The following is a 72089-nucleotide window of genomic DNA, read 5'->3' as shown; positions in this document are numbered from 1 at the left end:
CTCTTGGTTCCATAAAGATAGTGTCTCCACATTTTAAGTGAAAATACAACGGCTCCGAGTTCGAGATCATGCGTCGTGTAGTTTCGTTCATGAATTTTGAGTTGTCGAGAAGCATAAGCAATGACTTTCGTTCGTTGTATCAATACACACCCAAAACCATGTGTCGAGGCATCGCAATATACAACAAAGTCATCATTGCCTTCGGGAAGTGACAAGATAGGAGCGGTGGTTAGCTTCGTCTTCAAGATTTGAAACGCGGATTCTTGCTCGGTCGCCCAAATGAATTTCTTTCCCTTGTGAGTTAATGCGGTTAGAGGACGTGCAACCAAAGAGAAGTTTTCGATGAATCTACGATAGTATCCAGCGAGACCCAAGAATTGACGGATATGAGTAGGAGTAGTAGGAGTCTCCCATTTACTAATGGCTTCGATTTTCGTTGGATCGACTTTAATACCTTGGTCACTTACAACATGACCAAGAAATTGAACTTCCTTTAACTAAAATTCACACTTGGAGAATTTGGCATATAGTTGTTCTTGTCTTAAAAGTTCAAGCACAAGTCGGAGGTGTTCCTCGTGTTCTTCTTCGATTTTTGAATAGACTAAAATATCATCGATGAACACGATAACGAATTTGTCAAGATACGGTTTGCACACGCGGTTCATAAGATCCATGAACACCGCCGGTGCGTTAGTGAGACCAAATGGCATGACAAGGAATTCATAACTACCATAACGAGTTCGGAAAGCGGTTTTGGAGACATCTTCCCCCTTAACCCTCAATTGATGATAACCAGAGCGGAGATCGATTTTTGAATATACACAAGACCCTTGTAGTTGATCAAAGAGGTCATCGATGCGAGGAAGAGGATATCGGTTCTTAACCGTCAATTTGTTTAGTTCACGATAGTCAATGCACATTCGTAGGGATCCGTCTTTCTTTTTAACAAACAAAATCGGAGCGCCCCAAGGTGAATGGCTAGGTTGGATAAAACCACGATCAAGTAGTTCTTGGATTTGACTTTGCAATTCTTGCATTTCGGATGGAGCGAGTCTATACGGTGCACGTGCTACGGGTGCGGCTCCCGAAATAAGATCGATTTGGAATTCAACCGGTCGATGAGGTGGAAGACCCGGCAATTCATCGGGAAATACATCGGAATAGTCACTAACAATTGGCACATCATCGAGGTGCTTCTCATCGGACTCGACTTTCTTAACGTGAGCAAGGATCGCAAAACAACCCTTACCCAGTAGTTTTCTAACTTTAATACACGAAACTAGGTTGAGTCCGGTGCAACTCTTATCGCCATAGACGATCAAAGGTTCACCATTCTCGATAGGGATTCGGATTGCATTAAGATCACAAAGGATGTGAGATTTTGTTTTGGCTAGCCAATTCATACCGATTATTACATCGAAGCTCCCTAGTTCCATGGGTATCAAGTCAATTTCAAACTCATTACCCAAAATGTTTAACGTACACCCCCGGTAATATGTGTCGGCACTCAATAGTTTTCCGTTGGCCACTTCAATGGTATAAGTGGTATCTAGTGGAAGAGGTGGAGTGCTAAAAGAATGAGTCAAAGTCTTGGATACAAAGCATTTGTCGGCACCCGAATCGAATAAGCAAGAGACATAAGAATTTTTGAGAAGAAACGTACCCGTGACTAGTTCAGTGTCATCCCGGGCTTCCTCGGTGTTGATGTTGAAAGCTCGGCCGCGCGTGTTGGGGTTATCTTTCTTCTTTGGGCATGCATTTCTATAATGACCCGTTTGGCCACATTCGTAACAAGTGCCCGTCTTTGGTGCATTGGGCCACTTTCGAGCGACGGGAGTGGCACTTTTACAATCGTTGGCCTTATGACCAATTCCTTGGCACCGATGGCAAATTAGCTTACTACATTCGCCAAAGTGATGTTTGTTGCATTTGTTGCAAAGAGGTAGGTTCCCGGCATAACCCTTCTTGCCGTCGGAGGTGTAAGGCTTCTTAGCAAAGTTGTTGTTGCTTGATTGGGAGGGTTCCCACTTTCTTTTGTTGCCGCTCGATTTATCCTCGGCCTTAGGTGCCGGAACTACGATTTCGTCAACCGTTTCTATCAATTTGCGGGCCATGTTCAAAGCTTCTTGATGATTAGTGGGTTTGGATGATATTACTCCGTGTTTGATACTCTTTGGAAGGCCATCCATGTAAAGTTCAACCCTTAAAGCTTCGGGGTTCACAAGATTTGGGCACATCAAGGCTAGTTCGGAAAATCGTTGATTATAAGCCTTGAGATCGTTTCCGATCGCCTTTAAAGTTCTTAGCTCTTGTTCGAGCCTTCGGGTTTCTTCACGAGGGAAATATTCGACAATCATCTTTTCCCTCAAGTCGGCCCAAGAGAGGGCGTGAGCTTCATCGGTACCCACCGATTGTACATAAGTATTCCACCATGTAAGAGCGACACCGGCGAAGGTGTGAGTGGAGTATTTGACTTTGTCTTGGTCCCGACAACTGCTTATGCTAAAGACGGCTTCCGTTTGCTCAAACCATCGGGTGAGCACGACCGGTACCCCGGTTCCATCAAAAGTGTGAGGCTTGCACCCCATGAAGGATTTGTAGGAGCACCCTTCGTTTGAGTTACCGACTCCATTGTTGTTGTTGTTGTTGTGATTGTTGTGGTTGTTATTATTATTGTTGTTGGATGAGTGACCGGCCATGGCCGCATCTACGGCGGTGGCTATCATGCGTTGTAGAACTTGTTCGGGAGTTTCACGGCGTGGCGCACGACGAGGAGCCATTGTTCCTTCAAAACAAAAGAATACCGTTGGTTAGTATTCTAAATAATACTAACCGTGATATGGAATAAAGATAGAGAGAAAATTTTCCTTGACTCCCCTTAAATTCTTTATGCCACAATGTCGGAACATTCATATGAGTCACCGTAATATAATCCCGGAAATTATATTACCCTGATTCATATGTGCATTCGACATCATTTCATATAGTCAAGGTGGCGTGTCAATCAAATTAAACAACGTGAGATTAAGATGAACTAAGAGTAGATATGAGTAGAAGCGTTCGAGTATAAATGCACAAGTAGTCAAGTAATTCCTACTTCAAGTCTATATGCCGGTTGTAGTCTAGACTCACTAATGTACCCTATGACTCGAGGTTGACACCAATGAACTCTAAATCCCTACAACCTACGCTCTGATACCATCTGTAGCGACCCGACAAAATCGTCATTGGCGGCGCCGTCTACTTAGGTCCCGTTACGTGGTCATAAGTCTTTAAAACAACGTTTGACCAAAAGATGTCGCATTCATTTCAAAAGTAAAGATTGTTCCCCAGTTTACAAGAATTGTTCATCCAAAAGTTACGTCACAAAGTTAAGTACAAACGAAATCCTATGCGACACAGTTTTAAATAAAGTCAAAAGACGCTCCATGTATGCACATATACTCGACATCCAATGCAAGTATCAAATAATGAGCGGAAGCATGTATCATGTATCGTTCAAGGACCTGAGAAAAACATAGAAATCTGTCAACGAAAACGTTGGTGAAATCATAGGTTTAAGTAAGTAAGTACAAGTGAACCACAAGATTTGCAACAATGAGATAATAGTAATACATTCCAAAAGTTTGTTTCACGAGCACCCAATTATCAATGCTTAACATTCCTTCCATAGAACCCCATCACAATAGTGTTAGAACGTACACTGTTTCTCGAAAATACATTTCATTCGTAAACGGTAGCGAACTGTTTGAATGAGGGTTTGTCAAACCCATATGGCCATATAACATAAGTTCTCGCTTACACCTGGCAAGTGTAACTAATGATAATCGAATTGAGGATTTTTGTTCAAACTCGTATGTAGAATGTTTGTTTTCCTGTACTTGTGTTCACTTAGTTAAAAATGAACGTTTATGTTTTCTCATCCCAAATGTAAGTTTCAAAAGAGTAAAAGTAGGACTATGATCTCACCTTGAGCGGAAGAGTAAATAAGTACTTCGACAAGTAACGTGTGCAAAGAACAATGCTAGTCTTGACCTAAACAAATAGGTCGTATCAATAACGGTAAACACGATAGGTCAAAGATGTTCAATTAGTCCTACGGCTCGTTACGACTCGATTATGTAGCATGTGAAATCAAATTGTCAAGTTTCATTCAAGATACAAGTATAGAAACAAGTTAGGAAGGTTGCATAATCATTTGGTTAAGTTTGACAAAAAGTCAAACTTTGGTCGGTCAAAGTCAACAAAAAAGTCAACACGTTCGGGTCGGGTCCTGAACTATTTTTCTGAGGTTTTTAATCATGTATGAGCATGTTAGAACAAGTTACATGTGAATCGGAGGTCCATAGCATAGCAAACATTTTCCGTAAAATGACCAGCGGAGACAGAGCCTGCCAGTGTATCTGGACGGCGTCCAGATAGTCTGGACGGCGTCCAGCTTTGAAGACTGGGACGGCGTCCAAGTATCTGGACGGCGTCCAGCCTTTAAATCTGGGACAGTGTCCAATGGTCTGGACGGCGTCCAGATTGGTATTCAAGTCTGATGCAGAAACCTTCTAAGTGCACGAACCAAAAACCAAATAAACACAATTTATGATCCGCAAACAATTAAGTCAAGTATTTTATACCGTTGGGAAGGTAATTTGACGAGGAAGACAACTAAACACATTTCATCAATCAATCTACCTATTATAACAACCAAAACCGCATCTAATGCTCAACATTAATCGCATACAAGTTCATAAATGCAATTCAATGATTCGGCAACCAATTTACATGAATGATATGCCGTTTCGAAGGTAATCAAGCATACAATCCAACTAAACACTTACCAACAATAATCCATGGCATTCAATGCATCAAAAGTCCATTTCAAGTTCATCAAACCCTAACCCAAATTCACCAAAATCATAAATCAAATTCATAAACTTTTCTAAAGCAACCTACACATCAAATTGAAGCTAGTGATACTAGGAACATAATTAGAACATGAACTTTTAACATCTAACAACATATGATCATCCAAAATTCAAGAACAACACACCAAAATTCAAGTTCATGCTAGTTATGTCAAATCACAAGATCGAGCATACAATTTACATATACGACATCACAATGAGCCATAGACACTAATTAACACACTTTTAAGTCAAGAACACTAAGATTATGAAATTTAGAGTTTTTAGAAAGTTACCCAATCGAGATGAAATTAGTATCAAAACGTAGAGAATGAAGAGAGGATTCCAAATATGTAATTTGTTTTGATGTTAGCCTCCAAAATCGGATTTAGATGATGAATTAAGGATTGAATGTTGAGAGGATTTGGAAGTAGTAAAAGATGAGGATGAGAATGAATGGATGAAAGGGGTTTGACCCTTTGACCTAGTCAAGGGTTTGATCCCTTTTCAAGTTTAGTCCCTCAACTTTCGTTCCTAAACGAGATAATTTAAAACGCGTATCAACGGGAGATGTTATTAACATATAACGGAGTTTAAATTAGTATAACGGAAAAGTAAATGGAAAAAGGCGGGTTGTTACAAAGACTTTGAATTCAACGTTGGTGATCGTGTAATGTTGAAGGTTGCACCTTGGAAGGGTGTGATTCGCTTTGGAAAACGTGGAAAGTTAAACCCACGATACATTGGTCCTTTTGAAATCTTGGAACGTGTTGGACCCGTTGCTTACCGTTTGGATCTACCAGCACAATTGAGCTCAGTTCATCCTACCTTCCACGTGTCAAACTTGAAGAAGTGTCTTGCTACACCAGAACTTATCATACCACTGGAAGAACTTACAATTGATGACAAACTCCACTTTGTGGAAGAACCTGTTGAAATTATGGATCGTGAGATCAAAACTTTGAAACGCAACAAGATTCCGATCGTCCGAGTACGATGGAATGCCAAACGAGGACCTGAGTTTACTTGGGAGCGAGAGGATCAAATGATGCGGAAGCATCCTCACCTTTTCCCGACTCCTCCATCTACCTCAGCTTAAAATTTCGGGACGAAAGTTTCTTTAACAGGTGGGTAATGTAACGACCTTGGAATTTCCAACGTTTATTTATGAATAATTATTATTATTATTACGTGTGATTAAATGAATGTATGTTATTACATTTACATGTTGCCATGATTGCCCGTACTTGACTTTAAATGCCCGAAACGTCTTTGTGACACTCGAAACTTACACGAATAATATTTTCACATATTATTTACATTCATGATTAGTTTTATCAATTATTTTAATTAACTAAGGTTACTAGTTAATTACTTGGGCTTTAATTGGATTTACTTGTTAATTACTTGGACTTGGGCCTTGTTATGTTAATGGACTTAAAGAGCCCACCCTACCTCACCTTAATGGACATATTAGCCCATTTTAATTATGCAAGTATCACTTAGGCTTAATTTGATTAACTAACTAGTAAGGAATCTAATTACATGTTAATTGCACATCTTTCCCATAAAAATACCCCTAATTACCAACCTTGAGTCAATGAAGCATGCATAAGCTAGTGGGCACCTCCCTCCCCCATTGGTGGTGCCAAGTTCACAGCCATATGGCCTAGGGGAGTGGGGTTTGGCTTTCAAAATCTTGACCACCTTATTACTAGCATTACTCTTTCATATTACACACACTCTTACTTGCTTTCATTCTTCTCTCTTTCTCTCTAAACTTGGTAAGTTGCAAGACTTCTTTTCCTCCTCTTTTCTCCCTAAAACCGTAGCACATCACCCCTAAATCATCATCATCTTTTGCTCTTTGTTGTTGCTTAATTCCTTGTTGTTGCTAGTTGTTGTTTACTTACTTGTTATCTTAGTTATTTCTTACTAGTATTAAAGAATCAAACTCTTTAGTTTGATTCTTCATTTATCTTGTGTTAACAAGAACATGCAAGAACAAAACTCCCAAGTTTATGTTCTACCTCTATTGTTTTAAAAGATTGTAAGTTCATGGTTGTAAAAATCATACTTGAAGCTCATGTTGTAAACTTTAAAGTTTACTTCCTTAAAGATCGAGACTTAGGTTTGAATCTTTAAAAGTATGAAACCCATGAACTTACTACTTGTGTAATTAGCTTATTTCTTCATTTGTTCATGTATTAAAATCGTGATTTTAGTTGTAGATGGTCAAGTGTTACAAGTTAACCTTGATCTCATTTATCTTGAACTAAAGATTAACTTTAAAAGGTTCAAGAACATAAAATTTACTTAATAACTTTTGGGTCTTGGATCTTCAAGATCAAACTAACCACTTAAGATCTTGATTAGTTAGTTTATTTTCAAGTTTGTAGTACAATATTACTTTTCTAATTCATGCATGTGTTGAATCTATGATCTTGATGTAACTTTGGTTCATCAAACTTCATACAACTCTTATGTGAGTTGTGCTTCATATTATAGACTTACACTAGTGTTATGATGGTTAAATCTTGGTTAAGATGATGCAAACACATCAATGAGTTGTACACTTGAAGCTATATGCATCAAGGATGAGAACCATGATGAACATCAAGCACCAAGACCACCGGAACTCACTTTAAACTTCCTGTTTTCTGCTTACAGCCCTCTGTCCTACTGTTTCTATAACAAACCAGTAGACCTGGGCTACTGAGACCTTGATTTTCAAATAGATCTTTTCGAATAGATAACTTTTCATATAGGACTCGTCTTAATCCGAGTTACGGTTTAGAATCTATGGCCCTCCGAGCGTCACTATGTCCATTTACTTTCCTGTTTTCTGTTTACAGTTTCTGTTTTTCTGGTTTCTGTAACAGACCAATACACCTGGGCTACTGTAACCTTGATTTTCAGATAGCTCAGTTCGTGTAGATAACTTTTCATATAGGACTCGTCTTAATCCGAGTTACGGTTTAGGATTTATGGCCCTCCGATCATCACTATGTCCTTTAACGTTGTGCAGAAATTTCTGACCTACTCGCACTTAGACCGTCGCCACGGTCAAACGAAGACGAGTTTGCTTCTGTAAATTTTACCACACTTAAAGAACTCATATACGGAGCCATGACCACTGGTCTCACCTTAATTGAGTAAGGGTAGAGGCCGTGGTGACTGATCAAATTCAGCCTTTGTTTTAAACTACTTTCATGAACGAAACTTACTTTACGCTTTTTGTTTGATGATGAATGATGATGACCCTTAAGACCTTAATTACATACTTATAAACCTTTTGAGACGAATTACTGACTTAGTATTATTTGACTTAGGTTGAGGACTTTCGGACCGATTACTTGCACACTTTTTCCGAACCGACTTTACGACTACATTATCATTGTGAGTTATAGCATCCCTTTTTACTTTAACTATTTGGGACTGAGAATACATGCACGTTTTATGTTTTACATACTAGGCACGAGTACTTAAAAACTTATATATGTGTGGGTTATACAACGGCACAAACATTCCCTTTAGCTCGGTAACGTTTAATCATTGGTTTTGAACCGTGAACGCGAATCTTAGATATGGATCCATAGGGTTTGACATCCCCACTCGGGCTAGTCGCGCTAGCATTTAACGAGTGATTAATACTTCGTAATCATACGCACTTTCCAAGTGTACTTTCAGGGGGTATAAACGTTAAGTTAGTTACCAAGTGCCCACGGTTAAGCGTATACTTTATCATATCGTTTTGAAACGCTCTTTGTAGCACTGAAATCTCGTGGCCTACCTTATATTACTATTATACTTAAACTATAGCTCACCAACCTTTGTGTTGACGTTTTAAGCATGTTTTTCTCAGGTGCTTGAGGTTAGCTTCCACTGTGTACTAGTCGTGCTGTAGACACCCGCTGCTTAGAGTTGTCATCGCATGAACTACTTTACCTTGCATTCAAAACTTTAGTACTTTTGAATTATGACTTGTAACGACCATTGTGGTCACATACACTTATTATTTGCTTCCACTTAGTGAAGCATGCTTTTGGATTGTAAAACATTTGATGTCGGTTATGACATCACCTTTTTATCGTGAATGCAACTTATTTTATTACAGCATATAGTACTTAACCTTGTAATGATCCTGTTGTTGATGATTCGTACACGATGGTTTTGTACGGGGCATCACAGGTATTGTCCAAAGTTGAAGAATGAGAAGAAAAAGGCATATGATAAGAATAAACAAAATAAAAGTGATGGTGGTGATGATGATAAGGTTGAAGTTAACGCTATCACAGATGAGTTCTTTGTTTGTATTAATTATGATATGATCAATCTTACTCATGATGACACGAGTTGGATTGTTGATAGTGGTGCTACATGTCATGTTGCAATTTGTAGAGATCACTTCTCATCTTACACTCCAGGTGACTATGGATTTGCTAGGATGGGTAATGCCGGGTTATCAAAGATCGTTGGTATTGGAGATGTTTGTTTGAAATTTGACACGGGAATGGAGTTAGTTTTGCATAATGTAAAACATGTTCTGGATATGAGACTCAATGTTATTTCAACAGGCATTCTTGATGATGATGGTTATTATAACGGTTTTGGTAATGGTATTTGGAAACTAACTCTTGGTTCTATGATAGTGGGAAGAGGCAAGAAAGACTCAAGATTATACATCACGCGTTCGAAGATTATCCAGAACATTGTTAACGCAGTGGACAATGTTGATTCTACTGAGTTGTGGCATAAAAGACTTGGCCACATGAGTGAAAAGGGATGTCTATCTTGTTTAAGAAGAATGTGTTGTCGGGTGTTAGTGGTATTGATTTGAGTAAGTGTTCTCACTGTTTGGTAGGGAAACAGACCAGAGTTGTGTTTAAGAGTCATTCTTCTTTTCGAAGGGAGAACGTACTTGATCTAGTTCATTCGGATGTTTGTGGGCCTATGAAGACTAGGACACTTGGTGGATGTTTCTACTTTGTTACATTCATCGATGATCATTCCAGGAAGGTGTGGGTTTATACCTTAAAGTCAAAGGATCAAGTATATGAGAAGTTTAAGGAATTTCATGCACTAGTTGAAAGGCAAACGGGGAAGAAACTCAAGTGTATTCGGACTGATAATGGCGGTGAATACATTGGCAGATTTGATGCTTATTGTAAGGAGAATGGTATTCGGCATCAAAAGACTCCACCAAAGACACCTCAGTTGAATGGCTTAGCAGAGAGGATGAACAGAACTTTGGTTGAGAGAGTTAGATGTTTGCTTTCACATGCAGGGTTGTCCGATTCCTTTTGGGGTGAGGCTTTAAATACGGCAGTTCATATTATTAATCTAACCCCTTGTGTTTCTTTACTTTTTGATGTTCCTAACAGGGTTTGGAGCGGCAAAGATGTTTCTTACCGTCATTTACGAGTTTTTGGATGTAAAGCTTTTGTTCATGTTCTCAAAGATGAGAGGTCAAAGCTTGATATGAAGACTAAGCCATGTGTATTCCTCGGCTATGGTGAAGATGATTTTGGGTACAGGTTATATGATCCAGTTCAGAAGAAACTTGTACGAAGTCGAGATGTTGTTTTTACAGAAGATCAGATGTTAAAAGATGTTGAGAAGACAGATTCAGTTCCTCAACCTAGTACTGATCTTGTTGATTTGGATCCAGTTACTCCACAACATGTTAGAGATGATGTTCAGAATGATGAACATGGTACTGATGTTGGTGATGCTCCGGAGCAGGTAGAGATTCCAGTACCAGATATTCCCTCATTTGTCCCACTTAGGCGGTCTACCCGAGACCGTCATCCTTCTGTTAGATATTCTGCTGATGAATATGTACTACTCACTGATGGAGGAGAGCCAGAGTGTTATGCCGAAGCTATGAAAAATGAGCATAAGAAAGAGTGGGGTGAAGCCATGCAAGATGAGATGAATTCTTTGCATGAGAACAATACTTATGAGCTGGTGAAGTTACCTAAAGGCAAAAGAGCTTTGAGAACAAATGGGTATTCAAAGTGAAGACATATGAGCTTACTTCACAACCAAGGTACAAAGCCAGGTTAGTCGTTAAAGGATTCAGCCAGAAAAAAGGGTATTGATTTTGATGAGATTTTCTCTCCGGTCGTGAAGATGGGATCTATTCGAGTGGTTCTTGGGTTAGCTGCTAGTCTTGATCTTGAGGTTGAACAGATGGATGTCAAGACTGCTTTTCTTCACGGTGATTTGGATAAGGAAATCTACATGATGCAACCTGAAGGTTTTCGGGTTAAGGGTAAAGAAAATTATGTTTGTAGACTTCAAAAAAGTCTATATGGGTTGAAGCAAGCACCGAGACAGTGGTATAAGAAGTTTGAGTCGGTTATAGGAAAGCAAGGCTACCGAAAGACAACTTCAGATCATTGTGTTTTCTTTCAGAGGTTTGGTGATGATGATTTCATCATATTGTTGTTATACGTTGATGATATGTTGATTGTTGGTAAAAATATTAAAAGAATTGCGCAGTTGAAGCGAGAATTGAGCAAGTCTTTTGCTATGAAAGACTTAGGGCCAGCAAAACAGATTCTTGGCATTCGTATTTCTAGAGATAGAGGTGCTAAGACGTTACATATATCACAAGAGCAATACATTGAAAAGGTGCTTAGTAGATTCAATATGGAGAATGCTAAAGTGGTTAGTTCCCCTCTTACTAACAACTTTAAGCTAACAGATAGAGATTGCCCTTCTTCAAAGGAGGATGTTGAGGAGATGGATAAAGTTCCATATGCTTTAGTGGTTGGTAGCTTGATGTATGCTATGGTGTGTACTAGGCCTGATATAGCTCATGCGGTAGGTGTTGTTAGTCAGTTTATGTCAAATCCGGGTAAGAAGCATTGGGAAGCAGTTAAATGGATTATGAGATACTTACGAGGTACTTCAAAATTGGGTATCACGTTTGGAAATGGAGAGCCGATGCTTGTTAGTTATACAGACTCAGATATGGCAGGAAACAAAGATAACATGAAATCCACTTCTGGATATTTGATGACTTTCGCAGGGGGAGCAGTGTCATGGCAATCAAGGTTGCAAAAGTGTGTTGCATTGTCTACGACCGAGGCTGAATATATGGCAGCAACAGAAGCGTGCAAAGAACTATTGTGGATGAAAAGGTTTCTACAAGACCTTGGGTTTAAGCAATCACGATATGTGGTTCTTTGTGATAATGAGAGTGCGATTCATTTGTCTAGAAATTCTATGTATCATAAGCGGACAAAACATATAGATGTGCGGTATCATTGGATTAGAGAACGTCTTGAAGATGGTTCGTTTGAACTTGATAAAGTTCACATCGATGATAATGGTTCCGACATGTTCATAAAAGCTTTAGCAAGTGAGAAGCTCAAGGTATGTTGCTCGATCACCGGGATGACGATTCCTTCCTCATAATTGAAAAGGGGGAGATTTGTTGGGTATTTTATTTAGTTTCCAAATATGAGGAAATTAAAACCAAGCCCAAGGCCCAACAAATTAGGCCCAAATGTTGGTTGACTTGGTCAATCATTTGAGGGCATTTCAAATCTCAATTGGGTGCAGCTGTTTTCATCATCAAGAGAGAAAGAAAGATCACAGAGAGATCAAGAAAAAGAGTCAAAACCCCAATTCCCGTCTACAGTGACAGCAGGCCAGAAAACCTTCGATCCCCGGAGATCCGACCGTTGAATCTTCTTCATTTTTGGGCTGTGTCTTCCTGACATCAGTGCCAACATTTTCAACCGTTGAATTCGTCTAAAGTGTTCTGTAGCTCTAGTTACAACAGGCCGAACAGTAGCAGAATTTTGGGTGATGAAATTCTTCTTTTATCTTTAATTGTTTCATATACTTGTTGATTATTTTTGTTCAAGAGTATGATGATGTTGTATGCCTCTAGTTGATCTAGAGAAGAATTATTGTATTGATCTCTTTGTTGATGATAGTGGAATTTAAGTGGCTTACGAGTCCCGTGGTTTTTACTCTCAGTTTTGAGGGGTTTTTCACGTAAAAAGTCTCGTGTTTTAGTGTGTGCTTGATTATTGTTTTGCTACTGATTTGGAACAGATTTGGGGACTGATTTGGGTTGGATTTGATATAGCTTGTTTGTTAGTTTCCTCACGGGTTCATACGGGTCGAGAAAGTATTGGTCAAACGGGTTTGTTTCCGCTTTGTAGATTGTCCGTTGTGACTATTTTCCCATCATTACACGGTGTAACATGTGACCTGATATATTGCATCACACGGTGTAACGTGTGATGTGATAACGTGTCACAGGATGTAACATGTGACGTGAGTGAATGCCTTACATGTATGTAACATGTGATGTGAGAGAATTCGTTACATGTATGTAACATGTGATGTGAGAGAATGTGTTACATTTGATCTCGGATAAGGTGTGTTACACGATGTAACGTGTGAGGAGAGTGAATCGTTACGGTATGTAACATGTGATGTGAGTAAATGTGTTAAGCATATCTAGCATTTGATATGAGAGAATGTGCTATGCGTATGTAACATGTGACGAGAGAGAGTGAGTTACACATATGTAAACATGTGATGAGATATCATATGTGGATACCCTTAACATAATGCAGTATTTAAGTCCGGATTATGCGTCTCTAGTATATTTGATTTTACAAGACTTACATTACATTAATAAGTTTTTATTCTATTGTTCAATATTTTACACAAGTAGCATATTGTAATTTGTAAGTTGGGAAACTTAGGAAGGGATCTACCATTTGTGTTAGCTTTCTGTTGCTGCTACCAGCAAAGCACAACTTGTGTATATCTCCCTACTTAACAAATTACACATTTGCTACTTGTCTAAAATATTGATAAAATAAAATAAAAACATTATTTTGCGTGTTATTCATACACACTATCATCACTGATTACATACATGAAACACATTTTTTTCAAAAGAAGTTACCTATGTAACACAATCTCTTACTTATTCTTCATACACGAAACTCAGTTACGTTTTCTCTTTCTTACAGTCAAAGTCAGAATTGGTCAACGTCTCACTAATCTTGACTTGACTGACTAGTACCCAATTACAACCTTGCTTTTGTACTCTTTCTTTCAGCAGCTATATCTAATCATTTCTACATCAAACTGTTCAGGTACTCTATATGGTTGGATAGCAAGCTGGCTCCAATTGGATCGTCATTGTGTCTGGGATGAAGTTGCTCAAAATAAAAGAGGCTTAACAAGTACAATCACACCATAATTGATGAACAATTTTCCTTTTATCAGGCTGATGATTTGACAAAGTTCAATTATTTGGATCCTAAAACGCTCCTCCCAAGCATTATGTATTTTTAATTTTTATTCGAAGCATAAATAAATGGGGGATGATTCTAACACACCCTTTTTTGATCCTCACACACTTATTTTAACCTTTTACTCTTCTAATAATACTTCATTTCTTTAAATTGGTGTGTGAGGATCAAAAAAGTGTGTGTGAGAATCATCTCCCTAAATAAATATGATAAACAAAGTTCAGTTAGTTGTCATTAATTTAATGTATCTTGTTGTACTCCTCAGATGTACCTGAAGGTTCTTTTATCTTAAGGGCCCACACTCCAATGTCAAACTTGTTCTCATGTCTCTAGTTAACAAAATCGAAAGGTTCACACCTCGTGATCAGTTAAGCTTTGCATATACGTATCAGAAGCTAAGGAGAATGAACCCATCCAAGCCCTTCCTTTTACTTTATCATGTTCAAGGTTAGATATGTTTATCATTTAAAGGCCCACTTTCTCATTGTTGTATTTTTATTGTATGTTAGCAAATTATTTGAGGGGGCAATTTCAACCCAATTACTTAAAAATGGTCCAAATTCGGCTTATGTTTTTTTTTTTTCCTCGAAAAGAGTCAAATAGTTAGACTAGTCCGGACCGGCTCGCGCGTTGCGGCTGGGGCTTTCGGCCTGCGTATTCATATTTAACGTAGCGTTGTGTATTTACAGAGGGGAACACGGCCCATGTATTAAGCGCCGTTTTAGATGTCGTTGTGTTAAGCGTTTTTTAAAAAGTATCGCTTTCGAATGTAGTTAGTTTTGTTTTGTTCAGTAAATTTTTTCGAGTGTAACGGTGCTGTCGGAAAAATTTAACTCCCGGCGAGCAGAAAGATACGGGCTGTCGTTGTGTTTAGCGTTTTTTAAAAAGTGTCCATTTCGAAAGTGGTTAGTTTCGTTTTGTTCATAAAATTATTTCTAGTCTGACGTTGCCGTCGAAAAAATTTAACTCGTGGCGAGCGGGAAGATACGGGTTGTCGTTGTATTTAGCGTTTTTTTAAAAAAATTGTCCGTTTCGCGTATAGTTAGTTCCGTTGAGTTGGTAAGATTTTTCGTAATTGAACGGTGGTCTCGAAAAAATTTAACTCGCACCGAGCGAGAAGATAGGGCCCGTTATAAATTCGGGTGGAATTAGTGTCTTTTATTTTAATTAAATTATATATTTACACTTTTAACGCCTGAGAAAGTGTAAACTTGAGGGGTCGTTGTGTAAATATATGCAAAGTTGAAGGACCGTTTGTAGTGTGAACGCAAAGTCAAAACTACATCCCAATATAACTAAAACTACACAAACTCCCATCACATTTAGTATATAAGGGTTCACATTTACTATATATGGGTTAATTAATAAAAAATTAGCTAATAATAAAAACGAATTTACCAGGTAAAAAAACCAAAGTGTAAATTTACTTAATTAACCTTTTAAACATTGTAGTTAAAAAAAAATGAAAAAAATTATTGATGTACCGAGTACTGAAAGTTAGTCAATATAATTGACTAATTATAGAGTAAATTACATCTATGGTATTTGTGGTTTACATTAAATTATACTTATGATTCTTATCTATTAGTACGCTGATTGTCCCTGACTTCCAATATAATCTTCGCTAACATCCATTAAATAATTTTGTTAACTCTAGCATGTGTCATGCATATGAATGTAACATGTTAAATGCATCATATTCTTTCTCACACCATCAACCTACTCATTTTCTAGTTTTTTCAAACAAACTGATCGTAACATTGAAAACACACAAATTTATTCTGCTGCAAATTTTGCTTATTCTTAACATATATATTCTGAATATAATGTCCCTTGAACACGCGTGTGAAAATATAGACCTGTATTTATGTTTTTAACACTAGTAAATGCAAAAATATAAAGGATTGTATTATATATAAAAGAAGTTTATGCTTGCTTTTCTATTACATATCAAAAATAACATATATTTATTAAATAGATTTTTAAGTAATTAAGAAGTTTACATATATCGAATTTCTATTACATATCAAAACTTCAAATCTGAACTCCAACTAAGATTCACTTGGCCACTGCACTTCAAATCTAAAAATCAAAAGTCTCACCTGCATACATTAGAACATGTGCAGTCAATAAATATTTTGGAAAGAAAAAATTACAAATAAAGCGGCTTTTCAAAAGTAAAATAATAAAACACTATCCGAATACAAAGATGTATGATGATACAATTAGCAAGGACTACTTACCAAAAAATGATGTTTGCCGAAGGATACACATATGAAGGTGGTTTCATCTGTGCAATAGAAGGAGAAAAGGATATATAGTACAGTCATAAGTCACATACCAATAAGGCAATAATATCATAAATATAAAATACAGAGGGCATTTCAACCCATATATTAATGGGTCCATTCAGTTCCTTTCATCCCTAGTAACTTCCAATCAGTTCATTAATAGTTAACAGCACAACAGAAACAACCAACTAGACTAATCTGAATGGGATTACATTTATAACTTTCAGATTCCAAATTTTGAGTCAAGTAAAAATTACTTCTTGACAATTTACTTCAAACACAAGTGACATCTAAAGCTGTCATCTGCTCAACGGGTCTTTCACTTTATACATCATCTCCAACTGGCATCATGAATATACTTCTCATAATATAATCCAAACTATAAAATGGCTAAGCAGACTCTTCTAACCATATAACTGATTCATTTGGCCCCACAAACACACATCGGTTGAAATTTAATTCATAAAACTAATATGTATTCGCCGAAAGAAATATCACATCGAAAGCAGAGTTACCCCTAAAAATCTTGGGTCTGTGACTTCTAAAGGTCAAGACAGAAATCCATAGTGCAAATTAAACAACCCAGCATAAAATGAACATATTCTAGGAGTACAAATAAATTAACCTTAAGATAGTCAAATAAGCCAAAATACAGTACACTTCACAGATAACATAGAAGACATCAGAAGCGGGTTAGGTTTAACCTGTAGAACAGGTCGGTAAACTGCTGCTGCTAGGTATATCCCCTACTAAGGAAGGAAAGAAGGTTGAGCCATAACCTTTTTAAGCATTTTGACCTTTTCTATTTCATCCTTGGCGCATTAAATCTGCACCTCAAATGAGTTAAATTTAGAATACAGTTAAATTTCAGGAAGATTTCGTAAAATAAGAGATGTGAAGGCAAAGATCAGCCTCATGTACCCTGACTGGGAACACACATTGCAGCAGTAAAATGAAACCTGAATGTGAGGCCATCTCCTCACTTGTCCCTACAACCAACATCTCAAAATCAAAACGATTATTAAAAGCTCGGAAAATCAACATTTGTAGCAACGTAAATTACTCATTAGGTCAAACATATCATACTATCCTCATGGAAGCCCTAACATAATAAGTTGTGAAATCAGATGATAATAAACAATGAAGCTAACGAATCAGATGTAAAATATATCTCAAAAGTATTATTCATAAGCAATTAAATAAAATCAAATTCTGACAACACAAACTCAAAACATATACGTAAAGAAATCAACAACCTAGAAACACTTACAGATCGTAGTGAATGGAGTTTGAAATTGAGCGGCGACGAATGATGAAATTGAGCGGCGCCGAATGAAGAATTGAGCGGCGACGAATGAAGAAATTGAATCGATGTGCTTGAAATTAGGGCTTGCAGATCGTAGTGAAGAAATTGAGCGGCGACGAATGAAGAAATTGAATCGATGTGCTTGAAATTAGGGCTTGCAGATCGTAGTGAAGAAATTGAGCAACGACGTATGAAGAAATTGAATCGATTTGCTTGAATGTGCTTGAAATTAGGGCTTGCAGACCGTAGTGAAGAAATTGAGTGGCGGCAGAATGAAGAAATTGAATCGTTGTACTTGAATGTGCTTGAAACTAGGGCTTGCAGTTAGGATGAAACTGAGCGGCGTCGAATGAAGATATTGGGGTTGAATAGCAAATGAAGAAGTCTCGGTTATTCAATCTCAGAAATGAATCGTACTCTGACGCATATATACCTTTCTTATATTTAATCATATTAAATATTAACATTAAATTAATATAAAATATTCAAATATAAATACTAAATATTAATAAATACTACCCCGTCTCATTCCAATAGTCCACAGACAAAAAACACGCAGTTTTAGGAAATCTCACTAACTTCATTTCTCCACCAATGAAATATCTTCTCTCTCCAAATCCACCAATGAAATATCATCTTTCCTTTCTATTTATGGAAGTGGACTATCAGAATGGGACAACCCAAAATGGAATACTAGCCTATTGGAATGAGACGGAGGTAGTAGTAATAAAATATTACTTTTAGTTGTTCCATTTTTATAAGTGTGTACGTTTTCTCTTGAATTGACTTTCAATTGTTCACACTTAAATACGGTAAATACGGGAACTTACATACCGGAAAATGTGAAATCATGCATATTTTTTAAACACTTAAATATGAAAACGATATAGATATTTTTCACACTTTAGAGTATGACCAGTAATATTTCACACTTCTAAATGTTTAAATACTTTACAAACTTATAAGTGTGACAATTTTATTCACACTTGCATCAAATGTGAACAAAATACCGTGATAAATTGGCACTTTTGTTGTAGTGGCGAGTAGGTTGATATCACAAGAGTCTTCACTAATTTGAAATTTTCCATTTGCATAATCATAGTTCCACCTATTAGTTTGAGCTTCTCATCAGACTACAAATCCGAACAAAGGGGTATAATAGTGAATTCTTATACAAAGTACACAATATATGCTGTAACATACTGTATAAGTGTTTGTTTTTATTATTTATTTATTTGAATATGCTGTAACATACTGTACAAGTGTTTGTTTTTATTATTTATTTTTTTGAATATGCTGCTCTGTTCTAGAACTTTTTGTATGTGTACCGAAATCTTTTTGTTATATACGAAGTATATGTTAGTTTTTGTGATAGTGATGCTGTAAAACTGGTATACATTTCTGAAACTTTATGAATTTTCTTTTAGGAAAATACCCATTAACTTGAATTTTGTGCATCACTCTTTTATGACTACCTCGTATGGTTGCATCTCCCTACTCGCATATAACTCTTACAGGTACATATGTCCGCATTATTTCGTTTGGATGAGCAGTTCTGGCCGGAGGTCCTTTAGGAAGCAATCTCTTGGCTCTCGAGTAGAGGGAGGGACGATCTTATCTAGTCGCGGGTTCTATACCCGCAAGTGGAGTAGGGATTTCCTTCTAGTCTAGAGTACGAGGAATGATTGTCTACACTTCACCTCCCCCATACCCTACATTTGTGGGATTGGGTATTGTTGTTGTTGTTGTTGTTGTTGTTGTACACTACTTGCCTAGAACCATAATAAGTTATCTACATATTAAACGGGACTATAGTAGTATTTAAAGTCGAATGTTGAATGAATCGAGATTGTTGTATGGAGTTAACATTATTTACGATTGAGATGTACATAAAAATATTCTATGAAACAATAAAAAAATGGGTAGGTTGATAGTGTGATGAAGAAGATGCATTTACTTTATTAATCTCATGTTAAGAGTTAACGAAATTATTTAACTGCCCTGTTTGACATTTTACTAGACCTACTCTTTTTTGTTAAAATAGTATTTATCCTCCCCCAAAGATCTGTTAATCTTTACAGTTTACACGGTATCCCAATGACAGTCTACGATTTTTATTTCTGATATCGAATGTAAAAATTTTACGCTCTTGACAAGACTTCGAAAGGAGAAAAATAAAAACAGTTGTTTCGGAACAGGTCAGAGGAAACGAGATTTTCCGTTTTGGACAAGAGGCCGAGTAAATATCGTATACCTTAGATTTTACTTGCACGAATTGCTGCACTGTTTTGGATGTTCAAGATCATGAAAAGATTTCTGGATATTACTAGATAGTTGGGAACATGCAGATTTTGCACTAAGCTTAACTCATTTTTTGCGCCTGTTTCTTCTTATTTTATTCCTTTTAATTTGGGTATTGTATTGTAAAAATGTAAATTCGAGACATACCGAATACGAGCGGCGGAAGCGAATAGGATCGACGTTTAGATCACCGGTCGGGAAAGCAATCACAAATGGAAAGCTTTCACAGTTTCACAGCCTATATTCCTTCGACGGTTCGCAATGTTCCACTTGAACAAGTATACTCACAAAATCTCAATAGAATTATATGTATGTTTTTCTCTGCATATTTTGTTCTATGTTTGTTAAGTGTTATATGTAGTGATTGTTCTCTTTAATGGGTTAACAACTCCCATTTTATATTAAACAAACATGTACTATGTGCCAAGAAGACATTAGTTGGTTCAACTACTCTTTCATTATTTGTGGGTGATAAATAATCATTTTCTAACATCTCCCACTCGCACACAAACAATTTTGATATACTCATATATCTTGAAAAACATACCGTGTAGTACGCAAACCATTCATACTGGGAACTAGGCTGTGCGACCGGCATACTTTGAGAGCTCAATTGCTATACATCTGTTAGGAATATATAGCATCTCTATAATCTTGGAAAGAGTAGATTTAGTATGCAATGTCCTAGATCATTAATCATATTAGTAACTCGCATGATCTCAGTTTTACTTATAAAACCCTTTTGCATTCACAATTATCATTTATCACTAAGACTTGTCACTAAGACAAAAGATAATTGGTCGACCGGTGAATACAAGTTAATGTGAACTTCAAATGATCTTCCCTTTTCTTAGAATCCGTTGGCCTTAGGTCAACTTACTTTTCTAAGAACGTCCAGCCAGGTTGAATTACTCATAACCCTTAAGCAACGCCTTAAGATAGCAAACATTAAACTAAGCTTCAAGAGACAAGAAAAAGTCATAAGGACATTAAATTGAGGTTACTAATACCTCAAGGGACTCACATAACATAGAAGTAGAGATCGTTTCTTCTATTTCCCTTATTGGTCATCTTGATCACATGTGGTATGAATCACATGCTGCAACATTACTCCTTTCACAATGGAGGTATGTCTTTAAATTAATGTTGCACAGATGATAGTTCAAACATACTCAATGTTCAAAACTCGAGTTCACTTATCTACTCATAAAACTATTAAGAACTCACATCTGGATACTCATGACAGATAAGGTGAATTGTGAAAATTCACATAATATTTATATACTTATGAATGTGGCGTCAAATTATCTCAATCTCGAGCTCTCAATTGTCACTAAAACAATGTGCTTAATATACACCGCTTTTCCATTTGTCACATGAAATGGAATTGATTACCCATGTGAGTGGGCTAATCATGTATCTGTCCGACATACTTTTCTCGATTCGCAACACAAAGAGCGAACAATAAAACAAGGATTTAAAAGAAATTCATTGCATTGGATATAAACTTAAACTTATAAGTACATTTATTAAAATAGTACATTTATTAAAATCTACGCAATCCTAGAGACCTAACATGCTTAACAAATGCATCTCTAGGTATGGGTTTTGTCAAAGGATCTGCTACCATATCATGCGTAGATATGTACTCTATACTTACTTCTTTTCTTGCAACCTTGTCTTTCACAAAATTGTACTTTATGTCTATGTGCTTTGTCTTATAATGGAACTTGGGGTCTTTTGAATATGCAATGGCAGCCTCATTATCAGAGTATATCAATGCTCGATCAATGGTATTGCCAACAACCCCCAAATTACTCAAAAATCGATTAAGCCACACGGCTTCTTGTACAGCCGCTGAAAATGCCACAAATTCAGCTTCCATTGTAGACAATGCTATACATGATTGTTTCTTACTACTCCAAGATATAGCACCTTTGTTTAACAGAAAAACAAAGCCAGAGGTAGATTTTCTTTCATCCATATCTCTTCCCCAATCAGCATCAGTATAGCCTCTCATTTGCAGATTATTTCCTTCGTAGCACAAAGAGTAATGACTAGTACCCTTAAGATACCTAAGAATCCTTTTCACGGCTTTCCAATGGGTTAAACCTGGATTGGATTGGTATCGGCTTACCATGCCAACAGCAAAGCAGATATCCGGTCTCGTACACATCATAGCATACATGAGACTTCCAACCGCACTAGCATAAGGAACATTTTTCATTTTATGTTTCTCTTGTGGAGTTTGCGGACACTCTCTAATGCTCAACGTATCACTAATCGCCATAGGAGTGTCTATGGGGTTAGATTTATGCATGTTAAAACGTTCAAGAATCTTGTTGATATAAGTCTCTTGCGAAAGAGCCAACAACTTCCTTGAGCGATCCCTTGAAATCTTAACTCCAAGGATATATTCAGCTTCACCCATATCCTTCATTTCAAAGTTAGATGATAACCATCTTTTAACCTCGAAAACATACTCCTTATCATTTCCAGCAATCAATATATCATCAACATATAATGACAATATGACTATTTTTCCTTTAGACCTTTTGATATAAACACAATTATCTTCATTGACCACAGTGAAGCCATGTGACGTGATCACATTGTGAAAATGTATATACCATTGTCTTGATGACTGCTTGAGGCCATATATTGATTTAAGCAATCTACAAACCTTATGTTCGTGGCCTTCTTTAATGAAACCCGTCGGCTGTTCCATATAGATTTCTTCATCTAAATTTCCATTGAGGAAAGCAGTCTTTACATCCATTTGATGTAATTCAAGGTTCATACTTGCTACTATTGCTAGAATCAAACGAATTGATGTGAGTCTTACAACAGGTGAAAATGTTTCCTCATAGTCAATCCCTTCCTGTTGATTGTAGCCTTTTGCCACAAGTCGAGCTTTGTATCTTTCAATACTATCATCAGCTTTACGCTTTATTTTGAGAATCCACTTACTCCCAATGGCTTTTCTTTCTTTTGGAAGATCAACCAATTCCCAAACGTTGTTGGATCTCATAGACTCCATCTCTTCTTCCATTGCTTTGAACCATTCATCCTTTGCAGGACAAGTGAGAGCTTCATTTATATCTCTTGGTTCATCCTCTTCTAGTTGAACCATAAAAGTATAACCATCTTCGATCTCATACCGAAGTGGAGGTTTACTTTGACGACTACTTCGTCGTGGTTGGTTATCCAGTGAAACAGATTCTTGGTTTACCAAATTGCTCCCACTTGGATCAGAATTATGCTCGGTAGCAACGGGTTGAGGTTCTTCAGAAACATGTTCTTGATTTGCCATATTGCTCCCACTCGGATAAGAATTATCTTCATTCGCAATAGGTTGAGGAGTTGTATCCAAAGAAACAAATTCTTCGTCTTCACTCCTCAAATCTCTCCCACTCGAATGAGGTAATTCTGTAGTCTCAAATAAAGACCAATCTTTATCAAGGTCTCCTTGTTTTGGAAACTCATTTTCCAAGAATGTAACATCTCGAGATTCAAATTCAGTTATGCTCCCACTTTCGTGTTCACCTAAAAACACATAACCTTTTGATTGTTCAGAGTATCTAATGAAAACACATTTCTTTCCTCTTGGACCTAATTTTCCATATTTGTGCGAGGAATCCAAAGTATACGCTGCACAACCCCAAGGTCTTAACACATTCAAGTCAGGTTTGCGACCTGTCCATAACTCATATGGTGTGGAAGTTACTGATTTTGAAGGCACACGATTAAGTACAAATGTGGCAGTTAATAAAGCATCACCCCAAAAAGTGATAGGTAAATTTGCTTGTGCCATCATTGACCTAACCATTTCAAGAAGCGTTCTATTCCGCCTTTCTGCAACACCATTTTGTTGCGGAGTCCTGGGAGTAGTTAATTGACGTTGAATACCTTTAGCATCACATAGAGCTTTGAACGAATCAGATAGGTATTCACGTCCTCGATCGGTTCTTAATGCTTTAATCTTACGTTCTAATTGATTCTCAACAAAATTCATATAACTTTGAAAACAATCCAATGCTTCGGATTTGTGAGAGATCAAGTAGACGTAACCGAATCGAGAATAATCATCAATGAATGTGATGAAATAATACGCTCCATGCCTTGCTCGAACATTCATAGGACCACATATATCCGAATGTATTAGTTGCAATGGATAATCGGCACGAGTTCCTTTTCCAAATGGTTTTCTCGCAGTTTTTCCTGCCAGACAGTGCTCACAAGTAGACAATTCCACTTTATCAATATTAGCTAGTAAACCATCTCTAGCTAATCTATTCATTCTTTGTTGGCCAATATGACCAAGTCTAGCATGCCAGTTGTTTACATCATTATCAAATTTATTAGAAGATGCAACTAAGGAAAAACATGGTTTATTATTAAGATAATCAACATCCATCACGATAAAACCGTTAAGAACATAACCAAAACCATAAGAGTTTGTTCCCAAAGACAACTCAACAACATTATCACGAAAGTACAAATGAAAACCAAGTCTTAACAAAACCAAAACAGAAATCAAATTTCGACGAATTTGAGGAGCATATAAAACATCATGTAGGATTAGGGTTCGTCCTTCACGCATGACTAACTTGCATGACCCGATCCCTTCAACTGGAACTCTTGAGTTGTTTCCCACATAAATCCACATAGCTCCATGAGAAACTCGTCGAAATTCTACAAAGGCGTCTTTGTCCTTAGCTACATGGTCTGTTGCTCCTGAGTCTACAATCCACAAAGGTTGAGATTCAGTTAAGAAAACAGAACTAGCAACACAAAGTTTGCTAACATAAGCATCGTAAGAGTATACCTTTTTAGGCTCAGGACAATCACGAGCAAAATGCCCTTTATTGCTACAATTGTAGCATTTTACCTTTGCAATGTTTACTTTCTTGGAGGGACGTGTTCCCTTGCCACGATGATTGGTGTTTAGCCTTTTGTTGGACTTATAAGTTTCTTTACCCTTATGGTGATGAAACTTGCGCTTATGCCCAAAAGCATTTTTAGAGCTTGTCGCCATATTCACCTCAGTGATTGACTTACCGGCCTCAATCCGATCTTCTTCTAGCTCTAAATGGCGTGCACAGTCCTCAAAAGTCTTGATATTCTCATTGTGTGTGAGATGCATTTTCATTTGCTCCCAACTTTGAGGCAAGGAACGGATCATAGCTTGAACCTGTTGTTCATCAGTAAGAACATGACCTGCGTTTCTCAATTCACTTATCATGTTTGACATTTGTCTGACATGCTTTTTCATGGTATGATCAGACTTCTTTTTATATTGGTCAAACTTGATAGTGAGAGATCTCAGTTTGGTCACCGAGGTTGCACCAAACTTGTCAGCCAATGCTTTCCACATATCTTTTGCTAGTTCATACTTGCAAAAATCACGCATGATGTCATCATCCATGCTGCTCAGCAACGTAATGCGAGCAATGGTGTTCTTACGTTTCCAAGTGATGTACACTTCAGCATCCCTTTTATGTTGTTCCGTATCACCCACCTCGGGTACTTCCATTGATTGAGTAAGAGCAACAAGAGCCTCTTGCTCTTCCAACACATATTCGAGTTTCATGCTCCATATTTCGTAGTTGTCACCATTCAACTTAACACCTTTGTTAAGTTCAGCAACAATGTTCTTTGATGCGGAAGCCATGATTGAACACAAAAGTTCTATATTTAAGACAATTACACAAGGTTAGTTATATCCATCCAAATATGCAATCGTCTTGCTACTATATTATTTTATTAATAATAGGTCATCATAGGCTATAGAGAAAAAGGTCACTATGTTTCCAATTATCATCTATAAATCCTATTATGAAACCATCACTAACGCAATAATATATACAAGATTATAAATTTCTATAAATCCGAATTGGCACGACTTTTCGATAACATATTTCAAAACTTGAAACCGTCTAAGTGATATTGAAATAGTAGAAGTTTAGGATTTATCAGAAACATTTATTTTTACTTAAAGATAAATCTTCATTAAATAATATTTAAATTAAGATTCGAGTAGCAGTAGTATTTTTAATACTTTAACTTAAGAATTAGCATTTACTAGCCGTATTTTACAATACTTTAATTTATGTGTACTTAGTTCTCATCTAACAATAAAATATAAATTACATACTAGTTGGCTCAAATTTCAATATGTCTTTTACTAGAAAATATGGAGTACCGATATATGTTTAATAAATAAGGAACGAAGGAATGGGTTCAATAACCAATTTAAAGACTTGTACAGTTAAACGGTCCACTAGATTAATGGTAAAAGTTGCATTTGAGTGGGGTCAACTGACCCCATAAACTAAAGAGTCCCTTTTTCTCTGTTACATGAAGACAATATATAATGATGTGTTGTTCTTTCTAGCTAGCTAGGTGCCACATGCAAGTAGCTTTTCTAAATTGCTAGAACTCTTATTCACACGTGTCAACAACCCACAATATATATCTTGATCATCTACATCTACAACATACTGAACTATATATAACTGGTTAGAGAACCATTCTCATTTTCAAAACAAAAATAATTTTGTAAAACAAATAAAAGAATTTTGAGGATTTAAGAATGGCGAATTTAGACTAGCATCTTATGGCATCTATCATCAAGGCCGATTACCAAGAACATACATGAATAAAGGTCAAGGTAATTTGAAATTATATGCAATTTTGTATACAATCAGAAACAAGTTAGTATCAATTTTGCCTCCCTAGTTTTAGCGAGCCTAATTTTTTTTTTTTTTTTTTTTTTTTTTTTTTAAATCATTGGTCTCTTCATCCAAACCTGAAATTCTTCCAAATTTCACTAATTTTGTCTTTCCTTTATGATATACATCATATATACAGTAGATCAAAAAACTATATATATTATGTGACGACTACATATGTAGAACATGTGCATGGAATATGACAAGAGGATTTAACCGGGAAATAAACATCAAGCTCTTGATACCAATATTGTAAAAATGTAAATTCGAGACATACCGAATACGAGCGGCGGAAGCGAATAGGATCGACGTTTAGATCACCGGTCGGGAAAGCAATCACAAATGGAAAGCTTTCACAGTTTCACAGCCTATATTCCTTCGACGGTTCGCAATGTTCCACTTGAACAAGTATACTCACAAAATCTCAATAGAATTATATGTATGTTTTTCTCTGCATATTTTGTTCTATGTTTGTTAAGTGTTATATGTAGTGATTGTTCTCTTTAATGGGTTAACAACTCCCATTTTATATTAAACAAACATGTACTATGTGCCAAGAAGACATTAGTTGGTTCAACTACTCTTTCATTGTTTGTGGGTGATAAATAATCATTTTCTAACATATTGAGTATTTGTAAATGTAGTTGCCCCGTTACCAGATTTTGCAAAAAAGTAATGTTGGATTTATGATGTGTTTGTGAACTTTGTTAGCGTGACGATTTTGAATTCGTCTTCTATCTCATATTCGAGCTACTGGCTACGCATCACAAAAATATAACTAAGTAGAAAACTAAAACATGCTGCAAATAAGTACCAATTTACAGCTTTTTTTAGATGCATTTACATATGTGACAATGACACCACAGTAACATTACATGCAAACAACCACTTAAGTAAAACATAAGGTTAACCGTTTCATACAACAAACACGTTACAACTTAACTATTACACACAACATTTGGACACAAGAGAACGGAAAACACATGCCTTAGGTTAGTGCATTCCAGCCCCAGAAACTTTTGCCAGTACAACATCTGGAGGTGGTGATGGAAGCATAGTAAACGCTAATATTCCACTTATTGCTGCGGATATTGCTCCTACGACAAATGCTGGTAAATTTCCACCTCCAAATAATTGATCCCATGGTCCAGCTAATAACGATACAAACATCTGTAACATAAACAAAAGTTAAAAATCATACTACTTGTATGTTAATTGCATTATAAACATCAAGTTCTAAACATGGAAGGATCGTGGAAGTTTTGATAATGTCTCAAAATGGACCCTGTATTTATTATCTCATTACAGAAAAAGCTTAAATCATGAAAAAAATTATCGATGTTTGTAATAATTGGTGATAAACATATTCCTTAGTAAATAAACATATTCATTGGTATAACTTTCATTAAATAGTATATAACATAAATAAAAATATTTAAAGTCAAAGTTGTACAAGAAAAACTTAAAATTTCGAAGTGAGAGGTCTCAATGGTTATGTCTAGACGCCACATCAGCACTTCCTTTTCAGAACTAAACCCAGGACTAAACACTCCCAACAGTTATGCCTTTCTTCCATATTTTTTAATTATTTTTTATTTTTTCTAAACAATATTTATTTAAATAAAACTAAACGTTTATTAATTATCATTATTAATATTATATTATAATTATTATAATATAAATTATTATTATTATTATCATTATTAACTTTAACTATAATTAATAAATTAAATCTAATTAAATTTAAAATATAATACTCGGTATATTTTTAAAAAGAATGTGACCCAAATTGTAGCCCAAATTCCAATTTAAAGAACCCTTAATTTAATTACATCTGCTTCTCCAGCTTCTTCATTTGATTCCTCCTCTCCCACACTTCATCTTCTTCTTTCTTCTCTACTATAATCCAAATTTATGAACGCATGACAAAAAAAAAAAAAAAAAAAAAAAAAAACAAAGGAAAGGAAAAAAAAAAAAAGAAGAAGCTAAATGTCTTGTTTCTTCCGTCCACAGTTATTTTACAAAAGCACGAGCCAAGGGACGAGGTGGTGGGCGAAGGGCAGGGCAGCACCCTGAGCTAGCCGCTGCCAACGACGCCGAGGAGGGCGGTTGGCTAGGCGGGGTGCAAGACATCACCGTTAGGAGCTCTCTAATAATTTTGGGACGTAGAGAGTATATAATTATATATTATTATTATAAATTATTGAAATAATACTTAAAGTATATTGATGAAAGACTCAATTAGGTTAAAAAGGATAAAACCGACTATCTGACGGCTCTACCGATTAACCGGTCCCATGGCCACCAAGGGAGACTTAAATAAGCGAATGAGTTATTTTGAGATCAAGCAGTTTACTAAACAATTTTCAAAGTATGTTTAAGCTCAGTTCTAGCCCTAGCTCTAGCACAAGCAAGCTTGATTCAAATTGATGTTTTAACAAATTGAATTCAACTAATTTACTAGCTCAAAGTCTTTTACACTGACATAACTAATGGTAACAATGTAATGTGAAGATATACTAATCATACCTGTGGTATAACAATTGCCAAGTTAAGAACACCTAACGATAAACCTGAGTCATAAGAAGATAAGACATATGTCAAATAAAATTAAATAAATATTTAATAAGGATTAAATAGGCAAACGTTTGTATTTACTTTATGAAAATTACTGTGAAAACAATATGTAACGGGCCATAAAAAGAAAAATAAATAAATGGTGATAGTTTGATTACCTTGTCCTACTCCCGAATCATTTGAAAAAATTGATGCTAGAGCACACGGAATACTAAATGTTATCTGAAATTAATAAAATTAAATTAATGAAATTAAAATATTAAAATCTAAATTCAACGCGAGTGAAATTTGCAGTGGCATAAACTGTACACAATACTATGCCAAAATTGTTCAAAACTATTTGAAATATTCGTACACCAATAAAATTTATACATACGCTATTTATTTTATTTTATGATATTATAAAGGTTATTTTCTTCATACATCATCATATATTTCTGTTAGGGGTGTTCATCGGTTCGGTTTTTTGATTTTTCGGTTTATTCGGTTCGATTTTTTCGATTTTGAAACTTATAAAATCAAAACCAAAAACCAAACCGAAACCAAATTTAAATATCAAAACCATAACCAAAATCAAACCGAAAATCGAATTTGATTTCGGTTTGGTTTCGGTTAAAACCGAAAATCACTAAAAATAAAAATTCTGACCACCATAAACTTACATATAAATTAAGAATAACGGTTTTGAAATTAATTTAAGTATATATACGGTATATAACATGTTTATTATTTAATAAAAATGTAATAATACATCAAATATAATATAAATATATAAATATTATAATTGTAAATATGTTTTAAAATGTTATTAATTTAATAATATTTTAAAACATATTTACAATTATAATATTTATATATTTATATTATATTTGATGTATTATTACATTTTTATTAAACAATAAACATGTTATATACCGTATATACTTAAATTAATTTCAAAACCGTTATTCCTAATTTATATGTAAGTTTATGATGGTGAAGATTTTTATTTTCAGTGATTTTCGGTTTTAACCGAAACCAAGCCGAAATCAAATTCGGTTTTCGGTTTGGTTTTGGTTATGGTTTTAATATTTAAATTTGAATTCGGTTTTTAATTCGGTTTTCGGTTAACCAAATTTAAAATTTTCAAAAACAAAAACAAAACCAAAAACCGAATTACAAATTCGGTTTCAGTTTTGATCGATCAGAAAACCGTTTAAAAAATTCGGTTTGATTTTTTTTGTTTGGATTCGATTCGATATTCGGTTTATTCAGTTTGAAACTAAATGGTGCACACTCCTAATTTTTGTACATTATTGAATATTTTATTAGTTTGGTTATTAAATATGCTTAAAAATGCTATCGCAACTCTTAATAGTATATAATTTCTATGTAAGCATTGTAATTGTAATGTAATTCTATTATATAACAAATATACATATACATGTTTTTGGTCTACACAAGTAGTCTACTATATATGTATGTGCATGGTACGGGAAAAACCGAAAATACTCGAAAATTGTATCGGACCGAACCGAACTTTTTCGGTACGGTCGTCTTTAAATTTCATATTTTTCCGTCCGACAGACCGAATCCGAAAAAAAATGGGAAAGAACCGAACCGATTTGTATAAAGATATAGAGAAATAATTAAAAGAAGGGTTATTAAGTGGGTCGTGCTTGTGATATTGAGACTGGAGTCTAGAGGTCAAGATAAGTTAGTTATCTTGATTTTTTATCTAAGAATGATTTAGCCATCCAAATATTTTTTTGAACTTCTTATAAGCAATTCCGAGTGTGAAGTCAAGATAACGTAGACTGTATGTCAAGGTAAGTTGATGATTATTATATTTTCAATAGATACGTAACAACAATACCCAATCTCACAAGTGTAGGGTAAAACACACCGTATCACACACATAAACAACACAAATATAAAGACCCAAAAATGCTCTCACCCACATGCGTTCACACTACATCTAGATTTCATCCTTATTTTCGCAGGTGATCATCCTTAATTCCTGATTTTGATTCTTGATTTGTTAATCAGGTTCTGTTCTTCTTCTTGTAATTCTCTTCTAATTGTTTTCCGATATGCCTTCCCCTTTTAATCTTGATTTGTTAATCAGGTTCTGTTCTTCTTCTTGTAATTCTCTTCTAATCGTTTTCCGATATGCCTTCCCCTTTTAATCTGGATCACATCAACACAGCAAAAATCTCGACCAACGTTTTCATCACAAATTTCCCTCGAAACTTCGAATCTAAAGATCTTCGTGATCTTTGCTCTAAACATGGAAGAGTTGCCGACGTTTACATCGCTCGCAAATTGACGAAGAATGGTTGCCGATTTGGTTTTGCCAGATTTTTAAACGTCGATTCCGTTCAACCTCTGATATCGGCTTTATCCTCTATTTGGGTCGGTAATTTTCATCTATTCGCAGCCATCGCCAGAGTTGACAGATCGAATTCTAATGGCTCCAAAAATTACAAAGGTAAACATATCCCAAAACCATATCCTATACCTCCTGTTACTAAAGATGCTCCTGTTTTTTGTAACGATGGGACCTCTTACGCTTCGATACTCGGCGGTTCAAAGGTCCCTACTTCCTCTTCGCTCCCGGTAAAAAAAATACATATTGATGATGATGAATTGTTGTTGTTAGAAAACTCTGATCTCATTCTCTTTGGTAAAGCCGCAAACCCGTCTCAAATTCCTCTACTTAACCGTATTTGGAACGACGAGGGTTTTGATTCTCTGGTTGTTCAATATATGGGAGGTTCTTGGTTATGGATTGAATTTCCTAACAGTGAATCTAAGGAAAATTTTAAAAAAAATCTCCTTGTTCGAAACTCATTATCTGAACTATGCCCTTACTCAGATTCTTTCACTATTAAAGAAAGGGCTATTTGGCTCGAGATCGCTGGGTTACCTGCAAAGGCGTGGCACTATGATGCTTTTAACAAAATTGCATTTCATTTTGGTAGCGTGGTGTTTCAAGATACAGAAGTCGAGGATAAGAAAGGAAGTGGTAAGGTGTGCATTATTACCACTATTTTAGATCCCATTCATGAACGGGTTTCTGTTACGGTCCAGAAAAAACAATATACTGTACTTGTCAAGGAAGTGAATGATTGGTCACCTACCGTCTTGAAAGTATTGAATGAATCATTTTTTGAAAAATCGGCTGTGGATAAAGAGGAATATGATAATAGGTCAGATTCATCAAGTCATGGTTCTTTTGAAGATGGTGAATTCGTTCGCGATTCCTTTGAAGAGTCTAATTCTCCACAGCCGGATGCAAACGTTAACTTAAATGAATTGGTAAACGAAAACAAGTCGGATTCTCATTCGCAATCAGTTGAGCAACAGGCTCCTATAGGTGTCAATTTGAGTAACGATGAGCAATTTATTCCTCCAACCAAACCTATAAATGTTTACACTTCAGCCTCGGATAAAAATACTCAGACTTCAGAATCATTTTCGAAACCCCCTGGGTTTAATGGTAATCGTTTTACTTCTCCTAATTGCTCTTCAAATGCTGCGGTTAATGCTTCAAAGTCTCATTCTGATTCAAGTATATCGGAACGATTTGATAATTTAATCAAAGTTGGTTTGTCATTAGGTTATGATATGAATGGTTATCAAAAGGATCTCAAGTGTATGCTTGATAGGATGGGTGCATCAAATGTTATTTAATGCATATCCTTTCTATTAACATTGGTGGTGGAGCGAGATTAAAACATAAACAACTATGGATCCGTAATATTTGTAATGAGTATAAAATTGGCGTCTTAGGAATTCAAGAAACGAAGTTAACTTGCTTGGATTTTTCCGTAGCTAAGTCGTTTTGGGGGAATTTTTCGTTTAACTTGGCATGTTCGAGTGCTCGGGGTAGATCAGGTGGTCTTCTTACCATTTGGGACCCTTCTTGTTTTCGTAGAAACAGGGTTATCTCCTTAGATAATGTTTTACTCGTGGAAGGTTTTCGTTCCAATTCTCTAAACCGGTGTTATCTTGTTAATATTTATGCTCCACAGGATCGTGTCATGAAAGGTAGACTTTGGTCGTTTATTTCTGATTTCATGGCTAATAATGTAGGAGATTACTTTCTTTTTGGAGATTTTAATATTGTTAGAGCTGCTCATGAAAGACAAGGTTCTGCTTTCTGTAATCTTTCCGCTAACGATTTTAATCATTTTATTTCTTCTTATGATCTTGTGGACTTCCCTTTGGGTGCACGATCTTTTACCAGATCAAAATCCTGTGATAGTAGGGCAAAATTGGATCGTTTTCTTGTTTCGGGTGGTATTGTTGACTCGTGCCCGGATCTTGTTGGACGTGTGTTACCTAATCTTTGGTCGGATCACTGCCCGATTGTTCTCTTTAATGAGCATTATGACTACGGACCTTCGCCTTTTAAACTTTATGCCTCTTGGTTTATGATTGAGGGGTTTGAAGATGTGGTAAGGGAAGCCTGGAATGATGCTAATGTTGATGTTGATGGGTCGGTTCTTAACCCTTTTATTTTGTTCAAAAACAAGTTGAAGTTGGTTAAACAAAGGCTACGTATTTGGCACAAAACATATTCTGCTTCGTGCAATGATGTGAAAAAAAACCTGATGGCCTCTTTGGATCTTATTGATGATGATCTTGAATTAGGAGGTGACCATATTTTTTTGTCCATTCAGCGAATTAATACTCTGAAACAGATTGCGTCACTCGAAAAGCTGGACAGTTTGAATGCAGCTCAAAAATCTAAGAAATTGTGGAATCGTTTTGGTGATGAAAACTCCTCTCTTTTTCATGCTGCTATCAATCGAAAACGAAAAAAGTAATCAGTTTCTGGCATTATGTCTAACGGGGTTTGGCTTTCCTCGCCCCCGTTGGTGAAAACTGCCTTCCTTAATTTTTTTGTCAAAAAATTCAAACGCTTAAATTCTGTCAAGATCTCCGGGACCAGTAACAATATGCACACTCTTCCATCAATTTTAGCTGGTGATCTCGAGCTCCCTTTTACTGAAAAAGAAATTAGAGAAACGATTTGGGACTGTGGTGATGACAAAGAACCAGGACCTGATGGGTTTTCTTTCCGTTTTTTGAAATATTTTTGGGACATGGTTAAAGAGGACGTGTGTAATTTCGTTCATTATTTTCATGCTTCTGGTTTCATTCCTAAAGGTTGTAACTCTTCCTTTTTTACTTTAATCCCAAAAGTGGATAACCCTATTTTTGTAAAAGACTACCGACCTATTAGCCTTATCGGGATTCAATATAAATTATTGGCCAAACTCCTTGCGAACCGATTAGCGAAGGTTATCGATCATGTGGTCAGTCCGGTTCAATCTGCTTTTGTTAAAGGACGTTAAATTCTTGACGGTCCCCTTATCATAAGCGAGATTATCGATTGGTGTAAACGGAAACGAAAAAAAGCTATGCTCCTCAAAGTTGATTTTGAAAAGGCTTTTGACACGATAAGCTGGGAGTTCCTTATTTCCATGTTATCTAATTTAGGTTTCGGGCGTAGATGGATTCATTGGATCAAAGGTTGTCTAAACTCCACTTTTGCATCGATTCTTGTTAACGGTAGTCCAACTGAGGAGTTTAAAATTGGTCGTGGCCTTAGACAAGGAGACCCATTATCTCCTTTCCTTTTTATTATTTGTATGGAAGGTTTACATGTTGCTATGTTGGATGCCATTGACCATGGATTTTACAAAGGATTACAAGTGGGAAATTTGGCATCCCAGACCCTTATTTCTCATTGTTTTTTTGCAGATGACGCCCTCTTTATTGGCGAGTGGAGCGATAATAATTTAAAGAACCTAATCGATGTTCTAAAATGCTTTTACTTGGTTTCAGGTCTTCAGATTGATGTCCATAAATCTAATATTTTCGGTATCGGTATTCCCTCGCCTGAATTGGATCGTATGGCTAATATCTTTGGTTGTCAGACTGCTTCGTTCCCTTTCAGTTATTTGGGAATCCCAATTGGCGCTAACATGAGATTATTGAAAAGTTGGAAACCTATTGTAGAAAAGGTGGAAAAGCGTTTATCTAACTGGAAAGTAAAACTCCTATCATTTGGTGGTCGTTTAACTTTGATAAAATCGGTCCTTGGTACACTTGGTAACTATTTCTTTTCTATCTTCAAAGCTCCAAAAGGTATTATTAAAATTCTTGAATCTCTTCGTGCTAATTTTCTTTGGGGTAGTTCAAATGAGGATCGTAAAATTCACTGGATTCGTTGGGAAACCGTTCTTAAAAGTAAAGAAAAAGGTGGCCTTGGAGTTGTTAGCTTTGACTCTCTTAACAAAGCTCTTTTATACAATTGGCGATGGAGGTATCTTACTTGTTCCGATTGGCCATGGGTTCGTGTTGTTAAAGCAATCCACGGTGTCCAAACCGATGGTTTAAACCCTCGTGTTAAGCGTCTGGCAAATGGTCTCTGGGCAATTATAAATCCCTCAATCTTAAATCTTCATTCGTCTTTACCTTCTGTTGGTAATTGTTTGCGGATTAAAATTGGTGATGGGTGCTTGACCTCTTTTTGGCAAGATCAGTGGGTTCTAGACGCTCCTCTTAAGGTTAAATTTCCTCGTTTATATGCACTTGAATATAACAAATTTTGTATGGTTGGCGAGAGGCATTTACATGATGATTGGGTTTGGTCCTGGCGTCGTGACATTCGGGCAGGGACCGAATTACAGCAGCTGCAGGAGCTTCTTGCAGCAATAAACCAAGTTTCTTTTTCGAACCATTTGGATTCTTGGGTTGCTACTTTTACTACAACAAGTGTCTTTTCGGTTAAATTTTTTCGCAGGTTAATTGATGTTGATGCCCCAGAGATTCGAAAAACTACCTGGTACAAATGCATTCCTCCCAAAGTGAACTTTTTTATTTGGCGTGCTGAAAGGACCCGTTCATATACATTATAAACGATTCACAATAGTTGATTACATCGCGAGGTATTTGACCTCTATATGATACATATTACAAACATTGCATTCGTTTTTAAAACACAAACTTTCTTTACATCGAAAATTGACAGGCATGCATACCATTTCATAATATCCACTATCCAATTATAAATTAACTTAATAGTAATCTTTGATGAACTCAATGACTCGAATGCAACGTTCTTCGAAATATGCCATGAAATACTCCAAGTAATATCTTTAAAACAAGCAAATGCACAGCGGAAGATTTCTTTTATACCTGAGAATAAACATGCTTTAAAGTGTCAACCAAAAGGTTGGTGAGTTCATTAGTTTATCATAATCCATCATTTCCGTAATAGTAATAGACCACAAGATTTCAGTTTCTATAAATATCCGTACACTCGCAAGTGTATAAAAGTATTCTATAAGTTGTAGGCACCCGGTAACAAGCCTTAACGTTCACGTTTTACCCTCTGAAGTACACCAGATCAGGTGTGTTTAAAATAACCTCGAAGTACTAAAGCATCCCATAGTCAGGATGGGGTTTGTCAGACCCAATAGATCTATCTTTAGGATTCGCGCCTACCGTACATAGACAAGTAGTTTAATGTTACCAAGCTAAGGGTATATTTCTGGTTTAAACCCACATAGAATTAGTTTTAGTACTTGTGCCTATTTCGTAAAATATTTATAAATCAGCGCATGTATTCTCAGCCCAAAAATATATATAAAAAGGGAGCAAATGAAACTCACAATACTGTATTTTGTAGCAATTATGTTTATGACGGCACTGAACAAGTGCAGGGTTTATCTCGGATTCATGAACCTATATTAAGTATATATATTTATATGTTGGTCAATATCTGTCTAACAATTTAGGTCAAGTCGTAGTGTATCACAATCCTAATGCTCGAGACCGACATGCAAAAGTCAACAAAAGTCAACTTGACCCAAAATGACTTTCAAAATCTATACATGTTTATTATATAACTTATATATAGTAGTTTTATATATTTAAATATATTTATCAGATCTTATTATACTAAATAATACAAGTCATTTATTAATAAATAAAAATTTATATTAAAATTTATATATGATAAAAATATACTTTTATATATCTCAAGTAATAAAATTTATAAAATTCACTTAATATCATAAAAATATAGTGGTATGTATTATTAATGTAATTACATTACGTGTGGTAAAAATATCTTTGTACGCATATTTATTTGATAAAATAATATTGATAATAATAATAATGATAAAAATAATAAAATGATAGTTTCAATAAAAATATTAATTTTTAGTAATAAAGATAATTTTAGTAATAACATCAACTGATAAGAGTTATAATAATCGTTTTAATAATAATATTAAAATTAATGATAATTCAGTTGACCATATCTTTTAATCCGTTCATCGAAACCACACGATTTCTAAATGAAAAGTTATTAATTTTTTTCTTCAGCTTTTCAACGACATGCATATCATATAACTTATCTCAGTAGCATATGTATCAAATTCGTGATTTATCATAAACTATTTAACGACGAAACTAAGCATACGAACATGCATAATCATATATACTCGAGCACTAGTCAGGGATACACTATTAATATATAAAAGATAAGATATGAATGCTCACGTATCAATATTGTGATTCAATATTGCAGGAAAGTACGTAGACGCAACGAAAATGATAAACGTTAAGTTGACCTCACGAGCAATACCCTCGATCAATACCCATAACCTTCTTAGCTATAACCCATAATTTCCTTAACTATATCCCATTTGAAAACTTATTTTGAAATCGTCTGAATATAACTCCGTCGTAGTATTTTATGTATACTAATAATATCTTGAAATAGTACTAAGTAAATATATATATATATATATATATATATATATATATATATATATATATATATATATATATATATATATATATATATATATATGTAATTCGATTGAGAGAGTTTAGAGAAATATATTTTCAAGTTTATATGAAATAATGAAACCTATTGAATTCTATTTATAATAGATTTTTGAATTATTAAAGTGAATTATTAAAGTATGAATTATTAAAGTGAATTATTAAAGTATGAATTATTAAAGTGAATTATTAAAGTATGAATTATTAAAGTGAATTATTAAAGTTAAAGTAAAGTTAAAGTAAAGTAAAAGTAAAGTAAAGGTAAAGTATAGTAAAAGTATAAAACTATGTACGTATAATACGCGTATAAATATATATAAAATTAATTTAAATCATTATTTATATTTGATAAAATAAAATATAAATATCGTTATCTTTATCATACTGGTTAAGTAATGAGTTGTCAAAAGTGGTTCTAGATATTTATAAACGTTATATACGTTTTAATAATAAAATTCTTTTTAAACTAAAAACGTTTTTGTACGTTTGAAAATAAATCAAATAAATATGATAATTTTGTTTTCCAAAACTAAATATATTTAAGAATCATTTTGTTAAAAGGTTAAAATAATGGAAATCGTTATATCATAAAATGTTTTAGAAAAGTAGAATCATATATATTCATAATAGGTTTCAAGTTTTTAAATTACGGTCTGTTGGTGAAGCATGGGATAAAGTCCAAAGGTTAAATAAACGTATGAAAAATGTCGAGTTACTTAACTTGTCGATATCCAACATCTAAGTTATTTACACTCCACGTTCTTACTTATAAATCACTTTACCATTTTCCGAATGTTGTCAAAAAGAATAGATTTCTTAAATCACAGTGGACCTCATAACATAGACCCGTAATCATATCACAATGTATCTGATAAATCAATCATTTGATATTATCTTCTAATTCCATCGATAAACATATTGAAACAAATGCGTTCGTGTAAAGTAATATACGTTTAATACTTTATTAATATTCTCAAGTTATAATATATATATATATATATATATATATATATATATATATATATATATATATATATATATATACATACATATATATACATATCTATTTATATATAACGGTTCATGAATCGTCGGAATTTGGTCGAGGTTATAATGAATGTATGAACACAGTTTAAAATTCTTGAGATTTAACTTAACAAACTTTGCTTATCGTGTCGGAATAATATAAAGATAAAGTTTAAATTTGATTGGAAATTTCCGGGTTGTCACAGTACCTACCCGTTAAAGAAATTTCGTCCCGAAATTTGAATGAAATGGTCATGGCTGACAATAAGTATGTTTTCATGACGTATACGAGTTGAAAATTAGAGTTTTATTATCATCAAGTAATATAGATAAAGCAATTTGATTTTTGTGAAGGGTACGAGTGAAGTTATCACAAAAGAATGAAATGAGTAAATGCACGTTCTTTTTAACCAATGACATAGTCACGGTTGATTTTCGAAATTCAAGGAATTTAGAGAAAATCTTCGTAATAAGATTTGGTTCTTCGAAAATTAAGGAAGTTAAGATCAGCTTTGATTAAATGCGATAATATGTTTTGATTGCTCTGTCGGATATTTTACTATATATCCACCCCCTTCGTTTCCTTATTTTCACAACTCACACCTTTTATTCACTAATATGCTCCATCCAGTTCTGATTCTTGATATACTCCTAACTTTCATATCTGTCATTCTTTTCTTTCATCTGCCACCGGAAGAATCTATTTACTTTTACTATACTCTTAGTTTTATAGTGTTTTTATGTCATAACCCGTCCTTAACCGTAAGAACGTGTTAGATAACGTATGATTTCATTGCGAGGTATTGACCTCTATATGCGACATTTTTAAAAGAAAAACTGCATATATTATACATTACAAACCATGATTCTTATTTTTGATACAAGCTTTGGACGAAATAAAGATGATTATCGTTTAGCGATAATCTTCGACTTACAAACTTTACAAATGATGATAACAACACGATTTCTAGCATATTTTACAACACAAGTTCTTGGATATGCAGTTTTATTTTTGACACAAATATGCGTACGCAAGATCCTGCTCAAATTCAACATAATGCAGCGGAAGCTTCTAATTATCACCTGAGAATAAACATGTTTAAAACGTCAACATAAAGTTGGTGAGATATAGGTTTAGTGCCGGCAGCAATATATTTATATATAGACCACAAGATTTCATATATAAACATTTTCATAAAAATATTCTAAGTGGTTGAGCACTTGGTAACCATACTTAACATTTAATCACGTCGCATATTCCCTTTAATATGAAATCTTACTACACCGTACCAAGTGTAGTCACAAAACGAAGTACTGTGCAACCGTTGAATACTGGTCGTCCAGTCCGGTTGGGGTTGTCAGGCCCGATAGATCTATCAACAGGATTCGCGTTTACAATACCGCTGTAAATATTAGTTACCAAGCTACAGGGAAGTATGCCAGTGGTACAACTCAACGTAGAATATATTTTCAGTTACTTGTGTCCATAACGTAAAACATAAAATACATGTATTCTCATCCCGAAATATTTAGAGTTTAAAAGTGGGACTATATACTCACTTTCGTCTTGAAGATATATATAATTTGACTTGGTCTCCGGTTGATATCACGAACCTATCCATATATAATATATCAATACCTTTTCTTTTTAAACAAACGTCACATATATATACTTGTTATACTTTTAATACTTTTAATAATTCCTTAGTCCGTAGTTAGCAGTTCGTTGTTAGTAATTCAATTTTAATGGTTCATTTTTAGATGTTTAATATACCCGCAATGAAATAAATAAAACCCCCAACGAAATAAATAAAACCCCATCGTATATGTATTGGTCGAGATTAATCTTGACCCATGGTACCGGTGTTGTCAAATGACGTGTTGCGTACATAAAGTACCGGTGTTGTCAAATGACATGTTGCGTACAATCATGGGATCTTATGATTAATCTTCTCGTATTGTTTACGGGTGATCCTGAACCATATAAAATTAAATTATGAGTACATATATATAAAATATCATGTTATTTTAAAAAGATGTGATTTATTTAATTTTCTCCAATTATTTTCGTAGCTAAACTAGTCTTAGATATCCGATCTCGTTTTGGTCATAGTTTCTTCGTTACAACTCCGTTTTCGTTGATTCAACTTGCCACTTCCTTGGATCGAGTCCCTCTTTAAGACTATGAACTGTAAATACCTTAGTTTGTATTCGAAATCACAGGTCATAGGTCAAACTTTAGTGAAACTTATGAAGTTAATCATTTTCCATCATGTAAACAACCTTAAATGATTATTTTTCTAAAAATACTTATACTTTGAGTTAAATCATGAAATTTTTATGTGTTATCATATTTATAGTAAAAATCATTTTTCCAGAAAATAAACCTCCAATTCAAAGTTTAAGATGGTTTTTAATTATCCAACCCAAAACAGCCCCCGGTTGCACTCCGATGTCGTAAATTCAGTTTTTAAGGTGTTCTTTGAAAAACCAAGTTATACCTTGTTAAATTAGCATATATTTAAGATATATTACAGGTCTTGAAGTATTTTAAAAGTTAAGTTAGAAGGATCTATTTAGTTTGCAAACAAGTTTGAAAACTTTCAAACTATGTTCTTGTTGTTAAACTTTTATACCACAAAATAAGATAGCTATATATATATGAATCGAATAAGGTTATGAACATAGATTCTACCTCAAGTTCCTTGGACAAGGTTGCTGTAAAAGAGGAGTAAGAACCTAGAACCAAAAGGGTGATGGAAGTGGATGAAAGATTGGAAGTAAGTTGGTGTTCTTGGAAGGATTTCTTGAAGTGTTTTTGTAAGGTTTTCTTATGAGGTTTAAGTATTGTTTTTGAAGCTAAATGATGGGGAAAATGCTTGGAGATGATCAAGTATGAAGTTAAGAGTATTTTTAGAGAGAAATGGAAGTGTAAGTATGAGAAAATGGGGTGAAGAAATGGTGTTCATGCATAAAAACGTTTTTAGGTTATAAAGGAAAAAAAAGATACCTAACTTTGTTTTCTTGCTAAATAATTCATGCTACTTGACAAATGGTTGGTTCTACATGTTTCTTAATCATTTAAGGCTGCTAAGGAGTAGATTTTTATTGGTATATACCAATAGTAAATACATCTAGAAGCTGCGTATGATACGGGTACATATATCCTAGGTATACGTATAGAAATCTTTGAGAAAACGGAACGAGGATTCAAATATAGCTATCTTTTGTAAATATACTTATATTGTTTTATGTATGTAAGCCCTTTAAAAGTGATTAAATACATTACTTATACGATATATGTATAAACATTATAGGTTATAAGTATTTAAGTCAAATAACGTTACGTATGGTTATCGTTTTGAAAACTTAAGTTAGTAGTTTCAAAATATACTTATAACTTATTGTTATTAATACAAAATGAGATATTAAAACATTCTTAGATCATGTTAAATATGTATATATACATATATATACACAAACGTATAATTATCATATATTGTATAGTTCGTGATATCATCGGTCAAACTAGACGGTCAAACGTTGTGTAAAACTCTTTTCGAAAACATAAGTCTCAACAATTTGGATTGCTTATCATGTTGGTAAGGTTTAATTTATGTAAATATTAATCTTATAAGTATAGAACGATCGAAAAAGTGCGGGTCGTTACATTACCTCCCCGTTAAATAAATTTCGTCCCGAAATTTTAAAATTGTACCTATTTTGCGTCATCGAGAAACAAGTGTGGATACTTTTGTTTCATCTGATCCTCTCGTTCCCACGTAAACTCGGGACCTCTTCTAGCATTCCAACGAACCTTAACTATCGGTATGTTGCTCTGCTTGAGCTGTTTAACTTCACGATCCATGATTTCGATTGGTTCTTCGATGAATTGTAGTTTCTCGTCGACATGGATTTCTTCAAGAGGAATGGTGAGATCTTCCTTTGCAAGACACTTCTTAAGGTTTGAGACGTGAAAGGTATTATGTACTCCGGCGAGTTGTTGCGGTAACTCGAGTCGATAAGCTACCGGTCCAATGCGTTCGATGATCTTGAACGGGCCTACATATCTTGGGTTCAGTTTACCCCTTTTTCAGAAGCGTATTACACCTTTCCTAGGTGACACCTTTAGCATAACCATGTCCCCGATCTGAAACTCTAATGGTTTCCTTCGGACATCGGCGTAGCTCTTTTGGCGACTACGGGCTGTTTTCAATCTCTCCTTGATTTGTACTATCTTCTCAGTCGTTTCGTGTATGATCTCGGGACCAGTTAATTGTCGATCTCCTACTTCATTCCAACAGATAGGAGATCTACACTTCCTTCCATACAATGCTTCGAATGGTGCAGCTTTAATGCTCGCATGATAACTATTATTATACGAGAATTCTGCTAATGGTAGATATTTATCCCATCCGTTTCCAAAATCGATCACACATGCCCTGAGCATGTCTTCAAGAGTCTGAATCGTTCTTTCACTCTGCCCGTCGGTTTGCGGATGATATGCGGTACTCATATCCAAACGAGTTCCTAGTGCCTCCTGTAGTGATTGCCAGAACTTTGAGGTAAATCTACTATCACGATCGGATATAATGGAAATAGGTATTCCATGTCTTGAAACAATTTCCTTTATATACAATCGTAATAGTTTCTCCATTCTATCCGTTTCCTTTATAGGCAGGAAATGTGCAGACTTGGTGAGACGATCAACAATCACCCAAATGGTGTCGTATCCCCAGGCAGTCTTTGGTAACTTCGTGATGAAATCCATGGTAATACCGTCCCATTTCCATTCTGGGATTTCTGGTTGTTGAAGTAATCCTGACGGCTTCTGGTGTTCTGCTTTGACTTTGGAACAAGTTAAACATTCCCCAACATATGTTGCAACGTCTGTCTTCAAATTAGGCCACCAATAATGCGTCTTAAGATCTTGATACATCTTTCCAACTCCAGGATGTATCGAGTATCTTGTCTTATGTGCCTCATTCAATATTAACTTCCTTAATCCACCCAACTTTGGTACCCAAATACGGTTTTCAAAATATCGAATTCCATCTTCCCGCATAATGAGTTGTTTCCCATACTTCTTCATTATTTCATTTCCTATGTTTTCTTTAGTAAGAGCTTCTCGTTGAGCCTCTTTGATTTGTGAGTTGAGATTCATGCGAATTTTTATGTTCATTGCTCGTACTCGAATTGGTTCTCGTTCCTTTCTGCTTAAAGCGTCAGCCACCACATTCGCTTTCCCGGGATGATAACGAATTTCACAATCATAGTCGTTTATTAACTCGACCCACCTACGTTGCCTCATGTTCAGCTGTTTTTGATCGAAAATATGTTGAAGACTTTTATGATCAGTAAACACAGTGCATTTAACCCCATACAAGTAGTGTCTCCATATCTTCAATGCAAACACGACTGCTCCCAGTTCTAGATCATGCGTCGTATAATTCCGCTCGTGAATCTTTAATTGTCGGGATGCGTATGCAATAACTTTCTTCCGTTGCATAAGAACGCAACCAAAACCTTGTCACGAAGCGTCACAATATATTTCAAAATCATCGTTCCCTTCTGGTAATGATAAAATAGGGGCCGTAGTCAACTTCTTTTTCAGTAATTGAAATGCACTCTCCTGCTCGGAAGTCCATTCATATTTCTTCCCTTTTTGCGTTAACGCTGTCAACGGCTTAGCTATTCGGGAAAAATCTTGAATAAACCTTCTATAATAACCGGCTAAACCCAAAAATTGGCGTATCTGCATTGGTGTCTTAGGAGTCTCCCATTTTTCAATGGCTTCAATTTTTGCTGGATCAACCTGAATTCCTTTGCTACCAACAACGTGGCCAAGAAATTGCACTTCTTTCAACCAGAAAGCACATTTAGAAAATTTAGCATATAGCTGTTCTTTTCTCAATAACTCTAATATCAACCTTAAATGCTGTTCATGCTCTTGCTCACTCTTGGAATAGATAAGAATATCATCAATGAAAACGATAACAAACTTATCTAAATATGGACTACAAACTCGATTCATGAGGTCCATGAATACAGCTGGCGCATTCGTCAATCCAAACGGCATGACCAAAAATTCGTAATGACCGTAGCGTGTCCGAAAAGCAGTTTTCGGTATATCTTCTTCTTTGACACGTAATTGATGATAACCCGATCTTAGGTCAATTTTCGAGTACACACATGATCCTTGGAGTTGATCAAATAAGTCGTCAATTCTCGGTAGTGGATACCGATTCTTGATAGTTAACTTATTTAATTCACGATAATCTATACACATTCGGAAAGATCCGTCTTTCTTCTTGACGAATAAAATTGGAGCTCCCCACGGTGAAGTGCTTGGTCGTATGAATCCACGGTCTAGTAATTCTTTTAACTGACTTTGAAGTTCTTTTAACTCGGACGGTGCAAGTCTATATGGAGCACGAGCCACTGGTGCAGCTCCTGGTACTAAATCTATTTGAAATTCTACAGATCTAAATGGAGGTAATCCCGGCAACTCTTCCGGAAATACTTCAGGAAAATCTCTTGCCACAGGCACGTCATTGATGCACTTCTCTTTTTCTTTCTTTTCGACTTTATTAACATGTGCTAAGATAGCATAGCACCCTTTCTTCAAGCACTTTTGAGCTTTCAAATAACTAATGAGTTTTAGCTTTGAGTTACCCTTCTCTCCATAAATCATTACTGGCGTTTTATTCTTACGAGGAATGCGAATTGCCTTCTTGGCGCACACAACTTCAGCTCCTATTTTGGACATCCAGTCCATGCCGACTATTACATCAAAACTTCTTAATTCTACGGGTATTAAGTCAATTTTAAATGTTTCTCCGGCTAAATTTATTTTACAATCACGGCAAATTTTATCGGCTTTAATTAGTTTACCATTAGCTAACTCAATCATGTACTTAGCATCTAGAGGTAATGATGAACAATTCAATTTAGCGTGAAAGTCTCTACACACGTAACTTCTATCAGCACCAGTATCAAATATAATAGATGCGGATAAGTTATTAATGGTAAACGTACCCGTAACAAGCTCCGGGTCTTCACATGCCTCTCTAGCATTAATAACAAATGCTCTCCCACGTGCAGGTCCGATATTCTTCTCTGGATTCGGGCACTGGCTCTTATAGTGACCTTGTTTTCCACACCCAAAACAAGTAATGGTAGCCAAAGCAGTTCTATTTGCATTGGTGGCAGGAGTCTTGGTACCATTTGTAACGAGAGCCCTACAATCTTCAGCAAGATGACCCTTTCGATTACATTTGTTGCATACCACATTACAGTAACCAGTGTGATGTTTGTGGCATCGGTTGCATAAAGGATTTTGTCCTTTATAACCAAAGCTTAAACCACTACTCGCACCTTGCGTGTTTTCTTGTTTCTTAAAAGATTGTTGTTGGTTACCTCGATCATAATTTCCATTCCACTTTCTTTTGTTACCTGATACCTTCACATCAGTATTGGATACTTTCTTATCCATGATGACCTGATCCATTAGCTCGTTTGCCATGGTTATAGCTTCATGAATTGTCTTAGGTTTCGATGCTGTAACATTTGCCTTGACCTTTTTGGGCAACCCATCTTTGTACATTTCAATTTTCCGTTCTTCGGTTGGAACCAATTCAGGACATAGCAAAACTAATTCCATAAATCGCTGATTGTAGTTGGTGATTTCAGTACCAATAACCTTCAGACTTCGTAATTCATCTTCCAACTTCCTAACCTCGTTCCTTGGACAATATTCGTTGATTAACATTGTTTTGAATTCTTCCCATGGAGTATCATAAGCTACATCTCCTCCTACAGCCTTCACATAATTTTTCCACCACGTGAGTGCACTATATTGTAAAGTGCACGATGCATACTTGGTCATGTCCTTTTCAACACAACCACTTATTTTAAACACAGTCTCCATCTTTTCTATCCACCGGGTTAAACCGATCGGTCCTTCTGTTCCACTGAATGATGAGGGCTTGCAAGCTTGAAAAGTTTTGTAAGTGCACCCCACACGAGGATTTGGGTTAACTGCAGCACCTCTTGCAGCCTCGACCCATAACATTCTGTCGTTCACTCGCTGATTGATGAGTTCCTGGATTTCTTGTTCCGTCATTCGGTTCAATCGCGCCATATTCTTCTATAAGAATGAAAAGAAAATAATTATTCACATGGAATATTATAGATGTAGTGTATATTTACAGTACATTATAGCTTATTAATAATATGAACCAGGTATTATTATAAAAGCATTTTCTTCTTATTAGCGTTTTATAATTATATCTAGGGTAGTACCTACCCGTTAATGTCCATACTTAATAGCTTAGTACAGAATCAATTACTACCATCTAAATAATACTTAACCATGGAAAATTATTGCATTTCACACTTCACTATTTTACATATGCTTATCTTACATCGAACATTAAACAAACCACACTAATAATATTATACAAAACATTATCTGATCCCATGGTTTAATACGGCAGCGCATCGTTTGGTCTATTTTCTAGGACGTTTAGGTTCAAAGAATCGCTTAACGCTTATCCTGGCTGTCTGCCTATATTTTGGCTGTGGGACTGAAGAACTGGATGCCGGGATAGAACGAATAGGAATAGCGGGAATAGGGGTGGTAGTGTCTAGTGGAGTTGGTGCCACATCATCCTTATTAAACTCAGGATTTGAATTTTCTAATTCATTAGCCTTTCGTTTCTTTCCTAGTTCGAACTCTTCTTTTGTAATTTCCTGTATTTCTTCCTCGGGTTCACTTTCCTCCTCGGGTTCACTTTCCTCCTCGGGTTCACTTTCCTCCTCGGGTTCACTTTCCTCCTCGGGTTCACTTTCCGGGTTCTCTATAGTCGGTTCATCCGGAATTTGTGAGTCTTCCCCAAAGATATTATTTTCATCATCGGATAGGTTAATGACTGGAACATCATCTGAAGATTCTGGTTCGGAGTCGCTGAATGTGATAACAAGTTTTGAGCCCGACATATATCACACAACAACTAACCCATTAGTACTACATAATATTTACATATAAATTTTAACCAACGATGATAAGCAATGGTTTTTAAATAAGACCCGGTCAAAGTCCAGACTTACTAATGTATCCTAACGACTTATCAGTTAGACACACTAATGCAAACCTGGTTCGCTAAGACCACCGCTCTGATACCACATGTCATAACCCGTCCTTAACCGTAAGAACGTGTTAGATAACGTATGATTTCATTGCGAGGTATTGACCTCTATATGCGACATTTTTAAAAGAAAAACTGCATATATTATACATTACAAACCATGATTCTTATTTTTGATACAAGCTTTGGACGAAATAAAGATGATTATCGTTTAGCGATAATCTTCGACTTACAAACTTTACAAATGATGATAACAACACGATTTCTAGCATATTTTACAACACAAGTTCTTGGATATGCAGTTTTATTTTTGACACAAATATGCGTACGCAAGATCCTGCTCAAATTCAACATAATGCAGCGGAAGCTTCTAATTATCACCTGAGAATAAACATGTTTAAAACGTCAACATAAAGTTGGTGAGATATAGGTTTAGTGCCGGCAGCAATATATTTATATATAGACCACAAGATTTCATATATAAACATTTTCATAAAAATATTCTAAGTGGTTGAGCACTTGGTAACCATACTTAACATTTAATCACGTCGCATATTCCCTTTAATATGAAATCTTACTACACCGTACCAAGTGTAGTCACAAAACGAAGTACTGTGCAACCGTTGAATACTGGTCGTCCAGTCCGGTTGGGGTTGTCAGGCCCGATAGATCTATCAACAGGATTCGCGTTTACAATACCGCTGTAAATATTAGTTACCAAGCTACAGGGAAGTATGCCAGTGGTACAACTCAACGTAGAATATATTTTCAGTTACTTGTGTCCATAACGTAAAACATAAAATACATGTATTCTCATCCCGAAATATTTAGAGTTTAAAAGTGGGACTATATACTCACTTTCGTCTTGAAGATATATATAATTTGACTTGGTCTCCGGTTGATATCACGAACCTATCCATATATAATATATCAATACCTTTTCTTTTTAAACAAACGTCACATATATATACTTGTTATACTTTTAATACTTTTAATAATTCCTTAGTCCGTAGTTAGCAGTTCGTTGTTAGTAATTCAATTTTAATGGTTCATTTTTAGATGTTTAATATACCCGCAATGAAATAAATAAAACCCCCAACGAAATAAATAAAACCCCATCGTATATGTATTGGTCGAGATTAATCTTGACCCATGGTACCGGTGTTGTCAAATGACGTGTTGCGTACATAAAGTACCGGTGTTGTCAAATGACATGTTGCGTACAATCATGGGATCTTATGATTAATCTTCTCGTATTGTTTACGGGTGATCCTGAACCATATAAAATTAAATTATGAGTACATATATATAAAATATCATGTTATTTTAAAAAGATGTGATTTATTTAATTTTCTCCAATTATTTTCGTAGCTAAACTAGTCTTAGATATCCGATCTCGTTTTGGTCATAGTTTCTTCGTTACAACTCCGTTTTCGTTGATTCAACTTGCCACTTCCTTGGATCGAGTCCCTCTTTAAGACTATGAACTGTAAATACCTTAGTTTGTATTCGAAATCACAGGTCATAGGTCAAACTTTAGTGAAACTTATGAAGTTAATCATTTTCCATCATGTAAACAACCTTAAATGATTATTTTTTTAAAAATACTTATACTTTGAGTTAAATCATGAAATTTTTATGTGTTATCATATTTATAGTAAAAATCATTTTTCCAGAAAATAAACCTCCAATTCAAAGTTTAAGATGGTTTTTAATTATCCAACCCAAAACAGCCCCCGGTTGCACTCCGATGTCGTAAATTCAGTTTTTAAGGTGTTCTTTGAAAAACCAAGTTATACCTTGTTAAATTAGCATATATTTAAGATATATTACAGGTCTTGAAGTATTTTAAAAGTTAAGTTAGAAGAATCTATTTAGTTTGCAAACAAGTTTGAAAACTTTCAAACTATGTTCTTGTTGTTAAACTTTTATACCACAAAATAAGATAGCTATATATATATGAATCGAATAAGGTTATGAACATAGATTCTACCTCAAGTTCCTTGGACAAGGTTGCTGTAAAAGAGGAGTAAGAACCTAGAACCAAAAGGGTGATGGAAGTGGATGAAAGATTGGAAGTAAGTTGGTGTTCTTGGAAGGATTTCTTGAAGTGTTTTTGTAAGGTTTTCTTATGAGGTTTAAGTATTGTTTTTGAAGCTAAATGATGGGGAAAATGCTTGGAGATATCAAGTATGAAGTTAAGAGTATTTTGAGAGAGAAATGGAAGTGTAAGTATGAGAAAATGGGGTGAAGAAATGGTGTTCATGCATAAAAACGTTTTTAGGTTATAAAGGAAAAAAAGATACCTAACTTTGTTTTCTTGCTAAATAATTCATGCTACTTGACAAATGGTTGGTTCCACATGTTTCTTAATCATTTAAGGCTGCTAAGGAGCAGATTTTTATTGGTATATACCAATAGTAAATACATCTAGAAGCTGCGTATGATACGGGTACATATATCCTAGGTATACGTATAGAAATCTTTGAGAAAACGGAACGAGGATTCAAATATAGCTATATTTTGTAAATATACTTATATTGTTTTATGTATGTAAGCCCTTTAAAAGTGATTAAATACATTACTTATACGATATATGTATAAACATTATAGGTTATAAGTATTTAAGTCAAATAACGTTACGTATGGTTATCGTTTTGAAAACTTAAGTTAGTAGTTTCAAAATATACTTATAACTTATTGTTATTAATACAAAATGAGATATTAAAACATTCTTAGATCATGTTAAATATGTATATATACATATATATACACAAACGTATAATTATCATATATTGTATAGTTCGTGATATCATCGGTCAAACTAGACGGTCAAACGTTGTGTAAAACTCTTTTCGAAAACATAAGTCTCAACAATTTGGATTGCTTATCATGTTGGTAAGGTTTAATTTATGTAAATATTAATCTTATAAGTATAGAACGATCGAAAAAGTGCGGGTCGTTACATTTTAGTTCTCCCATGTCTTTATATTGCTATATGCATCGATATATATGGTTTATAATTTCTGGGTCGTCGTTGGGCTTTATATCCTCCTTTATATTTCGAAGTCCCTGCTTCTGTCTTCTATAATTATTGTCATCCATAGTTAATGCTCCCTTCTATTTGCTGCGATTTATACTCCTATTTCTATTTCGGAGCTTCATTCTTTCGTTTCCTCTTCTTGAGATTAAGCACCGTATGTAATGGTCCAGAATTCGTAGATATGAATTTCTGAATGAACATAGTTAATGTTCTAAGAAGGAAATTGTAATGGCACGATCTTGATTTGTTAAATTACCAGAATACCCTAGAAAAGACCGAATCATCAAGAAATATTTTCTTGATATTTTAGAGATTAAATAGAATATAGGAGTCGTGTAACATGGCACATGATGACGTTATGATCTGTGAATCATCACGTTCCATTTAGAAACTCAGCATGAATTACTGTAATATAATCACGTTGATCAAGTGTCATTATATTATACTAATTCATGCTTCAGCTCCCAACACTACTTCAAAAAAAATATATTCCTATTTTAAACTCGAATGTTTCAGAATTTAGAAACTAAAATAGTTTCTTTTATGATGTAATACAGATAGCGCGAAGAGGTAAATGATTTCGGATAAGAATAATTAAGAAAATATCTTCAGAAATATGGAGGATATTTATAATGAAAGATATGATGATATCTTAGAATTTCTAATATCAGAGGATGATGAAGAATATTGTCCGCAGGGGTTTAGAGTCAAGAGCAAGGTATTCCTTTAATGACTTCAGCAGGTACTGAATCATTTAGATTCTTTGAAGGCACGTTTCGCCCTTGTGATCTATCCACAGCCTCTTTCATACTTTGCTCAATCCGTTTTCCAGTTCCAAAACTTCTCTTTTTCTGAGCTTTGCCAATACACTATTCTTTATCATCAAACTTTTTACTGTTAAGATCGTTTACAGTTGTTGCTGCTTCGTCAGCATTTCAAGAACTAGTTCACAGTTCAAGGTGTTTTTCAGAAACTTCACATTCAAAGTATGTAAGTCCAGGAGATAGACGCTGTATGTACACATATAACTGTTGGCGTAGACATGCTGCGAGATTTCAAATTAATGATTGCTAATTCCCGATGATTCGTATGGCAATTATTGTTACAAGATGCGAATGAGTAAATGGTGGGGTTTCAATGAATAACTATAATGACTTTTTGGAGAGGTTAAAGTCAAAGGGTAATGAAGTTGTTGGTACATCTGCTAATAATGTGGTGGGATGTAAAAGGTTCCCTGGTAACGATGGTGTATATCTCAAGGTTATAATAAGGTTAGTCTGACTGAAAAGTCGAAGTTGACTTGCTGGAGCTGTGACAAAATTGGCTACTTTGAAAAGGAATTGCAAAGTTATTTTTGCTAATAAATGCCAAAGAATCTGACACAGATATGTGTGGAATTATGACTTTGGTTTCGAGTGCTTTTTAAGTACCTAACTGTGGGTAATATGTGGTTGGATCATCATCTCGATTGCTCATTATTTGAAGTCAAAGTATAGCTTTGAAAGATGTAGGAATCTAAAAGTGATGATACCGGTTATATCTCGAATTGAATTCTGAGGTTTCAAAATCAAAATTTGTAATTGGGTTTGAATGAGTATGGTTGTTTTGATCTCTATGAAAGAATGTATATTATTGTGAAAGTAGGAAGTATAGTTGATAATTTGCTTGTTCAGATTCGAAGAATGTAACATATTAATTGTGAATATATATATATATCTCTCGGGTATTACCTACCCGTTAAAAAATTTCACAATTAATATTTTGTACATAAGAATTTTATTACAGTCTTTGTGAAAATATATATGTATATATTCTCCTCAGACATAACATAAATTTTAATGAGTTAATACTAAATTAAACTCATTCGATTTACGGTTGAAACTAGAATTGAATAATCCCTTGAAGGCTTTAGAGATTACATAAGTATTTCTTCAATAATATTGAAATTACGAATCAATACTTCGTTATTTGTTGAGGCGTGATGTTGATTTTTGTTAAATTCTTGTGAACTTCGCAAAGTACGAGTGATGGTATCTGAGAAGTTTTGGTTACATCGATGATGAAAGTGTAAAATCAAATATATACTTGATTTATTATGAATTGGAATTTGTTGAATTGAGACAGAGATTGTAGTTAACGATGGTTAAGTTGCGGGTGAAGGACGTACATTATTGCATATTTGTAAGATGAATTAACCGAGTAGTTAAGATTCACACACAATAGCTTAGCACGGAAAGATTTATTTTTATTTCAAAATATGTATATATAAAATATACATATAATTTCTTCAGAGAGAATGAGTTAACTCTTCATAACTCCTTGATACAATATACGCGTTATTGATTCGTAATGATGTCCACAGTGATTCTTGAACTGACGGAGTTTGTGATGTTATAGGTGTTGTTGATTCTGATGTTGACTGTACTGACGATGCTGGTGACGCTGACGGTACTGTTGATGCTGTTGGTAAAACAAGTTTAGCTTGTTAATCACACACCATTTTTGTCAGGGTTTCTACTCTTCCTTCTATCATTTTGGTTCGCTTAACTGATTTATGGTTAGGGCTAGATTAGATAATCTCTAAGACTTTAGAGATTACATAATCTCCGTGGAATGTTTCTCCAATGAAGTTATGAATTAATACATCGTCAGTTATTGTTGCTGGTATTCCTTGATATCTATGGTGCATATGACGTTGATGCTCTTGGGACAGATTGTGAAGTTGAGGTTTACGACGTGGTTGTGGTTGAAGGTGGTAATGGTACTGTTAGCGTTGATGATAGTGGTACTGGTTATGCTGCTGGTGTTGCTGCTGGTGCTGCTACTGGTGTTTGTAATTTTTGCACCATATTCTCCAAAGCCACTACCCGAGCGCGAAGCTCGTTGACTTCTTCTATTACACCGGGGTGATTGTCGGTTCGGACGAGCGAATAAATAAAATCTAGAATTTGATGGAGCATATAATCGTGACGAGATACTCTGGAAATGAGAGAGAAAATGGTGTTTCGGACAGGTTCGCCGGTAAGTGCTTCAGGTTCTTCGTCAAGAGGGCAATGTGGTGGATGGAAAGGATCGCCTTCTTCTTGTCTCCAATGATTGAGGAGACTACGAACCCATCCCCAATTCATCCAGAATAGATGATGACTGATTGGTTGATCCATTCCGGTCACACTGCTTTCGGAGCTTGAGTGAGATTCCATTTCAGAATCCGAGTGACTTGAACTGATGACAACTTCCATTTCGTACGATTGGATAAAGGATTTTTCAATATAAAATGATTTTTCGGCTATCGGGTGGTATTCTATTTACATAGGATATCCATACATGTATATAGATCAAAAGATTTCGCAGATTACGGAGGAATTTACGGAATATGTCAGGCAAAGTTTACAGTAATAGATACGATAAGATATGATTTAGCAGATACGCTAAGATATGAATTTTGTCTATACACTACTCATGTAATTAATGTAGCAAGACGTGTCTAGACTAATAATAATAAGTAGGTAATTTCCTAAGGATGATAAGCAGATGATTTCCGACTAGAAATGATAAGCAAAACTTTTGACATGCAGACACGGTCGAAGTCCAGACTCACTAATGCATCCTAACGACTTATCAGTTAGACACACTAATGCAGACCTGGTTCGCTAAGACCACCGCTCTGATACCAACTGAAAGGACCCGTTCATATACATTATAAACGATTCACAATAGTTGATTACATCGCGAGGTATTTGACCTCTATATGATACATATTACAAACATTGCATTCGTTTTTAAAACACAAACTTTCTTTACATCGAAAATTGACAGGCATGCATACCATTTCATAATATCCACTATCCAATTATAAATTAACTTAATAGTAATCTTTGATGAACTCAATGACTCGAATGCAACGTTCTTCGAAATATGCCATGAAATACTCCAAGTAATATCTTTAAAACAAGCAAATGCACAGCGGAAGATTTCTTTTATACCTGAGAATAAACATGCTTTAAAGTGTCAACCAAAAGGTTGGTGAGTTCATTAGTTTATCATAATCCATCATTTCCGTAATAGTAATAGACCACAAGATTTCAGTTTCTATAAATATCCGTACACTCGCAAGTGTATAAAAGTATTCTATAAGTTGTAGGCACCCGGTAACAAGCCTTAACGTTCATGTTTTACCCTCTGAAGTACACCAGATCAGGTGTGTTTAAAATAACCTCGAAGTACTAAAGCATCCCATAGTCAGGATGGGGTTTGTCAGACCCAATAGATCTATCTTTAGGATTCGCGCCTACCGTACATAGACAAGTAGTTTAATGTTACCAAGCTAAGGGTATATTTCTGGTTTAAACCCACATAGAATTAGTTTTAGTACTTGTGCCTATTTCGTAAAACATTTATAAATCAGCGCATGTATTCTCAGCCCAAAAATATATATAAAAAGGGAGCAAATGAAACTCGCAATACTGTATTTTGTAGCAATTATGTTTATGACGGCACTGAACAAGTGCAGGGTTTATCTCGGATTCATGAACCTATATTAAGTATATATATTTATATGTTGGTCAATATCTGTCTAACAATTTAGGTCAAGTCGTAGTGTATCACAATCCTAATGCTCGAGACCGACATGCAAAAGTCAACAAAAGTCAACTTGACCCAAAATGACTTTCAAAATCTATACATGTTCATTATATAACTTATATATAGTAGTTTTATATATTTAAATATATTTATCAGATCTTATTATACTAAATAATACAAGTCATTTATTAATAAATAAAAATTTATATTAAAATTTATATATGATAAAAATATACTTTTATATATCTCAAGTAATAAAATTTATAAAATTCACTTAATATCATAAAAATATAGTGGTATGTATTATTAATGTAATTACATTACGTGTGGTAAAAATATCTTTGTACGCATATTTATTTGATAAAATAATATTGATAATAATAATAATGATAAAAATAATAAAATGATAGTTTCAATAAAAATATTAATTTTTAGTAATAAAGATAATTTTAGTAATAACATCAACTGATAAGAGTTATAATAATCGTTTTAATAATAATATTAAAATTAATGATAATTCAGTTGACCATATCTTTTAATCCGTTCATCGAAACCACACGATTTCTAAATGAAAAGTTATTAATTTTTTTCTTCAGCTTTTCAACGACATGCATATCATATAACTTATCTCAGTAGCATATGTATCAAATTCGTGATTTATCATAAACTATTTAACGACGAAACTAAGCATACGAACATGCATAATCATATATACTCGAGCACTAGTCAGGGATACACTATTAATATATAAAAGATAAGATATGAATGCTCACGTATCAATATTGTGATTCAATATTGCAGGAAAGTACGTAGACGCAACGAAAATGATAAACGTTAGGTTGACCTCACGAGCAATACCCTCGATCAATACCCATAACCTTCATAGCTATAACCCATAATTTCCTTAGCTATATCCCATTTGAAAACTTATTTTGAAATCGTCTGAATATAACTCCGTCGTAGTATTTTATGTATACTAATAATATCTTGAAATAGTACTAAGTAAATATATATATATATATATATATATATATATATATATATATATATATATATATATATATATATATATATATATATATATATATATATATATGTAATTCGATTGAGAGAGTTTAGAGAAATATATTTTCAAGTTTCTATGAAATAATGAAACCTATTGAATTCTATTTATAATAGATTTTTGAATTATTAAAGTGAATTATTAAAGTATGAATTATTAAAGTGAATTATTAAAGTATGAATTATTAAAGTGAATTATTAAAGTATGAATTATTAAAGTGGATTATTAAAGTTAAAGTAAAGTAAAGGTAAAGTATAGTAAAAGTATAAAACTATGTACGTATAATACGCGTATAAATATATATAAAATTAATTTAAATCATTATTTATATTTGATAAAGTAAAATATAAATATCGTTATCTTTATCATACTGGTTAAGTAATGAGTTGTCAAAAGTGGTTCTAGATATTTATAAAAGTTATATACGTTTTAATAATAAAATTCTTTTTAAACTAAAAACGTTTTTGTACGTTTGAAAATAAATCAAATAAATATGATAATTTTGTTTTCCAAAACTAAATATATTTAAGAATCATTTTGTTAAAAGGTTAAAATAATGGAAATCGTTATATCATAAAATGTTTTAGAAAAGTAGAATCATATATATTCATAATAGGTTTCAAGTTTTTAAATTACGGTCTGTTGGTGAAGCATGGGATAAAGTCCAAAGGTTAAATAAACGTATGAAAAATGTCGAGTTACTTAACTTGTCGATATCCAACATCTAAGTTATTTACACTCCACGTTCTTACTTATAAATCACTTTACCATTTTCTGAATGTTGTCAAAAAGAATAGATTTCTTAAATCACAGTGGACCTCATAACATAGACCCGTAATCATATCACAATGTATCTGATAAATCAATCATTTGATATTATCTTCTAATTCCATCGATAAACATATTGAAACAAATGCGTTCGTGTAAAGTAATATACGTTTAATACTTTATTAATATTCTCAAGTTATAATATATATATATATATATATACACACATATATATACATATCTATTTATATATAACGGTTCATGAATCGTCGGAATTTGGTCGAGGTTATAATAAATGTATGAACACAGTTTAAAATTCTTGAGATTTAACTTAACAAACTTTGCTTATCGTGTCGGAATAATATAAAGATAAAGTTTAAATTTGATTGGAAATTTCCGGGTTGTCACACGTGCGAACCTCAATCGGCTTCCAGACAAATGCAATCTGTTGGAAAAGGGTGTTAGCCTGCAAAACGTCTTATGCACCTCATGTTCTCGAGACGCCGAAGACCTCCAACATGTTTTCTTCGAATGCGAGATAGCTACTCAAGTTTGGGCTTACATTGCTTCTTGGATTGATGTCTCTATTCCTGTGTGGCATGCTCTCGATGACTTATGGAATTGGATTAGAACCGCGCATCACAAACATTCGGACATAATTATCGTTGAAGTTATTTGTTGTGCTTCGCTTTGGACTCTATGGCGATTCAGGAACGGCACTATTTTCGATCAGTCTATGTTTAAAAAATGTCATGTTATCGATAGTACCGTGCTTTCCTCTTTTGATTGGCTTTCTTCTCGTTATAAGAAAGTTAATCTGAATTGGAATATTTGGTTGCAAAACCCTCTTTTATCTTTGTAATGTTCTAGCTTCTTGCTAGGTTTTTTTTTTTAATATTATTCAGCCGTTCAAAAAAAAAAAAAACAAGTGTAGGGTATGGGGGAGGTAGAGTGTAGACAATCATTCCTCGTACCCTAGATTAGAAGGAAGTCACTACTCCACCCTCGGGTATAGAACCCGCGACTAGATCAGGTCTTCACTCCCTCTACTCTAGAGGCAAAAGAGATTGCTTCCTAAGGACCTCAGGCCAGAAATGCTCATAAAAACAAAAAGTGTGGGCAAATGATACGTACCTGTAAACGTTATGTGCGCCTAGAAAGATCAATTAAAAAAAGAAGATAAGAAAAGATATACATTAAGCCATAGTTTATCTACATTCTGCAAATCGATGTATAACGATGGTTCTTTGTATTCATTTATGTTATGGCCTTCTATATAGATTATTGTCAATTATCGTTGTTTATTTTCATAAGATGTTTTGGACTTTGGAGTATGTATTCTATTTGATCTTGAGGATTATGCATCACATGATAGTGTATAATATTGATTATGTGATACATGATAGTGTTTAATACTTGTAGCTGATAGTAGTTTCTTAACAAGTATATATGTTTATGCATTTTATCGTGTAGCTTTTTCTCAAAAAAATCGACTTTGTATAATGATGGGTCATAACAAGTAGAACTGAAATTTATTGATAAAGAAACGGGACGGTTCTTTTCACGGAATAGAACCGAAATTCATGGAACCGAACCGAACCAAAATTTTTTGGTATGGTCCTCTTGACGACTTCCTTCAATAATTTGATACTCGGGACGAAACCATATCAAAATAGTTTGGGACCGAAACCGTACCATGCACAGGACTACAAGTACACGTTATAAGAAGAATTTCTTTACACTCTAAAGACTACTTCTTGACTTGTTTTGTTTGACTTCTTTTTCAATTTAGAGTAAGGATAGATAGATGGAATTTGGACTACTTTATAATATATGCATTTAATTAATGTATTTTTTTATATTAAATACATATTAACATATAAAGTATTTGAGATTACCTATGAATATTACATAGTAATGAAGGTATAACTGGAAAATCTTAAAGTTTAAGAATTTTTCTATGGTTTTTAAAAAATCTTAAATGTAAACTTAAATAAGATATGTACGTACATAATCAAAAATATTTAAAAATAAGAGCTATTTGAAAATACTGAAATTTTAAATCTAATTATTATGATTAGTGATAGTGATACTATTTTACAACTAGAAACGTAATAATCAATCATAACGTTTTATAAATATTAGAGATCATCATATGAACAGGGTCCTTAGCATCATCGTTATTAATATTAATATTATCGTTATTTTTTACATTACGTACTATATATGATGAAATATTTTATAACCACCGGCCACTATCTTAAAATAGAAAAACATACATATAAAACTTATCCATTTAATGATATCATCACATTTGTCAAATCTCTTAACTAAAAACTTTCAATTCTTATTCATCGTTTTCATAACTCATTAAAATTAGCATTCAATTCACTGTCTTAAATTTATCTAAAAACAATTTAGTACTCACCGAAAGAGGAATACCAAGAAGAGCAAAAACAGTCAAAGCACCACCTTTAACCGCACCCGAAGGTTTAACCGGGTCCGGACCCATAACCCCATTCACTGTTTCAAAGTGCCGCGAATTCTCAGCCATTTTCGTAACTAAAACCGTCATCGCTAAACAAACCGCAAGTAACATATTAACCGCACCCCATAACCGTTTTACCCCGCCACAAACCCGCGCCAATTGTTCAATTCCTAGCGACGTTAAACCCGATACAACCGAATTCAATAGCAACCCCATCGCCCCGACACGCACACCAACTCCGAACAACGAACCTTTATCCGGATCACCACCATAAACTTCCCTACCCATCCAATCCGTATCGAATAACAAAAATGGAAACCATGCAATCCAATTTAGACACGTGACTAATAACAAAATCCACATTGGCCTTGATAGTAACTTAAATGCCCCTACCATTTCACTAAAGAAAACCAAGTTTTTGGTTTTTGTTTCGTTATCGTTATTGTTATCGTCTTCGTACACGTCCTCCTTGACTACAGTCAGGGACAAGATCGTGATCGTCAGTAAAAGTGCGATGGAGATAAAAAAGCAAGTTTTTAGATTCGCACAATATATATCGCAGGCTTTAGTTTTAGTAAAAGGGAACATTTTGTAAAGATTTTGGTACGATCCGGCCGCGTAACCTAAAATGTTACCGACGGCCATAAAAAAAGAGTACATTGAGTTTCCGGTTCGGATTCTAGCAGAATCCGAACCGGATAAATCCGCGAGTAACGCACGGCATGGTCCTTGTAACATGTTATTTGCTACGTCAAGGATCCAAAACCCGATAACAAAAACGGATATAGCTCTTAGTTTAGGTGTTTTTTCGGCTTTGTCACCGGACGCGACACCAATGTCTGCCGCGTACCCGATGAGGAAAACCGCGACAGCGACAAAGACGGCGCCACCAAAGATAAAAGGACGGCGACGGCCGAAACGGGAAGTGCAACGGTCACTATAGTACCCAACAACAGGTTGTACGATCATACCCGACATGGGCCCACATAACCAAACTAATGATGCCCAAGCGTGTGGGATGCCAAGAAGTTGAACATAAGGTGTTAAAAGTGAGAGTTGTAGGGCCCACCCAAATTGTACACCGGCCGCTATGGCAGCCACTAATATGAGCTGCCATATCGGCCGGTGCAACTTATTTATCGATAAATTAGATTCAAGTTGCAATGGTGAAGGAGGAAGTTTATCGGTCTTCATACTACTCGCATTGCCACCACCTTCCATTATGTTATTTCTGTTTTATATTTGTTGATGTTGTTATACTATTTCTGAATGTACAATTGGATCTACTTATGGATAAAATAGCAATAAATGCTTTCACACAAGTATAAGGATAATGGTTTGACTCTCTAAATTTAAGAGACGTGGGTATTTATGGATATTGGAATTGTAAATTTGAACCAACTTCAATTTTCTTTAAATTAAATAGTGAAAATGTGAAATTGATAGTCATTGGATTAAGGATAACGCGACAATCAGCCTTATAGTTAGTTGAACTGTATGATCGATGTCTATAACTATCTGTGTTAACGACTCGAGTCGAGAAAATGGTAAGAAATTTCTTTTTCTTTATATGATGATTAATTCATAATTATTTACTAATAAACAATAAATGTATGAGAAATGATCTTATTTTAGATAGACGTTGTAAGCTTTCATTAGTTTGACCTTTATTTAGCTTGGAAGTTCATTTGAATTTATACGATTTAGGAGTTTTCACATTTTTGACGAACTCCTATTTGGCTAAGAAAGTTTATTCTGCCAAAAACACAGAATTTTAGATGCACAATGGTTCATGATCAATACCGTTATTATCATTAGAGTTGTAATCACTTACATTCATTAATTTGCTTGAAAACCAAATGACCAATGATAGCGCGACATGTTGCGCGAAAATCACATGTGATTGAAAAAAATAAAAAATTTAAAAAAAAAAAATTTTTGAAAATTTTTTTTCGAAATTTTTTTTTTGAAATTTTTTTCAAAATTTTTTATCGAATTTTTTTTTTACAATCACATGTGATTCTGCATGTGATTGTAAATCAAATTACATGTGATTATGCATGTCAAATCCAATCACATATGATTGTATAATTCAATCACATGTGATTGTGCAGGTAAATTAAATGTGATTGTAAAGAAAAATTCGAAAAAAAAAAATTCGTAAAAAAAAAAAATTCGAAATATTTTTTTTAAAAATAAAAATTTTTGGGAAAAAAAAATTTTGAAATATTTTGAATTTTTTTTTCCAATCACATGTGATTTTCGTGCCACATGTCACGCTCTCATTGGTCCTTTGAATCTCAACTTAATTTATGGATTCAAATGAATATTCCTCATTATCATTAATCAGAAGTATGAAGAAAGATTGATAGTCAATAAAGAATATAGCTAGTTGTTGAAATGTAATTATGATAACAAAAGTTTTTGGTTCTATTAAGATATGGTGCTTTAAATCTCACGACGTGATTGTCATCGTTGTCATTGTGTCTCTCGTCATTGTCGCTGTTGTTGTTTTTACTGTTATTATTATTGTTGTTGTGGTGGTTATTAGTTATAATTATAACCATCCACATCTATGTCGATCAGTGGCGAATTCACGATAAAAATTTAATGAGGTTCTCGAAATTTTTTTCAAATATAACTATATTTTAAGGTTACTTTAGTGGTTGTTTACCTAAAAAAAACCATACATGTATATAGGGTTCAATCCTTAAATTTAGTGGCGTCAAACACAATTTGAAGTATACTGATGTGTAAAATCGTGTATATAAATTCTGTATGAAAAAATACCGGTTAACAGATTAAAACACAACTACGGGCAGTGTTCCCGATTGTGCAGCAATATAGAAAGTGGTAAACTCTCAAGTATCGCCCACAAGACAATATTCAAGCAATTTAAGATTATTTAACTAATATGTGATTACACTAGAAAATGAAATTAAGCAAGTAATAAATTTTTGGGGTTAACTACTTAACGATTAGCTAAATCAAAGTGATGACGAAGTAAAGACAATATTTTTGGTGTTTTGTATTAATAAAACGTCTTAAGATAAATTCGATATCAAATTAATGAAAATGCTCGCCTTGACCTTTACCCTCAATGTTGGATGACATGTAATGAAGACCGAATTAATTGACTACACACGTGACTTACTCGGTCGGTTCACCAAGAGTTCTCTTGAGCAAACAAACGAACTTAGATTACACAGTACAGGGTTCCCTTGAAGCGACCCGTCCTAATCCATAACGACCAATACAATACCATATGATTACATCGCGAGGTATTTGACCTCTATATGATACATTTTACAAACGTTGCATTTGTTTTTAAAAGACAACCTTTCATTACATCAAAAGTTGACAGCATGCATACCATTTCATAATATATCCAACTATAATTGACTTAATATTAATCTTGATAAACTCAACGACTCGAATGCAACGTCTTTTGAAATATGTCATGAATGACTCCAAGTAATATCTCTATAATGAGCAAATGCACAGCGGAAGATTTCTTTCATACCTGAGAATAAACATGCTTTAAAGTGTCAACCAAAATGTTGGTGAGTTCATTAGTTTATCATAACAATCATTTCAATATTTTAATAGACCACAAGATTTCATTTCCAATTCTCATAAATATACGTCTCATGCATAGAGACAAAAATCATTCATATGGTAAACACCTGGTAACCGATCTTAACAAGATGCATATAGAATATCCCCATCATTCCGGGACTCCCTTCGGACATGATAAATTCGAAGTACTAAAGCATCTGGTACATTGGATGGGGCTTGTTGGGCCCGATAGATCTATCTTTAGGATTCGCGTCAATTAGGGTGTCTGTTCCCTAATTCTTAAATTACCAGACTAAAAAGGAGCATATTCGGTTTAATAATCCAGCCATAGAATGTAGTTTTAAGTACTTGTGTCTATTTCGTCAAACATTTATAAAAGCAGCGCATGTATTCTCAGTCCCAAAAATATATATTGTAAAAGCATTTAAAAAGGGAGCAAATGAAACTCACGATACGATATTTTGTAGTAAAAATATGCATACGACAGGTCTGAACAATGCAGGGTTGGCCTCGGATTCACGAACCTATATCAGTAATATACGTTAAAATATATAATCACATAATTCCATTTATTAATTATGTGCTATTTATTTAAGTATTTTAATTATATAATAATCATACTCAATTCTAATTAAGATATATATTATATCTTCAATTATGTGTTACATATATTTATTTTGTAAAATAATTAATATTTATACATATTGTTATATTAATATATGTATACAAGTAGTTAGTATTATATCAAAAATCAGTAATTTGTTATAGGTAATATTTATATAATCAATGTCATTATTTTCATTCTATAAACTTATGTAATACTAGTATAATTATATTATGTATCAAATATATATTTTTATGTATCTAATAATTATTTGATAAAATAATGTTAATAATGATGATGATGATGATAATAATAATAATAATAATAATAATAATAATAATAATAATAATAATAATAATAATAATAATAATAATAATAATAATAATAATAATAATAATAATAATAATAATAATGAGTAGTAAGTAAACTACCTCAAAGAAGTAGCCCTAAAAAAAATGCCCAAGTCCGGGTTTGAACCCGAGACCACTCGTTCATCGCACACTCGCCTAACCATTCCTCTACTCGTCCTTATCTAATCACAACATCACCTTATTCTTCATTATAATTATATCAATACCAACTTCTTTCATCAACATCGTACATCATGATCTATATCATAACCATGATTACCATCGACTTCATTATCAACTTTAAACTCTTCTTCTTTGTTATCAATATCACGTAAACACCAACTTATATCATTATCATAAACACTTCATTATCATTATTGAATCTCGGGTCATCATCAGCATCATCAATGACTATCCCATCATCTTTATAATAACACATCACCGACGCCATCATTATCATTCTTATCACCATTGTATCATCATGGATATTATAATTATGCCATAACATCATCATCTAGGTCGTATCATCTATCACCGTTTAATATCATTCTCATGATCACTAAAACATCATTATATCATGTATAACATTTCGATCATTACCTAAACATCATCATGTATATCCTAACCATTAATCATTATCACCTACATATCATCATCGTCTATATCAGAAAACCTATCAGAAAACCGAAAATGTTTTGCTCCTAACAGAATAATCGTTGGTAGTAATAGAAGATTGGGTTTGGATTAAACTATTATTACAGCCCAACAGATATCCTCGGCACAACAGCAAATAATGACCCAACAACAATTAATTTACGACCCAAATAGAAAAAAAAATGATGTGGCCCAAGTTCCATCGAATAGAATAGGGTTTCGGTTATTGGGTACTGTTACCGACAGAGAAAAAAAAAACATATATCCTATGCAACGTTCTTCGTGGATTCCAAACATCACAGATATCTTTGATCATCATCATGTCCCTATCTCCTTTTGTCAAGTGGGGTTTTTCTTGGATGTCGACAGAAAGAGCACGATTGCATCAATTATCAACATCAATTATCGATTTTTAAATCCCCATCCATTATCGTTACAGTTCATTCCCACTTTCATTTATATTCATCAATAGAGACAAAAATAAATAAATAAATAAACGAAGAAGATGCAGCGATATCTCAATGGTTTTCTCTTTTTTTTTTTTTTTTTAAAGTTGATTGTCGGTTCCATCGAAACATAAGAAGTAGCAACAACTGCTGGACGGTAACAATTCGACAAAAGAGTTTTGCAATGAATTAAACACAACCAAGCATCAGTAGCAGCGTACCGTTTGATCATAATAACAATAGCAGGTATCTGATATTTTAATCGAAACAGTAGCAGACTACAATCTTTAATGATTTTCATGGTTGGCCGAATTTGAAAGGATTTAGATGTACCAGTTTATCCAGGTGCGTGATCGTTATATTTTATGATAATAAATGATGTTTTTATTGAGTTGTGTTTGGGTGATTGGTTTAACAGAAACAATAGACTCTCGAAGGGTGGTTTTATAATAGTGATGAAGGTGGTGTTTAAATGGCCGAAAGTGGTGAGTTTTATGATTTGTTGATCGTGTTGCTCGATGGTGTTGCACCTTGAAACAGAAACAGTGAAACAGGAAAACCCAAACAACTGGGTTCGAGTAGCAGCAGATCCTAAAGGGTTTCGTTTTTATTTTGAACAGAAAATAGAAGACTGAAATCGAATATAGTGGTGATGGAGTGGTGTTGGTGTGGTGTGTTTATGTATTAAACCTTTACTACGTAGGAACGAAGCATATAATATAAATGAAGAAGAGATAAACCTTACGCGAGTTATGAACTGCAGTTAGTAACAGCGATTGTTGGGTGTTGAACAACCCTTTTAGGGGTGGTTTGCGTAAGAAACACAGGAACACAACAAGATAGCAGTAAGTCGATGGTTATGATTTGCAGGTGAGTTTGTTGTATAGCCGACAACCAGTAGCATGATCGGGTAAGTGCAGCAGTTCGTAATAGTTTGTTGGTGATTGATTGATGGTGGTTGCAATTTTTGTTATGGTTGAGTTCGAACAAAAGACAGGAAAAGAAAGTAATACGCGGTGGCTATTTGGATTGTGAATGGTTGAAGGGTTCGATGGGTAGGAAATAATAAAGCAGCAGTAGCAGTTAGAGATGTGATAATTCAAATGGGGTTGTTCTTGAATTTACGAAGAGAGATCAAAGATGAAGAAGGATAGAGAAATAGGGATGTGACGAGTTAAGGTGAGCGAGGGTTTGAGGTGTAAATGGTGGATGATGGTCTCTGTTGCCGATCATGAGGGTGAAGTTTGGAGATGGTGGCCAGTTATCAAGAAGAAAAGAAAGAATATATCTAATGTATATAGAAGTGATGAAATGAAATAAGATTGATAGATGGATTCAGTGATTCTTGACACTAATGTGCATATGTATAGATGTATATTTTATATATGAAAAGAGTAGGTAGATAGATAGATAGTGGCTATGCAAAACAAAAACAATATTATTTAATTTTCAATATGCACTGTAATCTCAATCAATTAGGTGATAATTGATTCACGAGAAAGGTAATATAGTGTTTATATGCCAGTATTAGAATATAAAAGTGTTGATTGAATGAAGACAGATAACAGAATCATAATATAATAATATATTATAAATTTTCAAATTAAAATTGCATATTGAAATTTAAAATAGTATAGCAACCTCTTTCTACCGACAATTCTAATGCAAATAATATATCGTGTTCCGTTGTAAATCGATAGCGGATAAAAATCTTCGAAAAGAAATCCCAACTTTTACGGTAATTATATTTACATAAATATATATTAACTAACAATTTCATTATTAATTCAAATCATCAAATCATATGATACTTTATTTAATATCTCTAATTATTATATATATATATATATATATATATATATATATATATATATATATATATATATATATATATATATATATAAATATATTTACAAATAATTGTTCGTGAATCGTCGGGAGTAGTCAAAGGGTGATTAATTACATGAATATAATTCCAAAACTTTCGAGACTCAATATTACATACTTTGCTTATCGTATCGAAATCATATAAAGATTAAGTTTAAATTTAAATGTAGTCGGAAATTCCCGGGTCGTCACATCCCTGTCACTTAAGACCTCTTCGTTTGTGACCTAATTAGAATGACTTCATTGGATCAATAATCATGCCAACGTTCTTTGAACACAATTCATCCATGTTTCAACTAATGAACAAAATAATTCATCCTCTTGGTCCAAATTATGCCCAATTACCCAACCCAAATAACCACCTGAATAACAACGACAAACTCCAATTAATGTCACTAAATTGGACAACCACAATTAATCAAATAGCAGAAAATTAAACACTTAAGAATATATGTAATAGACTTCAACGAGTGTTCACTCAATTAGACAATCACACATACCAATTAATTTGCACAAAAGTATAACAATGATGATTCTTTAGTCAAACAGACAGCCTAATATGCATAAACAATCCATCAATAAAAATCATCTTCCAAACATCTTAGTTATTAGTCTAGGCTAACATAAAAGATTTAGCCACTAAACATATTCAAAGAAACAATCAAATCAAAATCGAAAGAATAAACCTCTGTTGATAAACAAAAGATTAACCTAATTGAAATATTGTTCTTGAAAGATGAATAGATCAAAGCTTGTATTCTTGAATGATTGAATTGATTAGATGAAGTTAGAGTTCTCCAAAAATCACAGAAATTCTTCATTTGACCTAAAAATCACTTAAATATCAAAATTCCCGTTAAAGGGGTTGTGTGGCACGCAATATTACCTACGTGGCGCGCTATAAAACATGATCCTGGACTGGTGTACTTCTTATTATGTCTTCTTTTACCTTCTTCGGCGTGGCGCGCAAGGATGCGGTGCGGCGTGCAGTACAACTGTTGCTGATTTAGATCTCTTTTTTTAACGGTGGTTTAGATCTCTTTTGCTACTCACTAGTCTGCTTTCGTGCTATATGGCACGTTACCCACCAAAATGGAGCGACGCCCCATACCAAAGAACACCAAAAAAGCTATGTAAACTCATATTTTGATGCCAACTTGTATTGGGACTAACCATGATGATGAAATGGTGTAGAAAACACTTCAATTATAATAAAAATTCATCAAGAGCACTTCTTAATAGATGTACATCCATCTTCATAAGTATCACCAAAAGGTTTACAATCTATAAACAAATTTTACACTAGTGGGTCATGGGACCTCACTTCCTATACTCTACACTCGCCCTTGATATCGATCCACATCTATCTAGGTATAATGGGACAAAGCTAAATCTACGCTGCACGACGACCGGATTTTCAAACACGAGCAAGAAAAATCTAGATAACACAAAGTAGACACACACCAAAGCTTGAATCAAGGGCAGAACATAAAGGAAACACCGGAAGGTATCTGCCCCAGCTCGATTTAAAAAAATACACTAATAAAAAGATTTAATAAAAAAATAAGTTTTTTTATGTGTTAACAACATCCCCACTAGTTTCACCCCATCTCAGATCGGGTTCAAATTCCGTCACTTTCTTAAATCAACAATTGAGTCGCCAACCAAAACTAACCACCAACAACTAAAGAACCAAACATGGGACCAAACGACCAAACATGGGTTGAAGACCCAATTTACCCAAAGAAAGTCGGAATAATATCCTAAATATAACACATGCGCACACACACACACACACACATACACACACACACACACACACACACACACACATATATATATATATATATATATATATATATATATATATATATATATATATATATATATATATATATATATATATATATATATATATACACACACACACACACACACACACACTAGGTTTATGAGCCCGTGCATTGCACGACATTTTGTATAAATTAGTAGTTGATAACTTTAATATTGCTACTTATCTCATACGTTGCACAACAATTTTACAAATTAGTATTGATACGTATCACATGTATAATTCAATTACAATGAAAACAGCCCTTTTATTACTGTTAATGTCACGACCCTACTTTTTTCTTTATCATTTACCGTTTATTATTTAACGTCCGTTAATTGTTATTCGTGCCACATCATTTCTATGACCTATATTATTATTTTTCTAATAATATATTAATTATTATGTGTTATGTGAATATTTGTATTCATATTTAAAGTTGTACGTTCTACGTGTCGTGGATTTCTATCCGGCGAATCTTTTCGGTTTTCAAACCAACGGTCAAACTTTTGGGATTTTTAAATCCAAATTATTTTAAATATGATATTTTGATGTCATATGATTATATATAGTGTTTATATATTTTATTTGTCGTGTATTTGTTATCTCTCCGAATAATCAATCGCGTAATAGCGTTTTCGCGTTTCGGGCTTCGATCGGGCGTTCGGGCTAAAAGCAGTTATCCAAATCAAGAATTTGGCCCACTATGGGGCCCACCCCATGCCATATTCAGCCGAAACCCTTGTAGAGGGGGGAGAGCCTTGATTTTTTTTCATTTTTGCAATTACACTTCAACATTACATTTCATTTTCATTAAACTTCCCTAAACCTAAATTGCTCTCATCCCTCTCCTCTCCTCTCTTGTGGTCGTCACCCAACAACCCACCACCATCATCATTTCATCAACAATTTTAGATTGGATCATTGAATCATTCACGCATCCGGATTCCTCTCGTTCTTCTCTACGCATTCATATCACTTGATTATTGTTTAGGGTATAAACCCTAACCCTAACTTTTTGATCTTTACATTTTTTTTTCTGTTTTTGATGTTTAATATGATAGTATAGTGTTTGTATGTTGTTGGTTTATTGATTGTATGCATAGAATCACTCGTTATCGCATGTTTTCGGTTTGATTGATTGTGGACAAAAGACTAATCGACCATTTCAGTGAACTTAACTGATTTTTTTGTTAAAATAAAGTGTCTAGATGTGTTTCTCTCATCAAGACATTGATTTTAGACTCCGAATTCATGTTATTTCGATTCCTGGAACTCAAGTTATGATTAAAATGTAACGAATGTGTTCAGGTTTGGTCCGACTTTGTGACCATTTTTGGATTCTCTAGGGTGTATTAGTGTGTTAGGATTGATGATTGGATGAATTTTCATGTTCGGGTCATCGAAATCCGAGCTACGGATCACCCGTTATGACTAAAATTTATTTTTGATCGGATTAAAGCCTCAAGTTGAATTATGGCTGTTGGTCATTAATTGAGGGCTGTTCTTAGCATGTTCTTGAGTTCACTAATGTGTCGAGTGGTTTGGTTAGACGAGGATATATATAAGACTCGTCAAAAACCGACACCCGAGGCTCAAGTTATGACCCGGCGAACGTTTTAATTAAAACTTATGATTATAACATTTAACTTATGATATAAATAATGATTTTCATTATTATTAAATTACTTATTATATAAAAGTAATTAATTTAGTTTAAGACTTATGATATATATATTTATTATATCATTTATTAATTACTTTATGATTTAATTAAACTTATGATTAATAATACTTTTATTATTAATGGAAAATACTTATGATAAGTATTAAACTTATGATATGAGATTATTATTATAAGACTTATAATAAAGATTAATTAATTATTTAATTATTATAAGGCTTAGTTATTATTTAATTATAATTTAATTATTAAATACTTATGGTTTAATAATTATAATTAAATACTTATGATATGATTAATAATTCATTATTAATTAATAATACTTATGATATGATTAAAAATTTATTATTAATTAATAATACTTATATTATGATTAATATTTAATTAATTAATTAAATACTTATGTTATATTAATTATATCATTTAAACTTATGTTAACTTTAATAATTCATTTTAATTTAATTAAACTTATGTTATGACATAATTACACATATATGACTTTAAATAACATTATAACTTATATTATTATTATAACTTATACTTTCAAAATTAATGTTGACTATGTTTGACCAAGGTTGACTTTTGAGTTGACTTTCGGTTGACTTTGACTTTTAGTTGACTTTTGTTGACTTTCTAATTAAGGAAACTTTTCTAAGTTATAAACTTTCCAAAAATAGCAA

The 72089-nt window shown here is 34.2% G+C and overlaps 1 protein-coding gene across 1 annotated transcript; it reads right to left on the bottom strand.

The window, feature by feature from the left end:
- Positions 1-27801: 27801 nt before the first annotated feature.
- On the bottom strand, positions 27802-61595 carry LOC139868346 (sucrose transport protein SUC8-like). The gene is made up of 4 exons (XM_071856679.1): positions 60315-61595; positions 29562-29625; positions 29356-29399; positions 27802-27996 (listed from the first exon to the last, which is right to left on the bottom strand). The coding sequence occupies exons 1-4, from the start codon at positions 61593-61595 to the stop codon at positions 27820-27822; spliced, it is 1566 nt and encodes a 521-aa protein (XP_071712780.1). The 3' UTR covers positions 27802-27819.
- Positions 61596-72089: the final 10494 nt, after the last annotated feature.

Source organism: Rutidosis leptorrhynchoides, chromosome 9, assembly GCF_046630445.1.
Source record: "Rutidosis leptorrhynchoides isolate AG116_Rl617_1_P2 chromosome 9, CSIRO_AGI_Rlap_v1, whole genome shotgun sequence".
Classification (NCBI taxonomy): domain Eukaryota; kingdom Viridiplantae; phylum Streptophyta; class Magnoliopsida; order Asterales; family Asteraceae; genus Rutidosis; species Rutidosis leptorrhynchoides.
This window is presented reverse-complemented; position numbering and strand designations above follow the sequence as displayed.

Bases quoted from the DNA above. Each gene is read 5' to 3' on its own strand.
- LOC139868346 (XM_071856679.1), bottom strand. From the start codon at position 61,595: ATGGAAGGTGGTGGCAATGCGAGTAGTATGAAGACCGATAAACTTCCT. The intron at 29,626-60,314 runs GTGAGTACTAAA...TATTAATTTCAG, and splicing joins TTCTTGGTATTCCTCTTTCG to ATAACATTTAGTATTCCGTG. The intron at 27,997-29,355 runs GTATGATTAGTA...TTTATGTTACAG, and splicing joins TGGCAATTGTTATACCACAG to ATGTTTGTATCGTTATTAGC.